General features: G+C 39.1%; 1 protein-coding gene across 1 annotated transcript; it reads left to right on the forward strand.

Annotated features, from left to right (window-relative positions):
• The first annotated feature begins 49472 nt into the window (after positions 1-49472).
• LOC139731067 (heparan sulfate glucosamine 3-O-sulfotransferase 1-like) lies at positions 49473-60004 on the forward strand. Its single transcript, XM_071641947.1, has 3 exons — positions 49473-49616; positions 50574-50689; positions 58809-60004. The coding sequence occupies exons 1-3, from the start codon at positions 49473-49475 to the stop codon at positions 59917-59919; spliced, it is 1371 nt and encodes a 456-aa protein (XP_071498048.1). The 3' UTR covers positions 59920-60004.
• Positions 60005-60948: the final 944 nt, after the last annotated feature.

Here is a 60948-nt window from a genome sequence, read left to right on the forward strand (position 1 = left end):
TCATGCTATGTAAGACCTACATTGTAGGAAGTAATAGTTCATTGTAGTAAAGCTCATTTTCCCTGTGCACATACACAGTATAATATGTCTGTGAGTACTGCAGTGGAATGTGACAGAGTTGCCCTGTGTAAGCTATAACTGTTTCAAACAATGATCTTTAGTGAGATCTTGCTATACTTTTTCATCTCATGATTCATTCATTCATTCATTCATTCATTCATTCATTCATTCACTCATTCATTCATTCATTTTATTTCCACATGGGTTCCTGCTTCAGCCAAAAGCTGTTCTTCCACAAGTCTTGTGCATCTTGCAAAAAACAAAACAAACAAAAAACAGAAGCAGTACATAATATGATACAGGAACATACATGAGCATATAAAAAAAAAGAGGTGAAAATACAGTGTATGTGAACATGTTTGTCTAGTAAGTATGTTTAGGTTATAATTGAATCAAAGATTTGTGTATTGGATTAAAAAGCCTTAATAAGTGCAATATATTCCAATGTGAATACTATGAACAATGTGATATCTGCTTCTTTGTGTTTTATTATGATGTGCTTTGGAACATTTTGACTGTAGGCCGTATGCATGAATATGTTTGTTTGTGTGTGTGTGTGTGTGTTTGTATGAATGTATTGTTGTGAAGAAAGATTACTTATGGAAAGAGATTTACAGACAGACATGTACATGTATAATAACCTTCAAACCTTCACACAGCTGTGTTGTCCAGGGATGTCTTCTTTTACCTTTTATTCTGGACAGTTCTGATAAGAAAAAGAATTGCATATTAGTTTATTCATGCACACACACACACACACACACACACACACGCATCCTTACATTAGAATGTAAGGATGTGTGTGTGTGTGTGCGTGTGTGTGTGTGTGTGTGTGTGCAGATGATTCAAGTATTTTTAAAGATAAAAACTGAAAAAGTTGCTTTTGGAGAAAGGCATTGTTGAGAAGCCAAAAAGGCAATTAATAAACGATTTATCAATTATCCTATCAACTTAATAGATTGCCAGAAATCAATATCTAAAAGAAATTCCAATAGTTTTGTCATTTCTGAAAAGGGAAAGGGGAATTACACATAAATTGTTTTCAGCGTCAATTTATTCTACTCATTGGCTTTTTGGCAGAGGTTCAATGTCTCCGTTATTAATATAGTGCATACTGCCCTCTTTCGTCAAGAAACGAAAAGCAAACATCGGTCTTATCCGCTGATTTCTGCCCTGCAGAAATCGATCAGTCACTGCATGGGTTTTTCCCCCTATGTAAGCGACTGGGCACACATAACTAGTAATTGGCTGAAGGAAAATGTGATTAACAAGTGCTGTATGACAAAGCTTGTTGTGAGCTAGGCGAGAAAGGTCAAGGTTTAGGAAGTCAGTGGATTGATCGGATTTTGAATCACAAAGAGGAAATAATGAAGACAGTAAAAATAGTAATCTCTCATATTACCCAGGCCCCACTAAATCCACACATTTAACCCTATAAACCCTGAGGTCTTCGATGAATAATATCCTGTCCGTTCGAATTGATGGCTCAAAAAAGCCACAGGATGAATAAGCAATTGGCACCCCTTTTTAGGGAATGTGTGTGTGAATTCGTAGGGGCACGTGCGATTGTGTGTGGAACATTGTTTGCAGGTTCCTCTCTGTATAAAATGAAAATTAAAGAATCGTTAACCGTACACCACTTATCATCATAATCCCCATCACATATTATTTTCCTTTTCGCCTTACCTTCTTCTTCTCTTCCGTTCGTTCCTTTACAGAGTATAATACACGTAGCGGCAGGTTTGGAATAGTGAAACAGCCTGCTTTGTTCAGTTTGTAAAAGTCTTACATGTAGATTGTCTGTGTTTGTATTCTCATGCACTACACTTTTGTGTCATTATTGTACGTTCCATAAGTTTTGTACTAACTGGTCTGTCATGCAGTGTTATTTGTAGTCTTTGCTTTGTTTATACTCTCATACCCCGAGAGGGGGTCGAAAATAGTCAATAATAATTCTAACTTCTAAATTATTTTATCTATCTATCTATCTTTCTATCTATCTATCTATCTATCTATCCATCTATCTATCTATCTATCTATCTGTCTATCTATCTATCTCTATCTCAGTATCTATCTATCTATCTATCTATCTATCTATCTATCTACCTACCTGTCTATCTATCTATCTATCTAGCTATCTACCTATCTATCTATTTATCTTTCTATATATCTTTCATCTCTTCCCCTCTTTTTTTTATACATGAATAATCATTATTTTACATTAAAAGATAAGCGTTTTCTCTATTGTCTGTGCCTACGTTATCGGATATATTCCATGCTAATAATACATTTTGATGACAATGATTCATGTCAAAAAAATTGTCATATTGTGCTTTGAAACGGGTACACCGCAAGGGGGCATAAAGTCAACAGGTCGGAAAGGATAAATCTCATATGGTGGTTCCTTGATTGTTTGCAGAGGCGGAACGGGGGCGGCCACCGGTACCGAATTTTTATTCCAATTTGCGAATATCACTTCGGATGATTGATATAACAGAGCGTGGGCATACTAAAGGTATTACGGCCGAGTATATCATTTTCGTAAACAGAAAAAAAAACCTTTGAAATTAATGTATTGATACGGTCAATATCAAAGGGTGCATACCATCACGCACTCACCCATATCATCTTGTTTGAAAGCATCGTAATGTCATCTTGGACTGTTAATTTTTAGGGTGATTGTTTGCTGTCGAACTAGTGAACTTTGACCCACTTTGACCTGCGTGGTCCAGAACAAGAAGCGCCCTATGACGTGGGAGGCTTATAGAAAACAACAATAACGACCATAGCGACAAACAACAGCAACAACAATAACAATAACAAACTAATTTCGAATCCCCTTTGAATCTTAACTGTATCCGGGACTCTCACACAACGAAAGAAAGAATCTGTCAAGAATTACAAAACGGTTTTATGTTGAACTTTGCTTCAACTTGTCGTGTGAGTGTAGATCTTCGCAAGCGGAAAACCTCTGGCAAATTTCATCAGATTGTATACTGTACGTGTGTTTGGTTTGTGTGCTAGTACCTCGCCAATTCAGGAAAGAGCCAACGACTAATCCTCAAAGCATTTAGTTTAATCTTTAAGAAGCCTTCCGACAATTCAGGACCAAGATGATGGATTGCAACGATAAATAATGATACAAAAAGTGCCATGTTTTACATTATTTAATGAAATATCCCTTTAAGCTACAAACTGGACCAGTTCATTTTGACGTTTCAAATGACATTCACATAAATGAAACTATCTCAGCGGGTATTCTCAACAGCACCTATTAAAAACACTACATCCGAGATCCGGGGAAAAAAATAATGAAACTCCGCTGCCAGGTTCTGAATCATATGCGATGATCAAACTGGGAATTAACCCATTATCCTGACGTGGAGCTCGCCGCGTAGTTGTGTGGTGAAACACTAGACTTTGACTCACAGCGGCCGTAGTACTTCACGACACTATATTTTGTTTTTGTTTAAGTGGTACATGTATTCTATTTCACTATATGAAACCAACAAACTTGAATCCTTTCAAAGCATAAGTTTTTAATTGATCGATTTTATTTCATTTTATCTATGCATTCCCTTTTCCATACCAATGATTACACATGAATATAGCACAAAGTCAATTGTACACATTATAATGACTGATATTTGAATCTAAGAAAGTGCAAGAGGAGCCAAACAAAACAAAAACATTTGAAAAAGTGGTATTGGAGAGCAGTTCATTGCGTCTTATATATAAAGAGTATAAAAAAAACAACCTAACAATATTGTTACTGAAATGTAACGTTCACAGACATGACGTAGTCACAGGGGTAGCCCTTGGTTCATAGTGCTTTAATGAACACTTGCAAGCTTTTAAAAACTAGACCTAAGACAAATGCCACTATGTAGTACATTATTTTCTCCCGAACTGAAATACTGTAGTTCTAGGAGTAATTAGTTGATTTATATAGCAGTCACTTTCCGTTCCGATTTTACAACACGGCTTCATTGCAAGCAACGTGCGTTGTTTGTATATGAATAGAGTCTAGATGTCCCTCAATAATACTGAAGATTCTTGCTTCAAACAACGTTCACGAGTTAACAAGAGGCCCAAGCAAAGCTGGTCCTTCGGTAGTACAGAGTATTTTTGGACCAGAAGTCCTAAATTATGACCAAGTGTTTGCGGCAAAATGGTCATGGTCGCAAAACATCTCTCATCGCAGGGAAGCGATCTCGTATATCAACTGTGCCATCCGTATAAGAGGCTGGCCACGAACTTGGTGAGCTCAACCTATAGGCTCACCTAGTACCTTGGTCTGCAGATATAGGAGTTAACTCTGTTGTCAAGCGTCTGTAAATCAAGCGATATATCATCGGAATGTTTGGATTCCACGCATGAAAAGATGTCTCCTATGAAAACAAGCTGTCATCAGCTACAATGGAAAATAAAAAGATATCCTTAGTGGAACCAAAAAAAAAAAAGATAAAAATGTCAAAATAATGAAAGCGCAAAAAAATTCGCGAAGAACACGGTTCAGTTGTAATTTTTCAAGTTAATACTCAGGGGCGTCACCAGCTTTTTTTCAAGGGGGTGCGTTTTGACACTAAAAAAGGGGGAGGGTGTGGAAGTGCCTGTTGTCCCCCCCCCCCCCCCCTCCTCCCACGGTGAGAACTTTTTGCATTTTGATGTTGTAAATGATGCAATTTGATGCAGGCTTTTTGCGTGTCACTTGTTTAAGGTAGCAGTACATTTTGATGGAAATTGTTGTTGAACAAATTACTGGCAGCAATATCAGGAGAATGGCATAACGACTACATGCGAGCGAGCGGAGCGAGCGAGCTTGAAAATTTTGACATTTTACAGTAAAAAAAACCCTGCCGTTTGTAGCTATATTTTTTTTTTCGCTTTGGAATTTAAGGGGGGCGCATCGTGCGCAACTGCTGGCATTTACTGGCAGCAGTATCAGGAGAGCATAACGATTACATGCGAGCGACCGGAACGAGCGAGCTTGAAAATTTTACATTTTACAGTCCAAAAACTGCCGTTATAGCCATATTTTTTTTCCGCTTTGGAAATTAAGGGGGGGGGGGACACCGGGCGCAACTGCTGGCAATTACTGGCAGCAACATCAGGTGAATTGCATAGCGATTAAATGCGAGCGAGCGAAGAGAGCGAGCTTGAAAATTTTGACATTTTACAGTAAAAAAACTGCCGTTTGTATAGCTATATTTTTTCGCTTTGGAAATTAAGGGGGGGGGGGCGCACCCGGGGCGCAACTGCTGACAATTAGAACTGGCAGTAACAGAAGAATTGCATAAAGATTAAATGCGAGAGAGATTGCAAATTTTGACATTTTACAGTCCCAAAACTGCCGTTTGAAGCTATAGAAAGATCTTTTTGTTTTCGAAATTAAGGGGGCGCACCGGGCGCAACTGTTGGCAATTACTGGCAGCAATATCAGGAGAATTTAAATGCGAGCGAGCTTAGCAAGCGAGCTTGAAAATTGTGACATTTTACAGTCCCCAAACTGCCGTTTGTAGCTATATTTTTTCGCTTTGGAAATTAAGGGGGGGGGGGCGCACCGGGCGCAACTGCCGGCAATTACTGGCAGCAATTTTGCGACTAAATGCGAGCGAGCGGAGCGAGCGAGCTTGAAAATTTTGACATTTTACAGTCCAAAAACTGCCGTTTGAAGCTATATTTTTTCGCTTTGGAAATTAAGAGGGTGGGGGAGGGGGAGCCTGGTGCGCCCCTCCCCCTGGATCCGCCACTGGTAGTCAAGGGTGTCGGTTTATGTTCATGACTGGGGGAGGTATGACCAGCGAAGTGGCGTCGAAGTGACCAAGCGGGGGAAGGATGTCCAAAATCTGCTCTTTAGAGCATTCCATAATGGTGCGTGTTTGTTTGTGTGTGTGTATTATATACATGGAAAAGTTGGGAATTAGCCCAGGTCAAGTCTTTCTATTGGCAATGCAAGACATTTTTATATAGACTACCATGTAAAGCAACACTGCAAAATCAATGATCTAGCTTTGATATAACGAAGCGTAAGGTACAAAGGTGTACATACATCACATTGCGCAACATTGTAGCGACTCTTTTTGCCGTTCGGATGTTCTGAGTACACTGCGCACATCCTGCTTATATGCAGAATGCCAACCAGGAATCACGCTGATTCACAATCTTTTGTCGGGTCCGGGCTTTTTGAACAATGTTTCACACTATATACCTATTTTATTATGGTTAAAAGAAATCATAGAAAAATATCTTATTTCTTGATGACCCTTTCATTCAAAAGCAGTTTACTAACCCTTGAATTACTATTTTGGTAAGTCTTTTTTTTTTAACCAGCGGAGGGGGGGGGGGACGCACCCCCCCCCCCCCCTCCGTAGTTATGCCACTGCTTTTGGGTGAAATAATTGGACAGATTTCTAACAAAAAAAGCAAGAAAATCTTTTCATCGCGTTAATTATGATTATGTGGGGTGGAGCAAATGTTGCGCTTGCCCTCCAATATTTTTATGGGGACAACATTTTGTTTTCTTTCAAAAGCAAGAAAATCTCATTTCGGGAATCATTAACAAGGGGGGGGGGCAAAATTAAAATATGCTTGCCCCTCCAATATTTTCATGGGGGTAACTTTTTGTTTTTCTGTCAAAAAAAGGTAAGAAAATCTTCTCGTCTCTGGAATTATGGAGGCTAAGGCGCACTCTTGGGCTGGCAATATGGATTGGTCAGAAGTAACGTATGGGGAGAGCGGGGAGAAGTGGGACATTATTTCAAGTTCGCCAATTTTCTTCTTATATCTTTTTATAGAAGAGATGATTACATTTCCTTTTGGGCTTGCATGAAGGTTCATATGGTAGGTTACATAAAGAGCTATAAACTGGGGGTGGCACTGTTCTCAATTTTCTGCAGTTAATGAAAAGAAAAAACCTTATTTTGGGGGAGAAGTTGACCCACCCGTGGGTAAAGTGGGACAACGGCAAGGGAGAAATGGGACGGTGTTGGTAAAGTGTGACATCCTATAGAAATGTCGGAAATGTCAAAGTTGGAAGGCGTAATGAAACATTGGTAATGAAAACAGTCAAACATGCTTTCAAATTATCTCTGTTTTAACAAAACAAGTTTGAACGACATGTTTGAAAATCTCAACTTTTTTTTTACATGTAATGCTATTATGAGGGACAAATGGGACACGTTGTCCCAATTGTCCCTCACGTGGCATATACATAAATATGTACGACTGCTCAGTAACCATGCAGGCATTTGTCAAAAACAAGTTATATTAGTTGCATATCAATAAGGCTCACCACCAGCTTCAATTGTGCCCTTGAAATCATGAATACAAAGACAACAGGTTAATTAACCTGATTTCAAAAAAATATCATATTTTGGGGAAAATTTTCAATAGCATTTTATACATACTTAGAATTTGCCGAACTGCATGGCTTTCTTAGTGTGATGTATGGTTGTTGGGGGCTTATTGTAGATATAAGCCAATCGCTGATTGGTTGAATAGTTTTTAATTCAGAGAACGTGTCCCACTTGACCCGCGTCCCAACTCACCCCGCTCTCCCCTATAGACCCTACATACTTGTAAGTAGCATACGTACACGCAAACGTGTACGTGCTCCGTATCGTACGGATGTACAGTACGGTTGATAAATAGTAAACACTAGATAGAATACTAGTAGATATGTATAAAAAATCATTGCTGCCAGAACCAGGGGTGCGAATTGTTTTTGCCCACGATATTTTTTTCTTTTTTTCCCTGGTGCAAAATATTAAAAAAAAATAGAAAAGAATAATTATTTAGCGTCCGGCGTTGAGGTCGCTCGCAGACTGAAGGTTTTTTTGTTTTTGTTTTGTTTTTGTTTTTTTTTTTTAAGGATCTGAAGGGGGGTGCGTTCGCACCCAACGCACCCCCCCTGGTGACGCCCATGATACTCCTTCTTTTTTGTTCTGTATTTGAGAATTTCCACGGCTAACCCTTAATGACCGGATAAAGGTTTAGGCATATTAACATTTATTCAGTCACGGAAATAAAATGCTTACTTCCAGCATTGTCTTATATGTATACAGTATACACAAACCTTATGAGATCTCATCAGATTTGTGTAGCCCTATTAATATTATTTGTAAGGCATATGATTGTAGCCATTTATCATATCTCTAAATCACAGATTGTATAATTATATACCCTGTATTCAATTATGTATGTTATGTATTTCGCGTTATTTTATTTTAAGAATCATAAAATATACGATATTCTTTTATTGTGTGTGTGAAAGTTCAGAACTAAAACACACAACAGTATAATATACAGTTTGCAAGAATTTGAACTTTTCATCATTTGGGGGGACATGATAGGCGTGACGCCTTGCCACAAGATGTATGCACCAAGCTGGATTCGAACCCAGGTCATCTAGTATAAGAACATTTTGTAGTCTACCACAGACTCACATCGCATTTACAAAGAGATAATATCAGACAATATCTTTCTGTGTGTGCGTGTTTGTTGTGTGTATGCATATCATTTTGTCGCGTAGAACTGTTTTTGTCAGGGCCTATTTCGATGTTCATGGCATAATATGCATTTAGATCATAGGCCTATCTAAAGAACACGGGTAATATGACGAGGCAGAAATGAAAGAAAAATACCCGCATTTAAGTGTTGATTCCAGGGTTATGCGTTCTATTTCTAAACGTACAATGTGTACCTAGAAACGACAAGAGTTCACGGGCAGCCAGGAGAGGGTTCCCTGAAGGTCATTCATTATGACGTCACTCGAGAATTGTAGAGGCGTCTCGATTTCTCACGCCAATGACACTGAACCAGTAAAATAATTTGAAGCGGTTTCCCCCACCCCGCCACCAAAAGTGCCCAATCGTCGCCTGTAACCCGAGGACGGAGATACGGGGAGCCGCTAAATAGGATGTTATGATAAGTCTTCCGTGTGAAAGCATAAATGCTCATCATCGTAGGAATTGACTGTCAATGGTCCGTTATAAATTGCATTAGCCGTGGAATGGCCCGCCAAAATGTGTTTAAATTGCCGATGTCAGACCGGTTAAGCGGCCAATGCGTACTCATCGTCCGGTAATCGGACAGTGCCTGATCTAATTAAGGTCCAAATATCATGATAGCCAAATCATACGTGGGGAGAACAAGGGTTCGGCTGTCCTCCAAATCTGTAACTGTTTTGGCGGATGACACACAGTCAATAGATATACGTGATATAACTGTGGCTATTAACCATTAGATGGGTTGGGAGCTTGAAATACCAAGTTGTGGTCGTGATCTTAGTGGTGTATCTGATGGGGTGTTTTCAGATACACTGTATTCTAATTCAATGCTCTTTCGGTTTAAAATCTTCGGCATGGTTTGATTGGTGTCGTGGTGTAAGTTCATGGGATGACGGTGAGATAAAGATATGTTTCATGTTGTACAAGATATCACATTAGTGTATTACAGCTTTGATGAAGATCACTTTATAGTAGGAGGCAAAAGGAGACCGGTGATGCATAGACCGATACTTATCAATTGAAATAGTGACAGAATTAGGGCAGTAATATCATTAAGTACACAAAATGTATACGATAAAAGATATAGATAGATAGATAGATAGATAGATAGATAGATAGATAGATAGATAGATAGATAAATAAATAAATAGGTAGGTAGGTAGATAGATAGATAGATAGATATACAGTTCCGTAGACAGTTAGATAGATAGATAGATAGATAGATAGATAGATAGATAGATAGATAGATAGATAGACAGATAGACAGCTAGATAGATACGGATAGATAGATAGATAGATAGATAGATAGATAGATAGATAGATAGATGGATAGATTGATTGATTGATTGATAGCATAAATCAAGAGGCTGCTGAAAACTATGTTACTCCTTGGATGGTTTGGCAGGACATGAGAATAACATGAGACATAACAATAAATCGCCGAAAGAACAGGATGTCGAGGCTGTTGTCTAAGTACTGGGCAAATAACAAAGTGCCATATGTTTTCTTTGTGTTACAAAACAGATTGTCGTGCATTTGGTCATTGCTGTCTTTGATACGGTGTATTTAAATTCTCAATTGATGGTAACATATCGCTGGTTTGTTGATGTGTTACACAGGCACGCATAGAATGTGAATGTACAATATAATGATGTCATAATAATATATGACATCATACTGTTCTTTCAAAGAAAGTTTGTTTTGTTTTGTTTTCTCTCTTTCTGTTCAGGGCGAGAAGAAAAAAAAACCCAACAGCATAAGCATGACAAACGGACAGAAACAAAGCCTGGGAAATGCCAAAAACAAAATGGGGTGTCTGCTTGGAATGTCTATAAACGTAGCTAATTAAGGTTTCGCATGGATTCGTATGCAGATGCAATCAATTCTCTTTAACATTTGCAACAAAGTCTCGAATAGTTTTCATTGTGGCAAACCTTTTTTTATTTCGCATCACAGAGAAATTTTGAACGTGTGCAAATTCAATTGCAACACTTTACGAACTTGAATGCAATCGTTTACGAATCCTGACGAAAAAAAGGAAAAAAAAAACACTAAAAGTCGCTACGTTGGCACACGTTCGACGCTCACTGAGATACCCCCTAAATCTATTGCCGGAAAAGAGCCTTATTCAGCATGCTCAAGTTGCATGCTCTTGAGGAGCGGCAAAGTCATTGCAATCCGAGATGCCACCTTTATCTGTTTAACATGTCGGAAGTGCTCAGCTTCTGGACTTCTCTGATTCAGAGAGGACAGCTATAGGTCCACAGGAAAGGGATATTTTGACTTCGTCCGATACGAAAGAAAAAAAAAAAGACAAGCAGTTCAGGTCAACAGTGTCACGCAAGAGTCCAGTAGGTATTAACGAAGAAAAGGATGAAGGGTGTCAGTCGAGATCTGGCAAAGAAATGACATATCTGAATATTAAAGTGTGGTGTGTACTGGTTAGGGAATAGATCAGTGTTTTGGAGGGATGGGTTTTAGTTTAGATATAATAATTATACTCGCATTTCTTTTTTCTTCTGCAATAGCTGTACTATTGCCATTTCTATTTGCTATATTGGAGCATGAAAATGTATAATCGTTTCAATTAATCATTGAAAGAATTATTCTCTTATGTTGTACAGTAATACCAAATTGAATTGATGTTTCTTGTATTATTTGACTGGAAGTGAATGAATATTATTTGAGAAAAAAATGAATGCTGAACGGTAAGCATGATAGCATGGGTATACCTATACAGTCTTATAATAGATTAATTTGTGGACACGATAGATAGATAGATAGATGAAGATAGATGGAGAGAAGGAGGAAAAGAAGAAGAGAGAAAGAGAGAATGATAGAGAGAGAGAGCAAGGGAGAAAGAGAGAGAGGGAGAGAGAGTGCTATGGGAATATCTTCGGAAGACGACGAAACAGCGGGCTGATGAAAATTATCCCACATCTCGCATGATATTACGTTCTTTGTTGAATGAAAAGTATAACCAGACAACTACTAATTTCTTGCCTTGAAAGAGAATATCCAAAGTGTTATTGAGGAAGCGTTTGTTGTTGTACTAGTATGTGTGAAGGTGAATTTACGTCTGTGTGTGTGTTAGTTTTATGTATGCCTAAATGTATGTATTGATTTAATGTTTAGGTTTGTAAGCCTTTGTGTGTTAGGAGTAAGATGGATGGTTACCGTCAAACTTATAGGTTTTATCATACCGTCATAGTAAACCATGTCTCATATTCTTTTTTTTTTTGTCTTGAAGGAGAGGATGGGATGGCTACCATTTGCCTATAAGCGTGAACTAGTGTTGAGGTGGAATAATAAACACATTGTCTAGGGGCATATACCACGAAAAGATACGGGCAACTCCCGTTATAACGAGGTCCATAGCACTGACGGATTTCTTTCGCTATAATAACCGAAATTTCGTTATATCCAAACCAATAAAGTGTATTAATAATGTCTGGATAATGATGTTGGGCCCTGAATTTCACTTCGTTGTATCCGGACTTTCGTTATAACCGTGTTCGTTTTAACGGGAGCGCACCGAACTCACTTGAGTATAGCCGAGATTTGTCGCTCTCAAACACTGCACCTCAAACCCAGGAGGCCTAATAGGCACATGAAAGGTAAGCTGATTCTCTGCTGCGTTACTCTCCCGAGAGTAATATTGCTGGACAACCATCGACATATATGTGTACTTTCATCTACACAGAGAACAACATGTCATGGTCAAAGGCAGTTCAGTCTGCATCCAGATGGGATTAATCATATCCTGAATATCAAATTGAATCATTTCTGCTCCTCTCCACACCTGCTCAGTTGCGTCTCTACACGTTCGTCACTAAGCTTTATAGCCGGTGATGCATTGTCTGTAAGTGTGTGTGTGTGGGGGGGGGGGGGGGGGCGTTTACGGGGAGATTGAACTTAAAGACCCACAAAGCTAAAAATAAATAGTTTGAGAAGAGAGAAGCCTGCGGTTGCCCGTGTGGTCTCGCTGGCAAGAGCTTATGCCGGGAAGCCACGTCTATTATCTCGTTACCATGGTAAATAAGAAGTGTCACCACCTTTCTACCAACGACAGATATCTCTCTCGAATGGACTTCTGTATGAATCTTCGAAGGTTTTATTTTTTGGTACTAGACGCGATCAGATATCCTTATCATATTTGATCAATCTGTCTATCAGTCTATTCATATAGATTTTCTCTATCTATTCATCTAGCAGCATCTTTTGTGCCTCTTTGTTTGTTTATACATGCAATTCATCTGTATATGAATTATAATCTAATTACAGCTCCTTTGATCCTATACATACTTATCTTTCGACTTTATTCAACGGCGTTCAACGACATTACACTAGATTTTTTTTTGAATTCTTATTATTGCGTGATGTGCATTTTTAAATCCGTCAACCTTCTGTCGATCAATGACCGTATCAGCATGTATGAAACCAGTGCTGTTCGGTACCTTAGTTGTGAGTATATCCATATTGAATGATGAATATTTATAATGTATATTAAAATTGATTGAATGTATATGTCAAGATTTGAACATCTATCAAGATATGAACGGCCATCATCAGCGTAACAATTCCTAATAGTGAAATGCAGTCTTCATGCACGTGGAAGCTTGAGATTTTGATTAATCCATAACTCTTTATTCGATGGTATTTATTATATGAATGACGCATTAGTGATGTGAGATCCATGAAAGTTTACAACCGAAATCATCATGTGAAATTTCCGTTCTGCTTCTCGTCATCTGCCAAAGCTAGCTACAGACGAAGAATAAGTTACAGAGTCTATTACAGGTACAAGGAGTGTTCCTTCCAACAACAATAACATGCGGGTTTTTTTCGAACAACAATAACATTATGTGTTTGCTTTGTTTTTGCCTGCAGATATTGCTTTCGTTGCACCATTGTTGTTTAGTATTTTCTCGTTGGACGGGTCAAACGTTTATTATAAATACAATACTACAGGTAACTGATGCCAGTGACCTGTTGAAGCCAGATTCTCATGGGTTAAGGTAAACACTGCACAGGTCATGCTGGCAGCTAAAATAGTAAGGATATAAAACTGAAGGGCAAACGTTGCACAGGTCAACTTGGCATATTATGTTAAGTCTTTAGGCCGAAATCTCACACCTGTTCATAAAGTGAACTATTTTGAGCGTCATCACTATGATGGTATACCCACATATGGCAAAAATGCAAAGAGAAAGGTGTGGAGGATGTTATCTGAAGATAGATTGATAAATGGGTGAGGAATTAAGCTATTATAGATAAGAACTATATAGTGCCTGCGGTTGAACACCGTGAATTTCTCTTCAAAATTTTACTCTCAGCCAAATTCTCAGAAAATATTGTTTCAGCATGGATTCAAGATGCATGTGTAATGTTTAGGGACCTCCTCAACAGGAGGCAACATCAGAGCAGAGGATTCGAGCTTGCAGATTGCATGTTTGACGTTTTAAAGTTTTTGTGATCTAGAAGTTGCAAATCAAGACGAATTACTTTCGTTAACTGCCTACATCAAAACGGCTTCCTCCCTTGACTGTTATCTGGCGGTCTTTAGATTATCAGAAAGTGGCGTTGAGACATACTGGTGAAAGAATGGTAACAGGCAGCTTAGAATACAAGGAAACAGTTCCAGGTCACTTGCACAAAAGTGAGTGATGAAGTCGTTTGGATGATAACAACCATGACGAATGAGATCAATGACTATTGTGAGGGAAAATAGTCCTCAAGAACAAAACCCCTAAAAAAGGTACAGGAAGACGAAAAACTTGTTAGAATGTCCTTGTATTGCTTCGTATATAGCGTCTTCTCGCCGGTTATAACATATAGGGCCTATGCCCGGGCGCGCCACAGACATCTTCCGGAGCAGTATATTAGACATATTTTGTCCTGTACACAAAATTTCCTTTTTGTTTGTTTGTTTGTTTGTTTGTTTGTTTGTTTGTTTGTTTGTTTGTTAATATGTTTGAGAGAGAGAAAGAAAGAGAGAGGAGAGAGAAAAAATGGTAAACAACACAACTATGTTATAGAATAGACTTCTAACATAGTCTGAAAATCAATATTTCTTCTGCAAAAAGCAAACAGATAAGTGATGAGCATTCTAAACGAGAGCAGGATTACGTCACCGAAGCTGCTTCGTCCTCCTTCTTTTTCTTTCTTGTTTTTGTTTTTTGTTTTGTTTTCTTTTTTTTTTTTACTTTTTTTTTACTTTTTGTTCACCAGGTGACCACTGGATTCCAGGTAACTTGCCTCTGTCAGCAAATGTCATTTAAAGGATTGAATAGTTATTGCTGACTAGGTGCGTTGTTTCTACATCTCTCTGTCAAAGCAACTTTCAATTCCTTGAAATATGTTTAAACACTCTCACCCAATGTCAAATTAGAGTCACCTAATGACATTATCAAGACGAGACATTCGAGATCGCGTTTTCAGTTGATTCACCTTTACAACATACACACACTAATGTATAATAAAGAAACATTTTATTGGTTACCATGGCAACTAACTTAATTATTCGCGACGCCAGATGTTGCCGTCATAGAATCTTGCTCAGCCAGCTTTACGAAACACTCCCCATGGACTCGTGGGTCTGTCAGTCGAGGCTTCAAATAAGAACATAACTTATTAGATCATGTCAACCTTCAAAACTCCGAAAACTGCGACATCGATCTCCTGCCCTTGGCATGATAAATGACCCAGTAGACTCCAGCGTCAAAAGTTTGCAGCTTTTTAAAGCTACTAGTTACTAGCGCATGTGAGGTATTGATTGGAGTTTCTGCTATGTTGTTTTCTCCTTTGAATAATGTTACAGCTGCTACTCAGAATTGATTTAATGTTCTTACTTAAATAAAGGACCTATGATTCTTAATAACATTGGCTGAGATGTTTTTAAAAATTTAAAGTATAAAGTAGTGTTAAAGCATACGTTAGCCATGACTGCTGGCTCTAGACTTATTTTAAGAACAGTGTTTTTATCAATCAGTAGACACATCCTTTGAAATAACGTTTTTCAAAAAGATTCCTTAACCATTGATTAATATCTCTCATGAAATGGTATAGCACTGTTCAAGGTTTAAATGTAACTTGCGTAATGCTTTGGATTTAACATTTTACAATCTAACTACTCTTGCTCCTGCTGCTATATTGTTTGATTGAAGATGGAAATAAAGCGAACATTTACCTCGTATAGGTGATATATTGTCAATATTATCAACTGAGCACAGCAACCCTCTATACTCTAAACATTCTTCTCTAAGTCTAAGAAGTTATAAAACTACTGTTCCCTTAAAATGATAAGATCAGCCCGAAGTTCAGAGGTGGAATAAACAGCACCGAAAGATTATGCAGATGATGCAGAATAATAAACGATGATTCTGAAACAAACGTGTAGATGGTATATTTTTCGCTGTTTTAGTAAAACAACAAAAGCTCCAAGCTATGCTCTTCTGTGAAATAGGTTTGATATGAAATCCTTTATTTCTTACATCACGTTTCACCTTTCGGCATCACTCTTGTATATTCCGCCAAGATGTTATTTTCACGCAAATGTCATGAGTATAATAGAAACTTTAACTCGTGAATGTCTGGTGTCGTGCAGCGCAATTTTTGGTGAACTTGACCTGTCGGATAGATGATGATTGTAAGCACAAAAGCGGCTGTTCTTTGAGTCTAAAGCTCTTTTCATCTCTCACTCACTTTGCAAACCTGATGACTCGGTCAACCAATCAGATTTTGACTTTCACCGTTTCCTCTCCGTCCGTTATCATTAATTGGATAATCGAACATTGCGTGCGGTAAGTGTGAGTATACAGGAATAGTACACAAGGTTGTTCCCAAGTGGTGGCGCATAATGTTCTACATGCAGGTTTTTATCTTGGCGAGAATCTATGCAGGACGCTATGTCTGTAGATCAGGCAGACGATATGAGTGGAAAGAGACATTCAACAAGCTAAAGCTTTAGATGGTGCTGTCGTGCGGATTATTTTGTCGATTCTTATCTCAGTGAAATGGAGCACGAAGGGCACAGTTCCGAGGGGCTTCACTGAAATGTCTCGCACTTCGAGGAATAGTTCAGTTTTCATATTCTGCAAGTGTCACTGTCGGATACAATGCATGTTTCACAATCAATTGGGTGTTTCATCTTTAAAATTGGCAGCGATGTCACATCTCAAGAACATCACGTTGTGGCAGAACTTTGAATATTCCCGAAGTGAGATGAGTCTGAATTGAAATCCTAATCCTCGCTTACAGTGAAATGAATATAAGCAGAAAATGACATAGATAGCAAGTGTCCAACACCATTGCATCTTCCGAATAGACGTGTAGCTACACGTGACAGAAAAATCAATTTGGTCACTGCATCTCTTGGTTTTGAATTACCCTTGTCAAAGGCCGGAAATTATTTTTATAAATAATGACAGAAACTAACTGTCAGGAACTTTAGAACATTCAAAGAACCGATTTCTGATCTCACGATGGGTCTTCAAAACTCGTTCCGTCATGTCGTCCTGTAAATGTTGAAAGTAACTTTGACATGGAATTCAAAGATTTCTTTGGCCTGAAATAATCAATATCATGCTCACCTCAAGACAACTCTGTCGCGCTCTGCTTGAGTCCCTTCGTTCGCCCCATTCGCTCACCATCATACAGCGAGAGGGTCTTGGCAAAAGGCTAAGTCAAGGAGCACAATATCCAAGCGTGACTGGATTCTTAAGGTCATGGTCAACCTTACTGGTGACACATTTTCTACTCATTTGTAAACAACAAACAAATTTCCGGTTTCTTTCAACAGTATAGTATAATATGATACTGAGATTATTTCCTCCGCAGTATAAAAGTAATGTTTGTTTCACAGCTCAACAGCTCGCTTTACAAGTTCACGATGAACGTCATAAAAATGTCATAATAATTATACAGATACAAGTTTCATTCGTGTTTTGTTTTTTAAGTTTTGAAGTGTTTCGTATATAGGTGTCATCACTTCTGTATCAAGATGATAATAAAATTCTGAACAATTCTCTTCCGGAAACATATGCACCAACTATATACAAACCATATCACTCGTCCATTTTCGTGTAATTTCGTGAGGTAATTGCCTCTGACTGCAATCTAGGATTCAAACTGTCATCGCTTGGAAATCCCGAAAAACTCCCCAGAGCCACTCCATTCTACAGGCAGGCAATCGACCCAAAGCCACTGACAAAATACATCATATTCCCGAGTGAATCTTGAAAGAATCCACATTTTCTTCGCACTGTTTGCAAGGGGTACAACCCATCACTCACTCTTTTCAAGCGCGTGATATCGGATCTTTTTTCTTCCTCTTCTGCTGCTTCTTCTTCCCTTTCTTTTCCTTTCTCTCTATCCTCTTCGTCTTCCTCATCTTTATCTTTATTTTCTTCTTCTTCTTCTTGGTCTCCTTGTTCCTCTCTTTTTCTGAGTTGTCTCTTCGACATGGTGGAAAGAACACAGTGTCTCACAGTGACTTCACAATGTGTTCACATAATCGACTATGTGAAAACGTCGAATTTAACAGTGTGAAGATGATTTAAACTCTGGTGTGGTTTTTCACAGAGAGTTCACATAGTATAATGTTCTGTTCCACACTGTAAACTGATGATTTACGATGTGTTCACATTGTTAAAACGCTTGAATACAGTGCGAAGAGATTTCACAATGTGTTCACCTTGTTAAGAACTTCACACTGTGTTCACACTGTGTTCACACTGTTTTCACACTGTGTTTCACATAGTGTTTCACACAGTGACACACTGTGTTCTTTTCAGCAGGGTAAGTAGACAATACTACAGACTATCAATTAGTATACTGCGGTCCCTTGCTCGAGTTCCTTTGCCAAAAGGCAAGATCCTTTATCCTTTATTCCGTGGTTGCTTGATTATATAGCAGTGACACTGCGGTGTTTGAAGCTTGAAAGACGCGAGTAAAATTGGTCAAAAACAAACAAACAAACAAACAAGCAAACGAAGAAACCAAACCACACTTGATCTAGAGAGAGAGACATTGACGGATCGAGATTGGGGCAAGTTGTCATGGTTACGGAATGGACATTAATTGGAAGAAGGTTAAAAACATTACCATGTTTTTGCTGCTAGTAATATACTAGAATAATTTCGCCGTCATGGGTGATCTTCTCCTTATTTATCTCCCTACGAGACCCTGGAGAACATGACCTGTCTCATCAGATGACATACAAAAATGTTTTCAGCAAACGGGAGGAAATTGTTGATTTCCAAAATAACTCACAGCAAAGTTCGGCATGAGGAAGTGATGATGAATATCGCTTACACTTTGGAAGTTCACCCATCCCAGTTGATGCGTCTCATTATTGGCGATAATAACATGTGATCATTATCTTTACTCTTGATTGATATCACTTTAAATCACTTCCTATGAGTCTAATATTCTATGTTTCAATCACCCAGATTTTTAATTCTATATCTCCAAGCGAATAGATTAAATCTCGAAATTTTCAGAATGTACTCTCTAAAAAAAAAAAAAAATCGAGTGAAAATATTCACTCCTAAAGGAGTGAATACAAAAAACAGTGGAGTGAAACTGGAGTGAATTTAGAGTGAAAATGTTCATTTTTCACTCGTTTTGGAGTGACCTCAGGGATCACTCCAAAATCTTAGAGTGATCCCTGAGGTCACTCCAAAATGAGTGAAAATGAACATTTTCACGCAAAATTCACTCTAATTTCACTCAAAATTCACTCTTTTTTGTATTCACTCCTTTAAGAGTGAATATTTTCACTCGATTTTTTTTTAGAGTAACCAGAAACATACTATAATGAAGTTTGATTTCTCAAATGAAAGGAAAAATGAAGAGGATGAATGAAGTCAAAATGATGCACCGCACAATTCTATGTCCGGAAGGTTAGTGCAAAATAAAACCCGATTGTGATAATAATGAAAAAGGCACGGATATGACGATGTTACTATAGAATGGTTGTCGCACATACTACGTGGTGAGTGATGCCGCGCTGTTTTCTTTATAATTGTACACAATAGACCCATTATGGTAAATATATACAGCGAAAAGGAAACAAATGTAATTGCTCAAGGAAAGACGTCCTTGAGCTTGAGCCAAACACTTTCTCTTTTTTTTTCCTTTTTTCCGGAGAACCTAATATCCGTGCCAACAACCCTCACATTATTCATCCATGCATTAACAGTAACGGGAACAACACAGCATGAAGCAGCCCACGAAAGGAAAAACGTGTGGTCACCACGTGCGAGAATTAGGACACACAAGCATATATTTAAAAAAAAGTTCTAGAAGTGACAATCGGCCAAGACACATGCGCTTGACTAGTGCCGAGTGGGGTAAAACAATATGAATAATTTAAGTGCAACGCCAACAAGTGTATTCCTGTTGACCTAGAAAATAATGTAGAATCTAACAAATTGAAATAGAATGATCAAAAGAGAGTCCCCATACTGTGATATTGTTGGCCACATATGCATACTCTATTCAACTACTCCACACTCTAAATGGGTTGAAATAGAATCAGCGTAAAAAAAGAAACCCAACAAACATCTTGGTAAATAAGGCCCATAAGTCTGCCATTAGCCAAACCAAGGCCCACGAGTTCGACACTAGGCGAAAACGGCCCACGAGACAGACATTACATCACGGGGCTTAAGTGTGTCGGTCTCGTGGACCTTGGCAGGGTCCATGATAGGAGCAAGGAAGGACGTTTAGCGGGTTTAGATGGGAGGGGACAATGAAGAGGGTGCGAGATGACGTGTCTTGGTTCGTATATTAACAGACTATAGTCGACGGATCTTCATGTCTATGATAAAAATTATTACAATGTAATGACGAGATTAAAAATGATCATAAATGCATATTACATAGATATTTAAAACATTTAAAATTGCTGATAAACAGCAAATCGAAGCATTTAATGGTTTTGGCAGAGACAATGGCTGTTTTCATTTTCATTGCTTTGTTGCTTATCTATAATGTGGTATATAAGTCATGATTGCCACCAGTGCCCCATTTAAAATGATCGTCGATGCTAACAGTCATGGGCAGCCTTTGGAAAAGGTTATGTGATCCCTGGCTGAGCACGTCTATCATCCATGAGATGTATAAGGCTCTTTCCTGTTTGGCACAAATCACCGTTCCTGCTTGGGGAGTTAAAGGGGTGTTATAGATTTGGTTCAGATGAGAAATCAGATTTTAACTTTTTGCAAGATAATTAGAAACCACTTACGTGAAATAGTAAAGAACTTACAATTCTAAGAAGAATTGAAAGTTTATTTGATGAAAATCGGTTTTCATATGGCTGAAATATACCAAAACAAGTAAAACATAGTGATTCTAATGAAGATGAGTTCCATCTTTTGTTAGGATCATTTTATTTTGGATATCTCAGCCATTTCAAAACCAATTTCCATCAAATAAACTTTGAATTCCTCTTAGAATCGAATGCTCTTTCATATTTCATAAGAGGTTTCTTATCATCTCATTAGAAAAACTGGAAACCTGAAACCCATCTCAACCAAAATTATGTCACCCCTTTAAAGCCGCATGTCTATCTAGAATGCATCCCTGCAAGATTCTCCAATCTCTTCTTATCCCCGGAATCACGCTCCAAGCTATTCTTCGGGCGATTTCGATGTAGCCAGCCCACTTCCATCAAAGGAATTAAGGCAGAAATCAGCTAAGCAATGCATTTCTCTCTCAAAGTTACTATCGCTATAAATACTGAAAAGGCAGAGCCATGTTTTCCCATGCGAAATGTAAAGACCTTAATACCGCACATTATATTTTATAAATTCTTCGATTATTAAAGTTCACAGGCTTTAATAACTCAGTATTGATGGAATACTGTGGCTGTCAGTACAGGTAGCCTTCTGAGGAAATATCTACCCCGCACTACCACCAAAACGATAATGTAACTTGAAAATTTTACCGCCCATCACTGAAAATGGAACGATATATGTAATCATGTTTTATGAATACTTCATAGGTATTGACACCCCCACCCTAATAACTTTCTTATTTCTACTTTCAGTTTTAAAAAATCTTCTGCAAGTCTGTATACGTGTGGTTATACATATACTCTATCCTGTATAGTTATCAAAGTCAATTTGTACATGGGGATGGAAAAGTATACTTTCAGGCACGTACCAATATATCGTTCGCGTCACATCACTTTGAAAACGTCGGGATAATCCCACGAGCTTGACACCCACGAGTATATACGGCCCACGAGCTACTCACCAAGTGTAACAGACCCACCAGCTAGACACTATAGAGTACAACAGGCCCATGAGCTAAACACTAGGGAAATGAGGCCCATGAGCTCGACACTAGGCAAATCAGGCCCACGAACTCGACTCATAGACAAAAAAGAACAAATAAAATCCACGACCTCGGAACTACGCTGTACCTGCATTAAGACCCGTGATGTAATGTTGAGCTCGTGGGCCTTATTTGCCTAGTGTCTAGCTAGTGGACCATGTAGCTCGTGGGCCCATTCTAGTTGATGTTGAGCTCGTTGGTCTCGTTCACGTAGTGTCTAGCTCGTGGGCTGTCTGACTCGTGGGTGTCGAGCTCGTATAACGTGCACCCGAGAACGGATTGTGTCATTATCCGTTTTGCCCTCGTAGAGAATTAAAAAGTGTTGAGAAAAATTCTACCAATCGTTCCTTTGGCCTCGTAAATAAAGTTGATGACAAATTTTTCCTTCTGCATTCAAATAATCACGATCAAATCTATCGGATGAACACTCTCTCATATCGATCAAAACACTGTATCTTTAACGGCCGACACACACAACTAAGACGTTCTTTGTTGAACGCTTTTGCCAAATTTCTGTCCGTTTGCTGCAAAAATCAGGACGTATCGAATATCATTTTCTTTAGCGATATAAAGGAAGGGCTGCACGCGTCAGCTTCACATATTTTTGTCACGATCTTGGCTGAAAATCAGAAAAAAAAAGAAGAAAAATAGTAGTCACTCATATCGTTTGCTACTTTCGTGCCAGAAACGAAACCCAGCCTCTACGTAAAGAGGAACGTAATCACTCCAATATGACTCTAAAGTTAGCAGTATAAGGTCAAAGAAAAAAAAATGGTGAGAGTATCATTAAAAACTTAACACAAAAAAATACAAGTAAAGGTTCAAGAAATTTATTCATCAGTTTTGTCTTACACAATGTGTAATAACATGCTGGTTTTAGTAAATAGACTAAAATCAGAAAAAGAGAATGATAGAGGACTTTCATTCAAAAATGGACAGAAAAAAGAAAAGCTTTACAATTATGGTAGTCAATTTTCGTACACTGACAGACAGACAGACAGACAGACAGACACATACACAAAAAACGCACACACACACACACACACAAACATATAGACAATTTCATATTCTTTCATTTTCTTCCGTATTAAAAGTAGGCCCTATAAGGTTGATTTCACGCCATCCTTCAAACAAATCCGAAGTGAACATGGCTTGGGTAGATTTTCTCTTTAAGGTCATGGGCCATGTTTTTTCCTGGTGTCATGGTCACCCGCGACCAGCCGCGCGTGCTATAGGCCTACGTCCCTCCGGTCCAGACTTCACGTTTGTCCATGACAAGTCAAGGTGAAAATTCATCGACTTGAATGAACAACAAAAATGGTTGTAGGATTAGTCGTCGCTCTAATTCTCAGTCCATATGTTGTGAAAAACCCGTCAAGCCCTGTGTATAGTACAACATTTCACGTCGAATATATATCACGTACTAGAGAAATACGATCTCCGCCATCTGTAAAGGGTAAGAGTAATGGGACAAAATTCGATTCCCGTTAATTCTATCATGTTTTATTAGCTCCCTAAGATAGATGGAAAAAATGTGGATAATTAACATGATAAAAAACAAACAAACGTGACAAAGCTTGGATGCCGGTGAAAGGGAGGTACATGGAAAAAAAAACACGTCTTAAGCAATCTATTTGTAACACCAGCTGACAGACATAAAGATTGAGGATGCTTGCTTGAGTTTTTTTTTTTCTGTGAGTGTTTAGAAATATAGCAAGATTATTGCAGAGTGTCATGATTTGGTCTCACAAGAATCCTCACCAAGTATGATTGAAATTGATTGTTTGATTTACATCCACAAAATTCCCCTGGAGAACCGAACTTATCTGCACATACGATTGTATCATTCTTGAGCTTCGATACCCTTTCAGAGTGCATGTCCCTATTCTGAATTCTTGTAGACATGTTGCTTCGAACGCTTGGTACCAAGTGACAAAATGATATGTCATTTCAATGTTAGTGGTGAGGAAGGCGTTGTCATTTGCTACAGTGGGCACAGGTCTGTGAATAATTCTCGTGGGACTGATGTTATGATTGAACCGTTATGAGGTCAGTGTTGGGACAGAGTTCAAAAATATGCTCGGAGGCTTTCTCAACAGAGAAGCTGATAACATTGCTCAACTGCCACTCCATCTACAATAATGAGAAAGAAAGATAAAGAGACATGTGTGATGAATTAAAGTCGAATCAAATCACCTTCAAGATCTTTACATTGTAAACATGTAGGCCGGGTAATTCAGGGATTGATCTTCAAGAAATGAGATATGACCGGAGGTCACCGATAACGGAGAAATAACATGAAAGCAATCTGATGTTATCGTTTTACTTTATGGCCATCACTCAAGAACTTCAAGTCGTATAAGTTTGAAATGAGGCACCAAGAAATTGGTTACAGTTCGCTACCATTTATTATGTATCCCTAAAACGTAAACTTTTACAACCTTTTCAAAAGTTTATTCAAAAAGAAAGAAGAAAAAGAGAGAGAGAGAGAGATGTTTGGAGAAAGATGTATCCTTATAAAAAAATGATTCACTTGGGGTCAGGTCTCTTTGGGAATTTATTCTCGCCTCGATTATTGGCTTGTCTTCTTCTTCCATAATTATTGTGATTTGGTGATTAGTACAAGCATTCGTCCAACACTGAATCGCGATCACAATGCTGTATAACTTTAGCTGAAAGTTTCAGGTAGGACTACCAATATTGGAAAAGTTATCGGAAAGTGAATAATGTACTGTTATTTGATGAGACATTTCAAAGTTATATCAAAATTTGATATTAAAAAAGTTAATTTCAAAGTAATCTGATGAAAATTCCCAGTTGAAATAGGAAACGTGTTAAATCAAAGTAAGACATTTAGCAATAACATTCAAAATGGAAACAAAATTGGCAAAATGAGGGAGTTAAACAGTTACAAAATGAAGTTTTCAAATTTAAGCGAAATGATTGAAATGCAATCAGTGAAGATATTAAAAAAGTAGAGAATGTTAGAAAGAATGCGATAAGATGTATATGTATAAGTGTAGAGGCACATAATTTATGTAAAAGCCAGAGAAACGTGGATGGAGTTTGGTGAGAAATCAACACAACATTTCTAAAGCATGAAATAATAATAATGGAGTGAGAAAAGATCTTGATCGTATGTTATTAAAGATGGAAAAAAAAGTTGTTTTCTCAATGTGATATTTGAAAAAGTAAAGAAGAAAAAAAATAACCTTGGGAACTCTGTAGAATATAAAAAGTAATCAATATTTCGTATTATTATTTATATCATTATGAAGGTCAAGAGCGTCTTTACTATAATTGATCACAAGAATATTGTAAATATAAAACAAAATGAATAAGACAGATGAATAACGATAGAAAAGGAGAGGACAAAAGAGGGGTGTGTAAGAATGGAATTAAAATGAGGAAGCGTAAACCTTTTGATTCAGTGCTTCGATTCTAACCTTTGCCAGGAGTTTGGAACGCCTGGTATTTTAAGAGGAGCAATCTTTATCTAAACATGACCCCCTCAACTTATGACGCTCCCCGGTACGCGTTCACGTCAGTCCATTAGCTTCGGTCGAGAAAGGGGTTACAGCAATATGGGGGTAGAGCTTTCAATTACAGACAGTCCCGTAGCTGCACGGCAAGTTGCGAGGGAATAGCTCAGCACGGCGCGGCGTCTGGTTGGGCTAAGTTTACAGTACAGTATATTCTAGTAGTTGACAAGCTGTTGGGGTACTGAAAAGCATTGAATAGCATGCATGCAGAAGAAACACATCGTAAACAAAAACATTGGAGACCATGAAGACAGAAACGTGGGAGGACATGCGAACAATACCAACGGAGTATAAGTTAAACATGATAGATGAAACATGCCATTAATTTACACTTTCTAGTGGTGTCTTGCATAGACAAACAGGATATTTTGAAATCATTCGTTCCATAATTTGTTTGTTGACAAATTGTCCGTAGCGCACGCCGGTCTGACTTGAACTCGCCTACCGCTGACAGACCGATCTCCCAGCGGCGAGCAGGCGGCGATCGCTCGGCAACTGTTAATCTAGTGGCTTCGATTTTAGACCTGAATCGCTGAACGGCGACCGCTCGAATTGGTGGCCCGGGTGATGACCGCCCGGACACCGAGTGAAAAGTGGGCAGGCGCTAGGCCGAAATTTGAACTCCGCGTTAAAACTCTAGGAGTAATGGAGAGATGTCCTAAAAACCAGGGCGCCGGGAGCCCGCCGATCGGTACCAGGGCAAAATCGGTTGAAAATTTACCGCCCGCGGCCGCCGAGCAGGCTGATTTTTAGGGTTTTTACGAATTTTCTTTGCGGTGTATTTCCAAACCTTACACTGCACCAAGGAGTTATCGCTCGACTGCACTATTCAGATTAGTCCAAGGAGTTACGTAATCGTACTATCCATAGCCAATCATAATGCGCAAATGCATTTAGGGAGATCAGACAATATCGACGCGACGTAACATCACTTCGCATCACAAAAGAGGTTCGTGATAAGTTTGTTTTCATAATAGTAGAGGCTACTATGTAATCCCGTGAGATTTTCGTGCCAAAATTGATTTTTTTTCGCTAACTTTGTCAATTTGAGGGTGCTGAATCCAAAAAACTTTGGTTCCATTTTTTTCTGACCACGTCTTCAGCCGCCATTTTGAATTTCAAAATGGCCGCCCTAGCAGACTGTATTTTGACCCATATTTCATAAAGTGAGCATTGTAGAAGCTTAAAGGGATAGTACAGTATTGGTGGAGATGAGAATTGGGCTTTTAACTTTTTGCGAGATACCAAGAAAACACTTATGATATAGTACAGAGCATACCATTTTAAGAGGAATTCAAAGTTTATTTGATGAAAATCGGGTTTGGAATGAATGAAACATCCAAAAACAAAGTAAAACAAAGCCATCGTAATAAAGTGTGGGTCCCACACTCTATAGAATCGCTCTTTTTTGGATATCTCAGCCATTTCAAAACCAATTTTCATCAAATAAATGTTGAATTCCTCATAGAATTACGTGCTCTTTCATATTTCATAAGAGGTTTCTCATTATCTCACCAAAAAATGTTAGAAACCTGAAATTATGTCTCAACCAAAACTGTACGATCCCTTTAACATTTGGTGCAAAATGCATGGGTGTGATGTCAGACACTCTGATAAATCTTTGTCTGATATTGTGGATTGTTTTGATACAATTTGTAGGCTGCCATTTTGAATTTCAAAATGGCTGCCATAGCAAGCTGTATTTTTACCCATATCTCATAAAGTGAGCATTGTAGAAACCTCAAACTTAGTGCAAAATACGTCGTTGTAATGTCAGACACTCTGATATATCATTTTCTGATATTTGTGTAGAGTTTGTAGGTCGCCATCTTGAAATTCAAAATGGCCGCCATAGCGTTTTTACCCATATCTCAGTTTGCAATTATTGTAGAAGCATCAAATTTTCAAGAATGCACATGCTTGCGGTGTCCAACGGTTCAGTACAGCTGTTTCCTAATTGTGGATCATTAGATAGGCCACCATGTTGAAATTAAAGATGACCGCCATAGAAAACATAATTATAATACTGTGGTAATCGCCTTAGATGAATGTGCCAAAATTGTCCTAGTTAGACTGAATTTATTTCCAGTTCACGCAAAATGACAGCCATCTCTCAATTCAAAATAGCCGCCAGAAATTCATAATGTAAGGATGAGGTTCTAATTACGTCATCAAGAGATGCTGAGGGGCAAAAACTGCGTGAGGGGGGAGGGGGCATACCACTGTCTGATAGTGTGGGCAAGCGTGTAAGCGTTACATCCCGTATAGCAAAAAAAAAAAAAAAAAAAAAAACCGCTAAAACGGTTCGTTTTTACCTCTCGGGCAACACGCTATTTTGCGTTGCGGAACCTCGTTAATGATTATATTTAATCCCAATCAATGAATATTTGTACAAAAGCAAGCATTGATGCAAATGAAGGTGATCTTCAAAAACTTGATGCTGCCTCAAGAGAATGGAGACAAACAAGGAAAAGTCTCGCAATGGCAAGAAATGTTATGGTCACCCTACCAGGCATCCCATTCACAAGCTTGTTTGTTGGCCATAAACTGAAACACTTAAGGTTTGCTTGATATATTTCTGGAATAACACAGAATGAAAAAGGAATGAGTAGGCTTTTTCCTGATTGCCCTTGATTGGGTCATCTTCAATTATGAAGACTTCCAAGATGCTTACTGCTGTACAGCCAATTATTCTAAAACTACAAAGGAGTAATGATAGCTCAGTTCTATGGTGCTTGCATCCATCAGAATTTCTCCACAACTTAGAAGATCATCACACGAGGGTAATGTAAGAAATTGTCACTGCCTTGAAGCTATTGAATGTGGTGTTTGGCAGTCAGGTATCAGAAACATTCAAGGGAGATACTCTAGAAAGAGATGAAAAGGGCAGTTTTAATGTTCTGTAATAAGAATTTGTATCTGAGAGAATTAGAATATATCAATCTCTGGATTATTGTGAGAAAGGCCAGACATTCAGCTCATGCAAAAAAAAAACACCATGTAAGATTGGATCCAAAGTCATTAAGCTTAAGGGATCACCAATTCTTCATAACATTTCTACTGGTTCTACAGCCCGATAGACTTGTCATTATCCAGTCAATACACTATTCTGAACGATACTATTATTGAAAGGTATAAGTTCTAAGCAATTCCACAATCACTCTTTATCTCATTGTTTCATGGCCTTCTCGTCATTCCTACCCATGCCTTAGAAACTCACAAAACTGAACCAAATAATCAGCCTGAAAGTTGAAATACTGAGCAGTCAATTCCATCTGACACAGAGACTACATCATGGAAAGCAAATAAAAGAGTTCATCAAAGATGCCATGGGAGTTACTGTCACCCGTCACTCACAACAGATAGCCTCATACCATTGTATGTATTAGAGCAACAGGAAAATCAGAGATATTGATGATTATTACGTAGACTCTAACATTTCAATTATCCTGATGGATCTTGGTGGTTTGCTTCACTTACTGCATTGCACGTTGTCTGCTCCATCACTGGAAAATTAAATGATAAAGGTACAATTGACAATTTTGAGAGATTATGCTCTGCAGTTTGTTGCGAAAAAGCAGGAACAACTAAAGGTCTGCTTTTTCATGCCTTTCATGGTGCTGGCTGAAGTTGAAAATTTGAGGATGTCTCCAAGAGCAGATGGACCAAGAAGTATCTAGACCTTGAATCATGCAGAATGTGCTATGACACAGTCTGTGCCTCCAGAAGTTATAAAATGCTTCGAGCTTCCAACACCGACGGTAGCCACAAAATTCATTGTCATGCTCAACAGCAAGAAATGCAAAAGTAATTATTTCTGGAAGAATTTAGAACTAATTCTCCCCTGTTTCCAGCTTTAGAGTGTTGTTTCTTTAAAAACACGTGCAGGGAATGAGCCTAGAAAACATTTAATTATCTAAGTGACTATCCCATGAATTATTAGAGTATATAGGGCTAATATTGTAAGTTCTTACTACCAAATCGTCTAAATGGGGCATTATTTAGCCACTAAGAAACAGTTTTTTTTTTAAGTCATTTGTTTTTAACATCAAATCACATGATTTCCCATTCACAAATTTTACCCAAACGCTATGCTTTTAAAGGAATGTTTCACATGGCAGCCTTTTTGCATTTCAACACAACAGTGTACCTACAGGACAGGAAACACTTCCGCTCACGCAATATTCAATGAAGTGATTGACTTATACATGATCGTTTCACCATGCTTGGGTCATTACAGATCTTACAGCACCAAATATATGGTCAAAATACTTCTTAAATTTCAAGAGCGGTGACCGATACAAATAATCCAATATGACAGAATGTATACATTGTAGGCCCTATGTGTGTGTGTGTTTTAAAGAATGTACACAGTATGCCACCATAAACATTGATATGTCTAAAAGTTGCTTGTAACCAGAGATATTAGCTGAAAAGCAGCCATTTTGAATTTTAAGAAGGCAGCCTTGAAAGTGATCTGCATTTTAGGGAGGGGAAAAGTGCATCTGAATGTTCAACATCATGAGCCCGGTTTACGCCCGAAATATGAACTGTCTGTATTGCGTACAACATGAGATATGGGTCAAAATATACATACGGTTATGACGGCCATTTTGAATTCCAAGATGGCCACCTTTGATATCAAAATGAACCATCGTTTCAGAAAAAGATGTTTCAGAATGTCTGACAACATATGCATGCTCTCTGCCCCAAATTAGAACCTTACACAATGCATACGATGTGAGATACCGGTCCAAATTACATTTGTTATGGTAGCCATTTTGAAATTCAAGATGGCCAGTATAGAAAATGATCCATCATTGAATAAAAGAATGTATATATCAGGGGCCGCGGAAGCGGGGGGGGGGGGGCTGTAGCCCCCCCCCCCCCCACACACACACACACACTTTTTGATCGTGAAAAAAAAAATCAAAGAAAAAAAAAGAAAGAAAGGGGGAAAATCGAAGGAAAATCACATTACCCGAAATTCCCACAAAAAGTGTGCTTCAGATCGCTTCATCTTGATTTCAAAAACGCAAAAGCTCCGTCGATTGGGAGGGGGCATCCCCCTCCCACACCCTCCCCCACTACCTCATTAGACTTTGTACATACACACAGATGATGCACACGCGTAATAAGAGCTAAATGCCGTGATTTTGCTATTTAGTATTAACACTTTCCTGAAAAAATCTAAATCATTTCCATAAATATATATTTTTTTAGGGGGGCTGGGGGAGCTAGAAAAAATATCCAAGTATTGCACCAAAAGTTTGCACCCAGATCGCTGAATTTCAGGTCTGAAAATGTAAAATCACCTTCGTGTAGGAGGAGAAATATCCCTTTTGTATATACACCCTCGTGAGCCTGCCTTTTCTGTTTGATTGCTTAACAGACAACATTCATGAAATCAGTTGTAACAATCAATCTATACAAGAAGTTTATTCATATGCTACCACTTTATAGGCAAATTATTCAATAATAATCCACACCAAAATATCCTGCTATCCCTTAAACAAGTGGGGCCGTTTCAAGTCGATAAAAGACGGAAAACACGCATCAAATTGCACCATTTACAACATAAAAATGCAAAAAGTTCTCACCGTGGGAGGGGGAACACCCCCCTCCCACACCCTCCCCCCTCCACCGTTCCCTGAGCTCGCTCGGACTCGGTCGCTTCGCTCTCTGGCATAGTAACCACCGCCCTCCCAATATCACAAGGTCATTATCCAGGCTACGCCGGTACGTGTAAGCGGGGGGGTTCAAGACTTTATAGGCAAATTGTTCAATAATAATCCACATCAAAATATCCTGCTACCTTAAAAAAGTGGGGCCGTTTCAAGGCGATAAAAGACGGAAAACATGCATCAAATTGCACCATTTACAACATAAAAATGCAAAAAGTTCTCACCGTGGGAGGGGGAACACCCCCTCCCACACCCTCACCCCCCCCCCCCCCTTTTCACTCCGCTCGCTCGGGCTCGGTCGCTTGGCTCCCTCGCATAGTAGGCCTAACCGCCGCTCTCCCAAGATCAGAAGATCATTATCCAGGCTACGCCGGTGCGTCTAAGCGGGGTGGGGGGGGGGGGGGGGGTGACCTTGATCCCCCCCCCCCCCGGGCTGCGCAGCCCCCCCAAACTGAAAAACGTTCCGCGGCCCCCTGTATATTAGCATTACTGACATCATATGCATGTTTTTTGCCCCAAATTTATACTCTACATAATGCTTACAACCTGAGATATGGGTAAAAATATATTTACCTATGGCGGCCATTTTGAATTTTAAGATGGCTAAAAATTGTATCAAAGCTATCTACAATATTAGAAAATGGTGTATCAGAATGTCTGACATCACAAACATGCTTTTTGCATCAAATCTGAACCTTCTATGATGCTCACATTATGAGAATTGGGTCAAAATACTGTTTGCTATGGCGGCCATTTTGAAATTCAAAATGGCGACTGAAGACGTGGTCGGAAAAAATGGAACCAAAGTTTTTGGGATTCAGCACCCCCAAATTGACCAAGTTAGCTAAAAAAATCAATTTTGGCACGAAAATCTCACGGGACCCAATATTTCGACATAGTAGACTGTACTATAAGGACTTTGTCTTTGTTTTCATCCAACAGTTTTTATTTTTCATCACACGTTTGTTTACATCTGGAGCTTATTTTCATATAAGGGTTCGTTTTTCATTAGAAGTTTGTTTACATCTAGCTACAGTGTATTTTCATCTGGGACTCTGTTTCCTTCTGGATTTGTTTTGACCAAATTAACAAATAGAAACATGAGGTAGCACGCTTGCCCTAATAGGACAGCCAAAACTTTCAGAAAGAAGTCAGAAATTGTTTTATTCTGCATTCGGGCTGCAAGTAGGTGCCTATAGGCCACCTAGTATATTCATCATTACGTCATCCAAGCGATATACCTGACCAACTCATTGAAGTTAAATGAAGTAAAGGGTCATTACCTATTAATACTTCCCCCTACTTGTTAATTCTGTATTCCAGACTGTTTATGCTGAATAACATGTTGACCCACTTATTGAAGGAGTTGGATAGGAGCACTTATTTCTGTATTGGTCACTGAAGACCGTACAAGTTTTGCTATTTTCTGCAAAACAATTCTTGTACAGTGGATGGATCTGAATATGCAAATGAGTGAGCTAACTATGTCATAACCTCACAATTTTCCATTGATCCTGTACAACAAAATGACAGAAATTCAATGTTTCTGTCATTGAAGTCTGAAAAATGATATTATTCATGGTTGAACGACTGCAGAATAGTGATCAGTTGGATATACCAGGATTTGAACCTTAGGGCATAATTGCGTTTGAATGAAAAACTGAAAATTTCAAAATTGTATGTACAAACTGTATGGCATGTTTTGAGGGTAAGACATGCTCACTTTGCCCATTTACATATTCACGTTGACCATTCAAAAACTGTTTCCTCAAAAATTAGCGAAACTTCAAAATGTCATAACTTCCTTATTTTTCATTCGATTTCGATCAAATTTTTACCGTCAAACTTGTACGATTTTACTCTTTTATATCAGACTAACCTATATTTGGACTGGATTTTTCCCATAAATGAACATAAATCACACACAAACATACATGACACACACACGGCGTACACGTCTTCACACACTCAATATTCTATAACACACAGGCCTACACATTTTGAGACATATTCCTATATATCCATTATGCGCTTGAGGATAAAACAGTTACAACTCATGGAAACTGATATTTTGGTTCAAAATTTTATTTCAACTCGGCAATCAAGTTTCATTCAATCTACAAATTTACAAGAAACATTTTTTTCATATTTTGAAAAAAAAAGTCTCATTGACAGAAAAAGAGAGAGAGAGAGAGTTTTCATATACTGCGAAAATGGATTCTTTTATTTCCGGAACAGCGTCGACATTTCCACTCTTATCAATCCCAAGGTCAAGAAAGTTTTTAACAACTTCAGAAGATTTCCCAAGACATTTCCAAGGTATAGCTGTCGAAAAAAAGGGGGCGTGAGGGCGGTTTTCACATTTCTTAAGAGCGCTAAGTCTTTGGATGTTGTTATAGTTCATTTCTGTCTGTGCTCGTAGAAAATCTTCACAGTTTTGGGTGAGATAATGACAGACCTGTTACGAAATATGAAAGAGCATGTAATTCCAAGAAGAATTCAATGTTAATTTGATGAGGATTGGTTTTGAAATGGCTGAGATACCCAAAACATCGCAGGGCAAGCCTGATAAAAGGTGGGACCCACCTTTTATCACGATCACTGACGATCGCTCTGTTTTACTTTGGACATCTCAGCCATTGCAAAACCGATGTTCATCAATTAACTTTGGATTCCTCTTAGAATGGTATGCTCTGTATTATTTCACAAGTGGTTCTTAAAGGCATAATATACCATTTGCAGATGAAACAAAAACCCAGCATTAGTGCTTTAAAATTGTTTTAAAATGTGAGTTAGGGATAGAAACAACAACCACTGTAAAAATTCAAATCTATACAAAATCCATGTTAAGTATTGTTGAATATACAAAATGTGAACAATAGTTATGATAAAAAATGTTTCCAGACTAAACCGTCTACAGTTACGTTTTATTGAGAAACATACAGATATCTCATTACATTTTAGGCTTTGTCGGGAAAATTTTAGATGATAGGATGTTTTGTGGTACAACACAACAACACATATGCATTAAATGTCATATCTTGAAAAAGTTTTGAATCACTGCTCCCAAAGGTCAACAGGACCTTTAATACACGTGTATCTAGCAAAATGTTTAAAGCCCAATTCTCACCTCTACCAATACTATCATCCCTTCGTGCCCTTTAACAGTTGAGACAGTCAACGACACCCAAAGCGGCCAGTTCGTTAGGGTTAAATGCAAGCGCTGTAAGAGCTCGTTCTATTTATCGACCTTTCCGCAGGATGCAGTAAGATTTGGATACCAGGTCAATAAAACCATGATAAACAAGCTATAAAACCTTGAACAAACAATGGTGAGGTACGGAGAAGATTCCCGATAGCTGCATGGGTCAATGATACAGGGCAGATGGCTTGCCTTCATACGCTCTATTATTGCTCGCATGTATAGTACCTCCATGGTTTCATATAGATCTATGGATTCATCATGGAGGTACTATAGGCGAGGACCAAAGGTATGTGATGAAGTCTCTTTCCACTTCTCTATAAACTTCTTCCACCTCCTTTATTTAGGTTTTGACCTGATGGGAGGTATATAGTCACATCTCTCTTATGATACTGATGATAGTAACAATGATAAAAAGCAACAAAAACAGCAACAACAATGATGATGATGATGATGATAACAATAATGATAGTAATAATAATAATAATAATAATAATAATAACAATAATAATAATAATAATAATATTAATAATAATAATAATATTGATAATAATTATGATATCAATATCAATAACTAATGGTAGTAGTAGAAGTAGTGATAGTAGTGATCAGTATAATGATGATGATGATACACTGTGATAGTAACAATGATAATAACAATGACATTAGATACACTATTGCTGATAATGAAAACAACAATGTAAAAGTAGCAATATTGCTGACAGCAATAATTGTACTATTATGCTCCGAATGGTAAAAATCGAATCTTAAAATGAACTGATGAACCTGATAGAAAAAAAAAAAAAGAACACCAACAAAACCACGAACTACGGACAGCGCGTGGAAAGGAAATCCAGAAGGTTATGCGACCTGTCGAACCTCCGGTAGCACTTTAAATAGGCTTCATGTATTTAAAGGAGCAACCCCCCCCCCCTTTTTTTTTCTTTTGCATGACGCTCTGCTTATATTTAGATTAACACATGTACACCACATGCATTCGTGATTTCATGTACCGTTTTCAAGGCTACCTTAAGTTTGCCCTATTTCCAGTTGTATGACATGTTCTATATGTAATGGAAGGCAAAGTGCAATTATCAATTATTGTTTTAGTGCAGTTTTGTGGATACAGATTAATCACAATAGAGATTTGCCTCCTTCAAGAGCTCACTGTCGATACATCTAGACAGTTTATTCAATGACCTTTGAAATTCGCATCCACCGCACATCCCAATGTATTTTATGCTTATGATATTTGTAATTCCTGATTTACTTTTATGTTATGTTTTGTTGAAAGAAAAATGAGAATGAAAACAAATGAAATGATATGAACACCAGCGCAGTGTCAAAAGATATGTTAATGGGTGATGTTCATCGTTACGAAGGTTCGTCAATCCGAAAAATAATGGAATAAAGTATGTTATTCCCACAGGTTCGTTCATTAAAAAAAAGGAAATCAGTTAATTTTTCTGAAGGTTCGTTGATCCAAACCAACGAACCATCGGAATAACATACGATAACCCTATATATAAGTACAGTATACAATCAATAACCAACCCCCCCCCCCAAGAAAAAAGAGAAATGTATCCCAATCAAACTAAAGTATACCTTGTTTAAAAGGTGATTCAAGCGAATTATTTCTAGCTGTATTTTTGCATAATTATCATTATTTTTCTTTCTTTGTATTCACTTTAATAGCAAATCTGAATGTTTCATGAATATGTGATTAGATTTCTTAGAAAATATGAAATGGGTGGGACTGTCTTCAGATAATATACAAGAACAGCTGGATTCTAGTACATTTTCCTTGAAAACAGACGTGAGTTCCTTCGAGATGAAAAAGCAATCGATTATCGTTGTCACAAAAACAGCTCCACCGTCCATGATTGATTTGTACAGTCACCTGTTTGTCAATTTTCCTTGTGTCATCATAAGAAAAAGCACGTTTGGGCTCACAGGGCAGACAATGTGTTTTTTAACGAAGTCATACAGACAGGAAGAAATGGTGATTACGTTAAATGCTGTTTTCCTGTATATGGAGGTCCGGTTTCAACATGGTTTTGTTGTCATCTGTGGATGCTATGTAACCATGTTATGATCTGTGGAATATACAGACTAAGTCAACATTGGTTAAAGTACACTTTATTCCTTTTTTCTTCCGTTATAGGTTTGGAATATCAGCCTTGAATCCAGCTTCAACCACAACAACAACAACAACAAAAACTTTCTGGAAAGAGTCGATTGACATGTGATTCACCTCTGCGATGATGTGAATGTCCTGATTCAATGAGTTTGACTTATAACAGCTTAGACATGATTGATGATAATTGAATATGGAAGTCATATTTTTACTTTAGCCCAGAGGTGTGGTCTTTCCACCTCCAAGGTATCCTTGAATCCGATCCTCTGAATCTGTAAAGAGATTTAAAGTCGAGTTCAACATCGTTAGATAAAAACAAAGATGTTTATGTATACGTTCTGCATAATCTATAAACACTTAGAGTCTTTGAATCAAAGTTTCAAACTGACGCAACTAATCAGCTATACCATGTATGTACACAAGTCTCAGCGCAGTGTGGTGATTCTGTCCTAGCCAAATAATGAGCCGATGAGACCATTGCCATTGGACTCTCCACTAGTATGCAAATGTTTAAAAAAGATCATTATGTTTGTAATATCCAGTTAGTATTTGGATTTGTTATAACATTATAACATTCGACTTGTGTCATCTGCATACATGGTTCAAATTAATCACTCTTGATGGAAATCATGTAGGGCCTACAACATGAACATCCCCAACCTCACATAGCATGACCAAGTACTGCTGCCGCTCGTGGAACGTTAGCCGTTCTGTTAGATCTTATTTCATATTTTGTTTTTGAAAGACAACCTTAACGTGAACACTGAGTGAACTTTTTCTGTAGCTAAACTCACGTGGGAGACTTATAGTTTGCAAGATATGGGAGACGCCCCTTTACTGAATGCGGTCTGACTGAGTCCGCTGCGCACAGCATTGTGGGAAGAGTTACGAGAGAGATCAGAAATAGACTACCGAAAGGAGCCAAAATTTCGTTACTCATCCAGAAAACGTCCTTTGTCATGGTTCACGGCCATACTTAGTAATTCAATGTAAATTGACGTCAGACGAATTATCCTATCAGACAATGGGGGAAAAATAAGGTTAGATATTTTCTTTTCAACCAAAATAATTTGTTATAGGAAATCAACCAATAAATGGATGAAGAACAATAGAAATAACATCCCTACCCCCAAAATAAATAAATAAATAAATGAATAAATAAATAAATAAATAAATAAATAAATAAATAAATAAATAAATAAATAAATAAATAAATATTGTCATGAAGTCTGTATAGATAGCAGGGTCTAGGTTTCTACACATTCACATCACAATTCAATCTTGTTTAAATTTAAATGTCCGTGTCATGGTAAACCTTACCTTGTGATACTTATCCTCCTTTTATAGAGCAACGGGAAGACATTCTTGATTTCCCTTACTATAAAGGAAGAGGAAATTCAAATAAGATATTTCTCACGACAAATCAATCCTAATATTTGATGAAAGCTTTTGTCTTTAGATCAATTCAATTCAATTCAATTCAGTTTTTTTTTTTTCAAATTACCATAACGGGTCACACCGTAAATAACATAAACTAAAATTGTTGTACTTTCTGAATTATGAAAAGATGACTTCAGAGGTTTAGGAATAATATTGGAGGGGGGATCTGATATGGAGGGGTTTCGCTTATGGTTTCAGAAAATAATATGCGAAACACCGATTAATTTTCTAAGCTTAAACTCAAGACCTTTACTTGAACCAGGATAATGAAATTCATTTTAATGCACTTCCTATTCTCTTTGAGAGATGTTGATTAAAGAAAAATCACTTTATGACTTCATTTTTCTCACTAGAGTTACATTAAACGTGAAATTAGTTTCCCTTTGATATGATTCACGTTTTTGAAGCATATCGGGCGGTCTTGAATAGAACATGGATCATGGTGTGGTAAACGCGATGTCAACTTTGATTCACGGCTGTGGTGTCTTGTCTATGCGAGGAATGAAGTAAGGACTACAGACGGGTGACTTGACGAAACCTCACAGAAGCAACTTGTTTAGGCCTAGAACACTGAATGGTAACGCTTTAAAATACGCTTAGGTGTCTGTTGTTAAAGATGGGAATCGACCAACAAGGGACCTCGGTGTTCACATTTATTTTACGTGATTGTTATATCGATGAATTTAGTCAGATTCTTAATTCTCTCCACGGATCTGATGGGGGTCATCTCCACTTCAATATCTGACATCGTCAACCAAGAAAGACGGGAAGAAGTGCTCAAGTGCCCGATCTGCATTATTATCCGTATATAATGCAACCTACATCCGGAGTTCAACTTGCACGATATAGAGTGCGAACGATCGGATAGAATGCATGAAGACACTCGAAGTACACTTAGCAAACAAAGCAAAATGCTTGTGGCATCATATTTGGATCCACCGAGCATTTCATACTATACAATAATTCTGGTGCATCTGATAGTCAGAGAAGGGTGAATTCTAGCATATTTATACAGAAAAACAAATGGGTGTGTCTTCCACGTAATGAAATATCTCAACTCTTTCTTTTGTTGTCTTCTCTTTATTTATTGGCGTCAACAAGGGCGAGGTATAGGTTATTAATGATTCGACAGAGCTTGAATCTAACACATTTCTGCACATAAGATCGAATCTCCCTTCAAAACTGAAGCTCACAAGCTTCCATATTATACACTGGTGTCATCTTACTATGTCTCCAGAATTTGGCTCACGCTGTGATTCTGAAATCAAGAATGCAACGCTGGAGATAAGGACAAACAAGGCGAGGGTGAAGAGGAGAGGAAATCAAGGAGAAGAAAAAGTATAGTAGATAAAGAAAAAGAAGAAGAATATGATGATGCGGATGATGACGATGATGATGATGATGACGTGTCAATCATGCCATCACCAACTTTTTTATTGGTTCATAATTGATTATAATAATTGTGTTGGTCAATGATTCAGCGATTACGATGGATTGCAATTGTAAGCAAGGACTGCATTTTTTTGCAAGGTAATATCGATCTGATTCGAATGAAGCAATAACATTTGAACCTTTTTTTTTATATCACTTCGCGTAAAAAGGAAAAAAGACGAGTACGGATTTGAATTTAACCCAAATGAGAGATGTCAGATTAGGGCATCTTTACCTCGTGTGATGATCAGATTGGCTGCATTTACTTGTACTGTGCCTTCGGGAAGTGCATGGGGCACTTTATCAGAAATCCAAACTCTTGTTATTTTCGTCTGATGTTTGTAAAACTGCTAAAAAAATCAGTTTAATCAGTACAAATGTAGCTATTGAAGCCAACATTGCGTGCAGTACAAAGTCGTAACTCTTGAAAATGAGGAAACGAACATACAATACAAGGAAGTCGTCGTGATTGTGAAATGTTATGCCCAACGATGATTAATGCCTGCCTTTCTCCCTACAAGCTATCTTTTGTTTCGACTGTATGCCACGATAAAGGTTACATAACCTGTGTCTGTTCCCAGGCCAACGTCCGAACAAAAAGGAAGAACTTATCTTTCCAAAAGTTGGTCTTGCTCTAGACGTATAGTGCAAATATTAGTGTGCACATGATGCTAGTAGCTCCTTTGCGTGAACAGCATCATGACGTAATATTGGGTAATGAAAGCTCACATTTCGCTTTGCAAACTACAATTTACCGTCATCATTCTGTGTACACGGTAAAAGTATGATATTAGATATATACATACACACATCGCTTGTTATACATGAATTTCAACGCATTTCTGAGTCTGTGCAAATAGGCTTTTGCATTCGTCTTTTTCATTCATCGTTTTCTTTTCATCCGTTCATCCATCCTCTCTTTATACTTTCTGACTTAGATTGATTCGTTCACTCATTTAGTGATGGAAGATTCTTCTCAGTAAACACCGAAACCTTGCTTTATGACGTCATCGAAGCCCGTTGTTTTTGCAATAATATATAACTCTGAAGTGCTTGATATAATCAAATTAAAGTATAGTTCTTGTGCATGGACTCATCGTCTCATTCTGAGTTTTGTTCTCTTTTTTCGTACACATAAAAGAAGAAAAATGACCGAGGGGCATTATTCGGTGCTATGCTAACTGTGCTAAACGACAGAAAGTGCTAATTGGTTAGAGATGCTCCTGTAATTAATCAAAGAAAAGCCAGTGATGACGGTAAGTCTTCCAGAGATGCCGTGCCTGTAAAATGTGTTATCAACGGCTACTTCCTGGCTTCAAGACGTTACGTAACAACTGCTTTTGATGAATCAAATCCTATCCAAGACCTACACCAAGTAAAAACTGCTCCACGCGGATGTGTTCAGGCACTCTCCCTGCGAGAGTAGTCTTTTGTCAAGGTCCCCTCGCTGTATGATGAAGAAAGCCCAGCCAAGTATGATATGGCCTTTTGTCAAGGCACTCTCGCTGTATGGCGAAGAGAGCCCAGCCGAGTGGGCCAAGGCTCGGCTTTCTTCGCTCACCGTTTATAGTCATCATACAGCGATAGGGGCTTGTCAAAAGGCTATACATGGAGTTGCAAGAGTAGCTCCATGGTAGCTCCAGGAAGGTGTCTCTTCCATCTCCATGGTAGCTCCATGCTCCATGCTTGTACCGTGGAGCAACTTGGAGCTCCATGCTTGTTCCAAGGAAGTGGAAATCCTCCTCCCTGCTTGCAGGCTTGTACTGATAGCGTATTCAGAAGATCCATGGTCCAAGAGAGGGGCACATCAGTGCCGTCATAAATGATTAATTTCGGTCGAAAGCATTTTGATAACAAGTTTGCAGAAAACTGCAGCCACTCGAATATTAAAAACTGTCTAGGTTGAATAATTTAAAGACACTCAGTCGTGGCGAGTGGTTTGTGCGGCACGGAGACGAACGCAACACGCTGCCTCCCCCATTCTGTATCAAATGTAGTGACCCCCGAATGAGAATAGCGCTGGCTCAATGGGTCAGCGAAAATACGATAGGCTACAAGAGAGCTCCCTGTGCTTATCTCCTAACCCAAAATGGCTGTCCCAGCGAGCCACGAGAGCTTCCGAATGGACGCACACTCTCAGCGCGCATGCACATGAAGAGAGGCCGAAAGAGCCACGCGTCTTCTGGCCTCTCTCCTCCAATCACCGCAGCTCGCGGTGACAATATTTGTGTATGACGCGTACACACACACGCACACACACACACACACACACACACACGCCGCAGCGTCTTCTGGCCTCTCTCCTCCAATCACCGCAGCTCGCGGTGACAATGTTTGTGTATGATGCGTACACACACACGCACACACACACACACTTGTCTCAGTGGTAGCATTGCGCAATTGCATGCACAAACTTCGGTCGTTCGGAGTTTACGTACCATTAGGGATGGCGATCGGCTGCCTTTAATCTCATACAAAGTATATAGTATGGTTTCCAGACCTTTTGCCGACTGGACTCCGCGGAGAGCCCCGCGACGAAGTCGCCAACCTTGAGGGTGTCAATATCCTGGATAGCAAATTAATACGAGCAGAGGGTTTGGAAGCCAGACTACAGTGTAAGGCCTTTCCGCGAGTTTTTTTTTTCTTTAGGTGCGAGTACAGTATCACAGCATCTTGTCAGTAAGCAATCTTCTTCTTTGTCTGAGGGTTGTCATGAGAATTCGGTTACTTCCCGTGCACTCTCTCCTCTGAAATGTCATACTGCTATATTTGACATGCAAAGTACAGAAAAGAAATACAAAAACTAGGAAGATGAAAGGGGGAGAAGAAAAAGCGGAACAAAAGCAAAACAAATGGAAAGTAAGCAAGAAGAAGGAAATGAGGGAAGAAAGAATGAATCTATTCAATACAAGACCCATACTCAAGAAGTGCATCAAAGAAGCTAATGTCAGCATGGCGAAGAGAAACGTGCAAAATAAAAAGAAAAACGAATGCTTTTCTCTTCTTTGCTTATGTCAAGTATTATGGGCTCTTCCATTGAGAATACAAGTCAAAAGGTTAATCCACCACTTATTGGAATTTCCGGTGGTGGAGGTTTCTGGCGTCACAACACAAGTGGTTGACGGAAACAAATTGCAAATATTAATATTCCTTTGCAATAAGATAACGATTACGTTTTGTTTAAACCGGCAACGAGTCAATCCAGTGAGGTGGAAACATCCTATCATTTCCACCTCCCTATTTATATAATCGATGGAACTGAAGGCTGAATCACTGCGGTGACGTCACTAGAAGACAATCAACTTCTTGTGGAAAATTCCAGGCAAATATTTGATCCCATGGAAGTTCTGTACAATGGTTTGTATAGCTTGCTATACATTAGTGCAGGGTGTTCGCATAATTTGTGTATCTCCATGGGGTAATAATACGTGTGTTTGTGTAGTGTGGTGAAAATCCCACCACGATCTTGTTTGTTCGTGCTGGTATGAGGGGGCTTGTATTAAAAGCTGTAATGCCATGGAGCAGGGAGGTACCTCTGAGAACTAATGACATCTATAGACTCAGTAATTTAGAGTTGATTTTATGACTCCGCCCGAAAAATGCAGGAGACATTTCGGGTTGTCCGTCTGTCCGTCTTACAGCTTGGTGATGGAATATTTCTTGATAACCTGCTCCAGGTATGCCGCATGAGGCATAGGCCAAAGGTCAAGCCAATATAAATTATATGCTAATTACCGGTAAATTACTGGTAACAAATGTGTGGTATCGGGCTTCGAACTAAAATAATGGTATAGTTTTGCTTGAGAAACGAGATTCAGATTTTTTACTTTTTGCGAGATAACATTCGAAACCTCTAATGGAATATCAAAGAGCACACAATATCAATTCTAAGATGAATTCAAAAATTATTTCATGAAAATTCGGTTTTGAAATAGCTGAGATATCCAAAAACAAAGTCGTAAAGCAAAGTGGTCCTAGTGAAAGGCGTGTCCCACATTTCATTAGGACGTCTATTTTTTTTTAACACAATCATATTACTAATCTCGGCCATTTCCAAACCAATTTTCATCTTATATGAACTTTGAATTTCATAAGAGGTTTCTCATCATCTCACCAAAAAGTTGGAAACCTGAAGTCCCATTGCATCTCAACCAAAACGATGGAAGTATTGGAATGCAAACCACACATCAAGTTGGACGATATTGTGCCCCTCTACAATGATCACCGTGAGCGGCGGGCTTCATCTGTCCATCAGCTTCAGACAGCGAAAGCTAACAAGATACAAACAGATGAAAATTGAGAATGCTCGTCTCTCGCTGCAGAGGCGCAGGGGGTCAATCCTGAGCTAATTGAACCGCCCCGTGAAGCTATATACCGAAGCACGGAGCTCAGAGCATTTTTGCAGGGGCGTGTATGTTCCTGTCAGTCAAACTATTTCGTACGCGGGCAAAATAACTTTGCACTCATAAGGAAGAGGAAATTATTCCCGAAGACTGAGCCCTTTAGGCACAAGGACAGGAATTCCCCCTCAGTTCTAGTCTTGGTTCTAGACAGTTTACATATTTCCATTTCTTGAAATAGCGCGACGAGCACTGTCAAGCGGTGTGTGACGGCACAATCTTGATAAATCTGTCTCTCTCTTGGATTCGGCCATCACTCTGCCTACCACATGCGGTACTTCTCGTGAAATTAGGAAGGAAGCCAATTTGGGAAACTACTGTAATCTCTGTCTCGGGTGTGTGTGTGTGTGTGTGTGTGTGTGTTTTGGTTTGTTCAGAAGCGAGACTACGTCATTCCGTGCACTGACCGCACCGGATCGAATAGAAGGGGACACCCTCGCTTCGTACACGTCGCACCTCTCTGTGCGTGCGAGACCAGCGTAAAGCGGAGTATCAGTCTGTGTTTTGGCCACACGGGCAAAATCATCCGCAGGGGTAGGAGAGAACGAGCGAGAGAAAGACCCATCAACTTCCGTAAATATCAGGTGTAGATAGATTGTATGATTGTAATAACTCTGTCATTGAGAATTGTCTCATTCATCGTGGGAATCGGGGATTTTCCCCCTCAACATCGGCTTTTACGTGCTCTTCCATACTCTCGGCAATTTGGATATAACGGATCATACTTGTTCAGATCGAACGCTAAAGCTTGGAAATAGTTTGGACATACCGTGTGAAATGACAAGTGGATTGGATTCTCAGGATCAGGACGCACACAGTATTGTGTATAATGGTTAGTATCATCACTTCTTCCTCGCTCATCAAGCCGGGAGAAAGTTTGGCGATGTAATGATTTACGCGATCTTTTAAACCTAGCTTTTCCTTCCCCTGTTTTAGTTAATCATGATTCACCTTTTACATTCTCGTTCTTGTACTTGCCAAGACTAAAAAGTAAGTGTCATACAATCAAAGCCGCATTCGGCCTTATGGCTTCTCATGTACGTTTTCAACATTTTCACATTTTTTATTTATTTTTTTTATTTTTTTTTTTGCCGTCAATTTAAAGCCAAAGGGGAGGGAAAGGAGCAGGAGTGTTGTGGGAGTGCAGTGTAGGAGAATTTTGTGTATGATTATAACGACCAGATGTGAAACATGGCTTCTGGTTGCTTCGCGACAGTGTGTATAGGAAGAGAGTGATATGATCATGGAACTACAGGTCCATGATATGATTATAATGATTATTAAAGAATTAAGTGACGAGAGATCTTATTCATACATTGTAGTTATAGTTTTGATATTACACTATATGTATCTCTTATGATACTATTCATCTATTCGTCGGATTTCCGTTTTAGCAGGTAGTGATCTCTTGCCTACGAGCCGTAGCCTATCGGCTATCCCTACATGAAGCTATACATGGATTTATAGCTCCATGATAATCAATAGGCGGTGTTGCACTTTGTAGCGGTGGTTCTGATGATGGTCATGGATGATCAGCGGTCAGCCTGCACACTGCAAAAAGTCCGGTGTTAAATAGTGAACACCGAGCTGGTGTTAAATTTTCGGTGCTCATTTATGGTATTAAATTAACACCTCCGGGTGTCATTTCCAAATATAAAACTGTTTTTTGAAGAGTTTCTTAGTAACTGCACTTCTTGTTGATTTCTAATTTAAACAAATTTTACAACAGTAACACCAGCTGGTGTGGTCTCTTATTGAAGCTGGACGGGTGTTAAACCATTGATATTAACACCAACAAATATCAAATCAACACCATGTGGTGTCATTTTTGAATTAACACCAGTACAGTGTCAAAATAACACCAGGTACAGTGTCAAATTAACACCACGAAGTGTCAGGTGAACACTTTTCAACACCATCACAGTGCATTTTCTACACCTGTGGGTGTGGTCCTCTATTGAAGTTTGATCGGTGTTAGATTTAACACCCATGGTGTTGAATCTAACACCGATGTTTTTACAGTGCAGTATGGCAAATACTCCGACCTCCTTGTTGTTGCACTTGCTTGGTGATAGGGAGTTGGGTGAAACACCTCATCCCGCTTCAACGCTTCCTTCAGTGCTACTGCAGATAAATGCCGCAGTGGGCTTCAACTCCAGCCGTAGCTGTCCGCGTCACCTGCTAGTTTAAAAATTCACATTCCCGTCTACTTGGTCTGAAAAGGTAATAAACTGCATATACCAGGGAGGTGATCCTTGCCTCCCTGCATATACCAAGGAGCTTCAATCAAACAACGTTCGTTTGCTATCATAATTATGTAGGGCCTACCCAGTAATACGCTTTGGACCAAACTCGGTTGAGCCAAGATGCTACGAGGTTTTCAAGAGCACAGCGGGATCAGCTAAAGCATTTGAAAGGGTCGATCCTCAAAAACTGGAACGCATACGTTTTCGTTGAAGTTTAGGTTTGTTTCCATTGAGGATGACATACATTTATCAATCTTATTAAGTATGACAAATTTTGACAATCAATCGTCATCGAGACTAGGCAGTCGATGTGTTTCTCGTGACAAGGATACATGAAACAAACGTATGTCGTGTTTTAATCGTTTTGTTTTTTACTACGAGCATATCACACTCCACAATGTATCATTATAGGTATTGTGCATTTATTGCCAAACTATAGCAGCAAAATTGCTAATCTTTCAAGATAAGAACAAAGGGGATATCATGTCAACAATACTATCGTTACTATAAAGTCAAGGAAGGCATTTGCCAAATCTCTAGTAATAATAACAACTCTCTTTATTACTTTTTCAGATGCTTGTGAAGAGCCACGGAAGTATTCAAGGAAAATTACATTAGATGTAGCATCTGCAAATGAAACAACTTAATTGTCTTTAGACGTTTTTATGTCCAGGCGTCTTCGCATTTTCAGTAAAAGGGAGTGAAAATTAAAGCAAACTCTTGGCCATGAAATGACATTAACGCGATACAAACAGATTTTCCTAAGCCCATCTATCATCCAAAGAACGGAAAAGATGTAGGCATATTCCCTCTGGACAATGTTGACAAGGTAAAAGAGAGTTAGGGAAGAAACAACCACTATAAAAATTTGAATCCGTATATTTCATGATAAGTATTGTTGAATACACAAAATGTGAACAATAGTTGAAAATTGTTTCCAGATTAAACCGTCTACAGTTACGGTTTATTGGGAAAACACTGATATATATCTCCTTACATTTTAGGCTTTATTGCAAAAAAAAAAAAGTTATATGGTAGGATGATTTGTGATACAACAGACCTACACATATGCATCAAATGTGATATCTTGAACATTTTTATTTAACTCACTGCTCCCAAAGGTGAAAAGTGTAGAGATAGTTGTAGTAAGGAGGTGGCGACTCTCTTCCCACCTTCCTGGGCATGGCGCTATTGAGAACAACGTGTTATATAACAGCTGTGTTTTGTAGCGCCATGGTGTTATCTTATCTTATCTGCATTGTACTGACCAGTCTTGCTGAGCGGAAGACGGTTATGGGATCCCTTCGACCTTTTTGACCACTCTACTAGCCATGAGGTAGTGGTGCACACTGTCCCACATTATACTAAGCCAAGGTAGAAACGTGTGTCTAGCAATGGATCTCCATGATGATTTTTTTAAACTCTCTAGTTGGTCGGAAAAAAAACTTCACTTTCATTGATCAAAGGGATAGTATAGTATATTGGTTAAAGTGAAAATTCAGGTTTTAACTTTTTCAAGATGCTTCGTCCAATTTTCATCCCATTTTAATCAAATAAACTTTGAATTCGGCTCAGAATTATATGCTCTGTCATATTTCATAAAAAGTTTCAAATTTTCTGAAAAAAAAATCATCATCAAAAACGTTGTAAACATGAAGCCCCACCAAAACCAAAACTGCATCATCCCTTTAAAGTTCCTGCAGAGTACATGTGGCCTTCTGAAATACAGTAGAGGGCGTCTAATTGTTTTCAAAACTTGGAAGATCTGTGCGAGGGAACTAAGAAACCGAGCTTTGGGAGGGTGTCTATGGAGTGGGAGGGGGTATCCCCCTCCAACATGAGGGAAGTTGTGCGTTTTCAGGCCTTACGCTCAGCGATCTGGTGCACACTTTTTGGTGACAAATCTATTTGGAATTTTTTCATCTACCAAATACGTAAGAAAAATAAATATTTGGGGACATGTAGAGCTGAAATCGCGGTATCTCAGCTCTGTATCATCACTGTGCTTGATAGACAAGGCGGAAGGGGGTAGATACCCTTCCCACACGAGGGAGCTTTTGCACTTTTCGATTTTAAATAAAACGAACTAATGCGCACTTTTTATGGATCATTCGGAAAATTTGCAATGCCCAAAGTGTACTAAGTCTATGGACGGGACCGAGCAAGGGGAAGGTTGGAGGGGGGATTGATCCCCCATCCCCCTCCGTGTATTGGAGCATTTTGTATTTTTAGAATTTAAATTCACCGCTCTTTTGGTGGAATTCATTTTTGAACTTTTCAGAAGTGAAATTCAACAATCTGGTGCACACTTTGGGTGAAATGTTTTGAAAGATTTTCAATCAAAAAAGCATCCCATCCATATCTCGGGAATTATATTATGTTTTAAATATTTTTTCATTTATTTTTTGGGGGGCGGGGGGGGGATGTTTGTCCCCCTCCTTGCCACCCCCCAGAATCGAAGCCTCTGCTCAGAGAGAGTTTGTCCTTATGCGGAATTTTGGTTTCACAATAACTGATGAACGTATAATAAGTTCAATTTGATTGTTAAAACTCTACTGTAGAATGTTCTTGTATGATGGAGATCATTCTTTGTGTGCTAAATTTGTAATAATTACTCTGCTCGACCCTTGAAGAGGAGAATTCTTGCTGAAGTCAATATTTGCTTGATAGTTTTGCGTGTCTGTGATATCAGGGATGTTTATTCTGGCAACAACAAGAAAGAACGAAATAGAGGGAGAGAGATTAAGTATTGTGAAAAAACTATGAGCAGGTTGTCAAACATTTAAGTCTCGGGTGAGTGTCTACCAATTTCGTCTCGTAGGAAACTGTATGTCTGTGTTAGGTGACACAAACCAAAGGACAGAAGATCTACCTTCGATTGATGAAACACAACAATTTGTAGACGACGAATGCACTTTTTAATGTCACATCATATACAGTGTAGGTTGTCGAAGTGGCCGATGGATGTCACACGATAGACTATCTCGCGTTTGGTGCACTTTTTTCTCCACATCCGGCTGGAAAAGGTCACAAAGAGTGGAGGGGGGGGGGGGGGGTAGGGTGGCTAGTAGAGGGAAAGTTATACGTTTTATCGTGCACCTGATTAAAGAAAATCGTATTCCCATGGAATATTGTAGCCTTGGTTGTTGTGTTTTTTTGTAAGGCAAAAACCATTACTATGCTTTTATGATTGTTGTTAGTTGTGCAGAACTCAGCATTTGCGTCCTTGCCTAACTTTTTTGTAAACTGTAGATATGATGACTGTACTTTTGTGGTTTAGATTGCGAGTAAAGATAACCCGAATCTGTTCGTGCAGTAACGATGCAAGGTTGATTCTTTTTCCGTTTTGTTGTTTTTATGTTATGTACGTGTATGTTTTATGCAGGCAGTACATCTCAGTTATATTTCCGCCCATCAACTTTAATCTTCAACTGTTTTCCATGATACCCCAAACACAAAGTTGGGCGCAACTTTATATGGCGCTTCCAAGCCCGATTCTGTTCAAACTGGAGTTCAGAGCACTTCATGACGACAGGAGCCCCCTGCTGGAACTGCTAATGCCTAGTATAAAACGGAGTGTCAGACCAGAGAGGTGGGAAGAGACTTGGAACCCTTCCACGGTTCGAATTTCCGTAGTGTGCAGGTAACAGTGCAGTCAGTCCAGGGTTGGTCACACACTTACCATGCTTGCGGTGTCTGTCCTGTGAGAGTGTCCCACCTTCGGGAAACGATTTAGCACAATCATCGGCTTCGGTGGTGAGTCACGGACAGGTTACACATTAGTCTACATTGTCACGAAGTAGAAGAGTTTAAGTGAACCTAATGTGTCCACAATAATTTCGACTTGAACAGCCGTCAATCACCCCCCCCCCCCCCGCGCGCGCGCACACACACACACACACACACACACACACACACACACAGACAGACACAGATTTCCCGGGATTGACCTGATGCCACCTCAAATTATGCGAGATGTTTGTGTACAGGTCTCTGAGTCAAATTTCATCTCTGAAATATTTCTGCTGGCTTCATGTATGTTCACTGTCACTGCAAGTTATTTATTCACTTTACTCATGCGACATATATTAGTGATATTGTCTCGAATGATCGTATAGGTTGAACGGTATACTAGAAGAGAGCTCAATTGAATACGATGTATCCATATGAGTTAAAATCAATTTATTATTGTATGTAAGTGTTGGCCATTTCGAAATATCATGATGTACTCATACAGAATAATGTTGTGCTGGGTATGGGACGCTACAGACGGCATTCTATACGATGCATGCAATCACACTCAAAGAAGAAGAAGAAGAAGAAGAAGAAGAAGAAGAAGAAGAAGAAGAAGAAAGACACACACACACACACGAAAACGATCTGAATTATCGGTGAGTAGATCTAGCTGACACATATCCCAATAATGTTCAATTAACTTAATGTTATCTTCAGAGAAATTTAATCATGTAAGGTTTGTGGATGATGGATTTTCTATTAATGTGCGACATTGGATGAACAGCTATCCTGCTTGTCTACCAATTTATCTGTCAAATGTTTTCTCTGCAAATACTGCAAAGGTCATGGAGGGTGACCGAGTTCCTTCGCTCCTCTCGCTAAAAGCCGTCGAAAGTGCAAAGCACGAGCAGCCGAGACTGTGGGCTTGGGATATTGGCCTCTGCGTCTATGCAGGAAGGTGTGTGGGACCAGGGGGATAGTTGTGACTCCCTTGGGGTGATAGTATATACCTTCGATATCTGTCATCACAAGTAAACGCACTTCATTAGTCTGATCTCCAAACCTTTACTTCTCCTTGCCACGCTAAATGATGAGATGGGTAAACGTTATTTGATGTAAACCGACCAACACCCGAAATAATGCACCTTGATTGTGGACTTCCAAGATGGCGTCAAGTTGTCATAAAACACTTCCTCCTTTACTCAAGCCCATCATTTAAATGGTTTCAGGTGGAAAATGTAGGCCTATAAAGACATGATCTCTTGAATTTGTCTTTGAAGAAATCATCGTCGACACGCCTGTACAGTCTGTAGTGTAAAGCTGTAATTGAGAATTTCAGCTGACGAAATGTCCCGGGAGGTGGTGTGTAGTAAACAAGTAAAGATTCTGATAGCCAACTTCTGAAATTGTGAAGTTTCGCTTGTTTTCACAAAACAGTTCTTGATATGAGTATGCAAAGGAGGGAGGTGATAATATCATATTAAACTATCTCACAATTTCCATTGATTGTGTATAAAACAAAGCTGAGGAATATTAAAATTTTCTGCTAAAAAAATGTAAAAATTTCATGCTATTCCCGACTGAATAGTTTCAAAATAATTATCAAAGAGATACTACGTTTATCAGGAATCGAGACTGGGGTATAATTGCGTTTGAACAAAGAAACTAAAACATCAAGATCAAACTATATTATGGTAAATTGTGAGGCGATGACATGATTGACTCTCTCAATCTCATTTGCATATTCATATTTACTATTCAAGAATTGATTTGTGAAAGTTTGCGAAACTTCCCAATTTCATTACGTCCCTAAATTGTGTCCCTATTCGCTCAAATGTTTACTATTGTGTCATGTTGTACTCTTTCTTCTCACACTAATTTTAAACATGCCCGGAATTTTCTCTCTTTTTTTTTCGTTTAAACAGTGTATATTTGACTCTGAAAATGTCAAGGATCGTTGTTGACATGCCTTCCCAAATTTCTCTCTTTTTTTTTCCAGTTCGCAATTATCTGTCTCTCTTCATTCTCTCGCGTCATTGTCAATATAATGTTTTCTTGTTTCCTCGTAGTCATGTCGCGTAGATTATATCTTTAAAAAAAATCACCTAACATTAAAAATATAATGAGTAATCAAAATAGGTGCTTCGGTGGTCGTTATTTGTTATTAAAGATGAATAACGAGCTGACATTTTCATTCTAAATTTGTAGCAGTGGAGTGTCAGTTCTTGTTGGTGGAAATGGAAAATTAGTTTGAGTCAGGTTCGTTGGCTCAACTCTTTGCCAAAAACATCATGCAGTTGCCTCTTTATAGCTTGTTACACCAAACGAGTTCTGGTGTCGGCAACCTCGATATAATTTCATCATGGTTATTGGTCTATTTTGGGCTGACAGTGACCGTCTATAAGTCATTACCGTCCCGGGGCGGATGTCGTCATAATAAGTGCGATGTGATGTAATAGAAGGTTGCCAACAAGTGTAAAGCTCATGGTGTTAGCACCATGTGTCTCGTGTGTTTGAAGGTACATGTCAACTATTTTCATTTTGTAGCATAGAAAGAGGACGTAACTGACCTCTTTCATAATACAGGGGATAATAATTACGTTCAACAAGGCGAAGGAATGTGAACCTCGCTTCAAACAAAGTGACATTTTGTGAAATTATCTTTATGTAATTTCAGTTTATTGTTGATTAACTGTGACATTATGATTATACGAGTTGTAGTCTTCAATAGCCAGTCGCCAGAGACGACGGCACATGGATTTTAACAACACTCTTTAGAGATCCATGTTTTGAACGGATCGTCAGATATTCTCACACTTCACCGATGGGTCATTATTATAATATTTGTGCATTTGTTGAGTCTACGGATAAGTTCGAGGTGAATTCGAGGAAAAGTAGGTGTGCCACCCTCATAGTCATACCGTGTCACACTGTTATGAGATTACATACTCTGGCTTTGATTGTTCCGTTCCACTGTTAAAACACGCAAAAAGACCCCAAAACAAACGAACAAACCAACGAACGAACACCTTTATATAGACGGACCCCTCATATTAAATTGTGATGAAGTTACTGAGTCATGACTGGTTTTGTCTGTTTGCTTTCTCAGCATTAACCAAGGTATACAAGCTTGTATTGACAAAAATGTTTTTGTTTTTATCCTCCCTGGTAACAGCGAACTGGAGCATGCATTGAAAAGAACGCTCTTGAGAACGCGTACAGAGCGTCGAGTACAAACTGAACAATATTGTGGACAATATCCTCGGAGCAGCAGACTGGAAAGATTATCCCCTTCCCATGTTCTTGTCTATAACTGTTGTCGTGAACTCTGTCGACATTTAAAAGTTGAGTCGGTGCCAAAGACAGTGACTTTCTTTTAACTTTCTTGTCACATTGTCTTGTAGAGTAATACACAATGAGAATGTCAGCATGTTTTGGTCTGTCTGTTTGTTTGTTTGTTTGTCTCACACACTGTATTTCGGTCACTAAACTTTAGCTGATCATTCCTGTAGTGGACACGTCTGTCTGCCACCGCATCAAATTTCATTGATGTCATGTAGGAGATCCTGCTATAAATCATTTAGTCCATTTTGCTGAAAAGTCGAGATCAATCAGTTGGGTGTGCTAGCATTTTATGAGCAAAGAAATGTGATTGGCTGATTAATGTTAAAGGGATTGTACAGTACTGGTTGAGATGGGGATTCATGTTTTGAACATTCCTAAGTGAGATAATGAGAAACCTCTTATGAAATATGAAAGAGCATGTAATTTCATGAAGTATTCAACATTTATCTGATGGGAACTGGTTTTCAAATAGGTGAGATATCCAAAAAAAAAGTGATAATGAAAGGCGACAGGCCACGCCTTTTATTAGGATCTTTGTTTCATCTTGTTTTTGGATATCTCAGCCATTTCAAAATCGATTTTCATCAAATAAACATTTGATACCCCTTAGAATTGCATGCTCTTTGACATGTCATAGAGTGGTTTCTGAATATCTCGCAAAACGTTAAAAGCTAAATCCTCACCTCAACCAGAACTGTACACACCCTTTAACTTGAGACGAAATGATTGGCAACAATTGAACTAAAACTTTGGGGGTGACTACTGCCACGTCGATATATGGCAATGCTCTTACAATACACCTTGAAGGAGTGAATGACAGAAAAGAGTGAGTTTCGAGTGGAAGTGGACTGAATTTTGAGTGAAAATGTTCATTTTCACTAATTTTGGTGCGATTTGGGAGTGACCTCAGGGAATCACTCGAAGATTTTGGGGTGATCCCTGAGGTCACTCCAAAATTAATGAAAATGAACATGTTTACTCAAAGTTCACTCCAATTCCACTCGAAACTTACCCTTTTCTGTTATTCACTCCTTCAAGAGTGAACATTGTCACTCTTCTCTTTGTAGAGAGTAAGTCATGTCACGTGACTTTATAGACAACTTTCGTTACGCCTTTTCTACCTATGTTGATGGCATGTCTGACTCTATATCAAAATTTCATGTCTATCTAAAGGTATAGCAGAGAGCCCCCAATCCGTGTTTTCACTTTTAAGCTGTGGCATTCCTTATTATTTGCTACGTTTATTCTGCTATAGTTCATGCTGGTACTCTTCACACATATATCTTCACACATAAAGAAGTCAGTAGAGGGATGCAACGGGGCTCGAAGGTATTGGAGCTTTATTTTATAAGTGCCGCCGAGTAGACGAGATAAATTACTTGCTTTTCCGACCTCCTCGGGTCCGAAATCTCGTGTTCTCGACTTCTCGTTTCTATTTCTCGTCATCTCAGACCCGAGAAGTCAAGAAGAGCTGATATCTCGATTTTTCGCTTTCTCGGAGGCAAAAGGTCGAGAAGTCGAGATTTAGGGACCTGTTTCATTAAGATCGATCGTAAGATTGATCTTACGATTGATACGATAAAAAAAGAAAAGATTGATCTTACGATTGAATCAATTCAAAACAAGTTATACGCTCTACGTGAAATCAAATGTGTGTTTTTAATCAAGCTTTAGTATCTTTTTGAAACAGACTTTAGGATTGATCTTACGCTAGAGTCGCTGAGTTACGCCGAAAAATCAAGGGTAAGATCAATTGTAACTCTTTATGAAATAGCACCCGCCTGATATGTAGCCTTTCTGTCTTCTCGGACCAACAAAGGTCGAAAAGAGACGAAGAATTAACGCGTGTTCTCGGTAACGCTTATATTAGCTTCCATACAAAGAGGACCGTTCGTGTAACAGCTTCAGCTTGGCAGTGAACATAAACTAGATTCTGACGGCAATGAGCTTGTCGAGCATTTCGAAGTCTCTCTGCGTTTGCCAATCTTGGCAGGGCCCCCGAACAAGCCTGATTTTCCTCACATTTTTCTAACTAGTTTTCGTTCTCAGCGTTGAAAGCTACAAAAAGGAGTGGAGGTGATGAGCTCTCATTACATTTATTTAGATAAAGACAAAATTCAGGACGAACTTTGAGAGGAGCAATTGTCAAGGATTTAAGTGGACTTTGGTATTTTCGTTGCAATTAAAATGGAACGGAAGTTGGGTAAACGCTGGCCCCTAGCCAACTTGAAAATGTGAGGTTCGATTATCGTGTTATTACCGTAGCTGTGAGATATGGGATATGATAAAACGACATCAAACCTTATGTGAAAACAATTAACATGAGAAACCCGGAAATTCCTTTGCTTTCCTGATTCGTCTGATTTCATGGTCGGCTCGTTTGCAGGTCTATCTGTTTGTTTGATAAATGCCGAATTTGTTGGCGTCAACAGAAGGACTTATTTGTCTCCATCGCCCTTTCCTGTAAGTCGGATCATTTCTTTGTTTCTTTCTTTTTGTTTTGCATGCTTGATACATCGAGAGCAGAAGACCCTCGCTGTACTTCAGAGCGATGATATCTTGCGAGGTATGCCAGACTCGTGAGGCTTGCTTAGTACTTCCCCTTGGTGGTATACGCGTCCCAATATCGTAGCTGCACAGCATAGCAGGGATGCTGTATTATGAACTATCCAAACTCGTTCAACGATGTGGGCTCCAAATCTAGGTTCTTTCACGCTGTCCGTCTCTGCTGCTTGTCTTTTTGTCTGTCTGTCCGTCTTTCTCTCTTTTACGTTCTCTTGCCTTTTCTTTCGTAAGTAGTCGTCGCCTTCTTTTTTGTTATGTTGATGGTGACCATGGGGATACCTCGTTACATGCTGTTACCGAAGGTGCCGTCGTCGTTTATCGGACATCTCTAATATAAGTCAGAAGAAGTTGCGCTAGGTGAAACACAATTCTGACTAATTAACTGTTAATAATCAGAATTGTTTTTTTAATAATTAGATTCTGTCTATATACTTCCTCTTCCTCTGGCTATGTATCCTCGGCCTTTTATCTATTAGTCTATCTATGTATCCAACTATCTGTCTATCATTCAAATTTACGTCGATATAGGGCAATTTGTCAATCAGTTGCAATATCTGTCTATTTTTTCGTGTTCTCGTATTAAAGGTGATCATTATGACAGTGAAAGACCATTGCCCTTGACAACGTTTACTATCTATTAGATTCTTCATGTTCGTAACTAGTTTTGCCAGTACTTTTTGTCCATAAAGCGACACACATTTTGCCCCATCTCTTGATTGAATCATGGATGTACACAAACAAATTTGTTTGTACCTCCGTGATTGAATGAGGATGTATGTATAATAAGATTATGTATGTATGTATGTATGTATGTATGTATGCACAATGAATGTATATAATGTGCGTATGTATGATTTGTGGGTATGGTTGTAGGTTTGGCTCATATCAGTCCATCAGTTTTCTTGACGAGTGTCTTTCTGTCCATGTAATTACCACACAGATAAGTGTCTCTGTCCATTAAGGCAAAGCTCATAAGCTCACAATTGCCAGGGATACAATTCAACTGAAATGAGTCAGATCAAGGAGGTACGACCTCCTTGATCAGATGCTACATGTACAACGATGATGTGTGATGTGACGTGCCTGTGTGTGTGTAGGTGTGTGTCACTGTGTGTGTGTGTGTGTGTGTGTGTGTGTGTGTGTGTGTGTGTGTGCGTGTGTGTGTGTGGGTGCGTATGTGTGTGCAAACCAATCGGCTAATAAATGACAGACAAAACGGCCATTACGAGCCGCTACGATAATTCGAAGTTCGCACGCAAAGAATGCCGTCTGTTTGGCGGGAGATCTGCAGAAGACAGCGTGACTCACCGATATCTTTTCCAAACCGCCATCATGAATGGGAAATCGTGACGTCGGTTGGGGACTGGGGTCTATTTCTCTTTTATACTGACAGGCAGGCACTTGTATAGGTCATACGCCCCCATTTCGCTGTCTGCGAGATATGAAAGCCAAATACATACTGTCTCTATTAGTGTGCGATGCCTCACTTGTAGCTATTTCAGAACGTTCAATTTAAGCGGCTGTTTCCTGAAGTTGCTCGAAAAAAACAAAACGGTCACAACATTCTATGAAAATAGATCTTCCTCGCAAATACGAACGTTACAGGATTTCTTGTCGCTTCGCCCCATTTTGTTACCTCACTTTATGATCAGTAAATTAGTAAAGCAATGAACTCATGCAGCGTAAATCCAGTGCAAAACATGGAATACAGAGTTAAAGGCCATATCTACAAACATCATTGTGAAAAAAAAAGTGTATTCTTCGGCGTAGGCCTACTACGTTTTCTTTATCTATCTCAACATCAACAAGATTTCACGTCTTTAAAAAAGACAACAACGAAAAAGAACTAACATGAAGCAGAATCTCGTCTCGCACATAGATCAAGACTTAGTGTGTAATGTTTTCCTTATCATTCCGTTAATTGTCCTTGTTTGTTATGAAAAATATAATGACGGAAAATCAGTGATTACATACTTAGAGGAATGGCTCTACCACGTATCATCATAATTATCTTGAATTTTTTTATGTGTGATGCGTTCTTGATTAAGGCTATTATCTGTTTGAAAGTACGCTGTACGTACAATTACTATCTCGTACACTCTTTTTGTTGTGATATTGTAGTCGTTATGCCAAGCTGGTGTACTTGAAATAATTGATACGTGAACAACATAGCAAAATAAATGGCTGCTGAGTTAATTGAAATTGGTCATTACATATGAATTTATTCTGTACATCTTCATTCAGATACAAGTGCTGCTTACTTTGTGCATGATTTTCATGGAAAATTCAACAATAAGATCAGTCTGAATAGAATTGAAGGTTATTGTCGTCATTTTGTTTCAATTTCTCGGCGGACAATCGTAGGGGATTATAGTTTCGTAGAAGACTTTTTGTGTGGAATAGGAAAATTGAAAAAAAAAAAGGTCTTATCTCCTGATTATAAAGAAAGATGTGCCTAAAAATGTATATAAATTTCCTCACATAGCATTATAGGCAGCCTGCCAATATTAACTTACCCGAGTTGCTCTCTATAAAAGTTTTACCACAAGAGCGTTTAACCCTCCCAGCAAAGCCATGTCATGAGAAACTGAGAGGATATTACATGAAGAATTTTGTGTTCATCACGTGTCATTTTATATTTTGATATCGCAATCAAATACTTTTTAATCTTGCCTTCTCTCTCTCTCTCTCTCTCTCTCTCTCTCTCTCTCTCTCTCTCTGTGTACTTTCAGCAAACCTCCCGTTGTGATGACCGAGGGTGAGTCTGAGCAGGGAGGTGGGAAGAGGCAGCTGTACATGCGCGATCGACGCCCGAGGTGGCAAATCCAACGAGAGAGGGCGCAGTTCCTGTACCTGTTCTTGTTACCTGTCCATAGAGAACGCCGGATCATGTGGCATGGCATCAACCTGAGAACGCTTATAACCGCTTATTACAACTAGACGAGACTATTTTTCCCCTTTTGTTTTCGATGTGACCTTCGCGGACATGACACCATTAGGAGTTGGACGTTGTGTTACGCAGAGAGAAGAACTTCAAAAGCTCAGCATCGTAACAGTATAAGACACCTTATACCACCCGATGACGATTTAATTGAAAGAGATCCCATGAAGCCTGTTACCATGAATGTTTGCAAAAGTGTTATTCTCCTTTCACCATCTTTATCCAGGTCGTTTTCAAAAAACGGCCTGCTGCTACTGCTCACTTTCGTGTTCGCAGCGACTTTTATTGTCTTCTGCAATGACGCAGTGGGATCAACATACTACGCGAGACAGAATACGGTTGTAGTGTCAGCTACCGATAGAGGGCAGCAGTCGAGATGTGGGAACGTGACAGGGTCGGCGGATACAGCATGCGCTCCTCCCCAGACGGTCATCGAGCACGGTTGTTACCGCGTCACGGAGGGCGAGCGCCCAAAGTTCTCGCTGATGGGGGTCTCCGAGTTGACGCGGCGGAATTGCTCGCGAAGAGAACCCAAAGCAATCATTATTGGGTCCAAGAAAAGCGGTACGACCACCCTGAAAAATTTCCTCAGCTTCCATCCGGAGATATCGTTTGCCCAGCGCGAGCTCAAATTCGTCAACAGGAACCCGCTGACCAACCTGGACGACTACCGCGACGTCATGCCTTTCTCCACTCCACAGCAGCTTCCCATGGAAAAGACTCCAGGCTACTTAATTCGCACGGTTACAGCAGAGCGCCTCCACCGACGAATGCCGGAAACCAAGTTCATCGTCATTCTCCGAGACCCCGTAAAGCGCGCCATATCAGACTACGTCCATATGAGTCATGTCGATGATAACTCACCTAATGGTGCAAAACTCGTCCGTAGGGGTAAACTACTCCTTATGAGTCCACGTTACGAGCTCATGAACTCGTTTGCAGAGTCCGTCCTGTTCCCAAACGGATCCGTCCGGGAGTACAATTGTCTCGTCGACTCGGGCATCTACGTCAAGTACTTCCGTCGGTGGCTGGAGCTATTTCCGCCGGACCAGTTCTTGGTACTCGATGGCGAGGAATTCGTCAAGAACCCATCTCCCACTATAAGCAGAGTAGAGAGATTCCTTGGTGTCAAACCATACTTCACTGCGGACCATTTTTACTACGCCGAGGAAAAACGATTCTATTGTCTAAAGAAGCCTCTCAATACGTGTATGTCTAAAGGTAAAGGCAGACCGCATCCTGAGGTAAGCGAGAACACTCTAGCGACACTACGACAGTATTACCACCCGCATAATATAGCATTAGAAAAGCTGTTGAACATGACCTTTTCATGGTAATGAACAAGGTCACTTGAATACTTAGTAGTCAATATGTGTGTATAGGTGTATTATGCCTCCCTGAGAAGTACATACAGCGTACCACACAGCAGCAGCCGTGCAAGGTCAACGCACTATAACTTTCTCTCGGTATCCGAAGAAGAATTTGTGCAATATACCGTGTTTGCTTTCCGTAGAGAATGAGTGAACATCTGGCTCGCCCCGCGATGGAAACATTATACATTAATGTGTGCTTGTAACATGTGCATGTTGTCTTACCATCATCCGTCTACTGCTTTCTGTAGCAACGTGCAGTCACTGCTCAAAGCTGGGCTTTCTTACTTTTACGTGCATTGGATTACAGCGAAGCAATAATAAACGGGCTTATAGTTTAATGTCGTAATGTGCAGCGGAGAAACACAGTCGGAACAAAGAACTATATTTCCTCAATTTTACCTCATAGATGTGGCGTATGTCGCAATGTGAAGCGAGGAAACACAAATGGAAGGAAAGAATTGTATATTTCTTCAATTTTACCTCATAAACGTGCATCGCTGTTGAACATGTTGAACTTATATCCATAAATCCTATCTGTCTTCTTTGTTAGAACTAAGATACTGATACTTATATGTTTCGTTATCATTATTGTTATAATGTAATCATCATTTTATCACTACTCTTTTAAACACTCGTTGTCAAAGGTAACGTGCGTTAAGGTGGAACATGAATACGTTTTATTTTTGTGATCAATTTCCTCATGAAAAAAAAGGAAAGATGAATTGCTTTCTAAATGTAATTCTGATAAGGAAGACGAACACTGATGCTCTAACTCTTGCATGACACCCCATTCGAAATACTCGAACATTCTGAACGCTTGCCTATAATTTCAATATGATATGTTGTGATATACATTTTACCTCTTTTATATTTTCTTAAAACCAGCCACGGAAACTTCGAGTACACATAGCACACCATGAATACAGTCTTATACGAGATTCAATTTATATCGTAGAAGAAGGCTAAGGAAATTCATAAGATACAAGTTCGAAT

Source organism: Diadema antillarum, unplaced genomic scaffold, assembly GCF_040938485.1.
Source record: "Diadema antillarum isolate AM-2024a unplaced genomic scaffold, OU_Dant_1.0 seq00000356_RagTag, whole genome shotgun sequence".
NCBI lineage: Eukaryota > Metazoa > Echinodermata > Echinoidea > Diadematoida > Diadematidae > Diadema > Diadema antillarum.

Coding starts and splice junctions, on each gene's coding strand:
- LOC139731067 (XM_071641947.1), top strand. CDS start 49,473: ATGGCGCTTCCAAGCCCGATTCTGTTCAAACTGGAGTTCAGAGCACTT. Junction 49,617..50,573: donor AGACTTGGAACCCTTCCACG/GTTCGAATTTCC, acceptor AATACTGCAAAG/GTCATGGAGGGTGACCGAGT. Junction 50,690..58,808: donor CTCTGCGTCTATGCAGGAAG/GTGTGTGGGACC, acceptor ATCTTTATCCAG/GTCGTTTTCAAAAAACGGCC.